The sequence below is a fragment of the Ostrea edulis genome, chromosome 5, assembly GCF_947568905.1.
Source record: "Ostrea edulis chromosome 5, xbOstEdul1.1, whole genome shotgun sequence".
NCBI lineage: Eukaryota > Metazoa > Mollusca > Bivalvia > Ostreida > Ostreidae > Ostrea > Ostrea edulis.
The window spans coordinates 21,170,246-21,232,745 of NC_079168.1; the positions used below are offsets into that span (position 1 = coordinate 21,170,246).

Sequence of the window (62,500 nt, forward strand, 5' to 3'; positions counted from 1 at the left end):
GTCTATTTCAACTTTCAATATAGTTAGGAAGCTAAGTGAATAACGCTGAATATTACCGCAGATATCCATTGACTTCATTTACCTCAATAGATCAACACAATTATATTTATACGTTTACTTAAAAAAAGTGGCGGATCCAGGGGGTTAAATTGCAATATGAATACTTTACTTTTGAAGAAGAAAAAAATAGAAAACCCAAACAAATAGAAACTCCAAATAAACAATGAAACATACTAGTAAAGATCACAGGAATTTATCACGTACAAAATCAGTATCTAGATAGTATTAGTGGGTTAGTGTCTGACGAAGCGTAACGGTCAGGACTCAATGGTGAAGTTCGTTAATTGGAATTACACAATGACTGACCAGTGCTTTACGTTCAAGGGTAAAAATGGGCCACTTGTCAATTCTAGAAATTGAATTGTGCGAGGGAGAGGGGGATGTTCGCTCTCGGTCATCCACCACTAAAGTTAATAAACTTCATATGATGAATTCCTTAACATGTATATATGTAAAGTATTCAAAATGTTAACATTATATCTACTTGTATTTTAACTTCCAATAATGCAGGGCCGTAAATTACATGGAGGCGGAGGAGGCAGCTGCCTCCTCCAACTTTTGAGCCAAAAAAAATTTAAATTTAAAGTTCATTAGAATTTATGTTGTTTCCAATAACTAAGAACATGATACCTCCCTTAAAAAGCATTCCAAATCTTTCTTTTAGAATGAGTTAGTCAAGTAACATCTTAGAAGGCCCTAGAATCAAGGATTTTGCACGAAACGTGTTCAGTGTGCACAAAATGTGCTCAGCGTTTGGGGGCCTGGGCGGCCCCCAGACTCCCGCCTAATTTCCTGCCTCCTCCAAATTGAAGGTTAATTTACGGCCCTGTAATGTTACAATGATTGATGAGTACCGCTGTTATAGGCATCACCAAAATTATTTAGGTAGTGGCGGATCCAGAGGGGTAAGAAGTAGGCATAAAATCGTGATAACAGTACTTTGCTTTTGGAATAATGATAAATAAACCCTGACAAGACAACCCTGATATATATATATAAATGTCCGTGATCATAGAAATGTATCACATAAAAAATCGATGACTAAGTGGAATAACAATTAATTGTCAATGATACCAGGTTTTCATTGCGAAGCAGACCTTAATTACAATAAACAAGTACATCCATACATACAAGACTTGTTCGGATATGTTGTCATGTCTGACGAACCGTAACGAGTAGGATTTAAAAGGGTAGTTTGTTAATTGGGAATACACAATGACTGACCAGTGTCCCCACTACATTTTTTTTTTTAATTTCCGAACTAAACATCGTGTGACCGTTTATACCATACAGATATGATATATTCAAATTGTACATTGTAGAATACCAGGGACTAAGTAGAGTTACAATGGGAGTAGTTTTTTTAATTGGAAGTACACAATGACTGACCAATATTTTCCGTTTGAAAGTGCCATTTCTATCTGGTCAAAACGAGCCTTTTGTCAATTTTGGACCATAAATCCTGCAGGAAGAGGGATGGCTTCCGCTCCTCCGCCTCTAAAGTTGTTTTTCTAATTTCAAAATATTAAAAAATAATCCTCGTATGATTATGTATCCTAGATATTTAAAGTATTCGAAATGTTAACGTTGTTTATTTCAACTTTCAATATAGCTAGGAAGCTAATATTAAGTGAATAAGTGAATAACGCTAAATATTACCGCAGATATCCATTGACTTCATTTACCTAATTAGTAGATCAACAGCATACGTCTACCTAATAACTAGCGGTTCCAGGGGGGTTAAACTGCAATATCAATACTTTGCTCTTGAAGAAGAAGAAGAAGAAGGGGGAAAAACCAAACAAATAAAAACTCTAAATAAGCAATGAAACATACGAGTAAAGATCATAGGAATTTATGACGTACAAAATCAACTCACGACTAAGTAGTGTCAGTGGCAACATTAACGGTCTGTATTCAATGATGAAGTTTGTTTATTAGAAATACACAATGACTGACCAGTGTTTTACGTTCAAGGGTAATGTCTATCTGGTCAAAATGGGCCGCTTGTCAGTATTAGAAATTGAATTGTGCGAAGTAGGGGTGGGGTGTCGTTCTCGGTTATCCACCACTAAAGTTAATAAACATCATAACATCATATGATGAAGGCATGCCTTTATATATATATATATATATATATATATATATATATATATAGTATTCAAAATGTTTATATTATATCTACATTTATTTTAACTTTCAATAAGTTAGAATGATAGGTGAGTACATGTACCGCTGTTATAGGCATCACCAGAATTAATTTAGCTAGTGGCGGATCCAGGGGGTTATTATAAGAAGTAGGTATAAAATCGTTGTAACGGTACATGTACTTTGCTTTTTGAACACTGATAAATAAATCAGATAATCCTGATATATAAATGTCCGAAATCATAGAAATGTATCACAATACAAAATCGTTGACTAAGTAGTGTCAATGGATTGATTTAAGGTTTCATGTCCAACGAAGCTTAACGATTATGATTTACGAGGGTAGATTGTTAATTAATTGGGAGTACACAATGACTGAACAGTGCTTTACATTCAATAGTCGTGTATATCTGGTCATTAAGTGGCTGGGGAAATAATTAGTACTATGCGTGAGGGATGGGAATGGGACGGGGGATCCGACCATTCGCCACTGAAGTTATAATTTGAAAAATAAACATCGTATAGTTAAATTCTTTTGCGTATACAAGGTATTCAAAATATTAACGTCATCTATTTTATCATCCAATGAAAATGATAAGACTGTTGTAACCACACAACTTGTGTAACTAATTAGTGGCGGATCTCGGGGTTAATACATTTGTAAGTAGACCTAAAAATTTGCGATAACATTGCTTTGCTTTATGAGTAAAATAGTCTACAATATTCATAAAACATTGATACACAAATGTCGAAAACCATAGAAGTTTATCACTATAAAATCGCTCGAGATGTTTAGAACACTTAGAGCCGAACTTCCCTAGAGTCGAGACGTCTGTTAACCGTTTATTCGGACACGCCTGTCAAAGTCTTTTCGACGCTTAAGGTAATGATAGCAATCGGAGAAAGTACTTTGACTTGAGAATGAATACGATTGTAGAAGGGAGGGAAAGATGGACCGAAGCATGCATTTTGTAAAACGATTCTTGTGTTGTTAAATAATCGAGAATCTTATTTGAGATGTCTGATTCGGTTCACTAAACAACTTAGCATCACCTAGCAGAGTTCATCTTTCACCGTAAGCACTTAACACTAATTTTAGAACATGTAAACAAGTTGTAAGCTAGGCCTATTCCGTAATTCAACAACATATCACAGGAACTTTTAATTTAATACGTAGTAATAATACTGCTACCCTTTATAAAACCACAAGGATGGTGGGTGACGATATTTTAAGAACTTTTTTGAAACGAAGTTTTGAGTGAAGTATCAGCCCTTGTAGGTCCCCCCCCCCCCCCCCCCCCCCCCCCCATAGCAGCTGATTAGGGGATGGTACGGTATATGGTATATACCCACACTATTATTAATACACTGACAAAATTAACGGTTCCTGTGAACATATTTTAACACCTGACGACATATGAAGGGTTGTCAATAGTGAATGTGAGCAACTGCATGTGAATGCACGGGCAATGGAAGTTGATGTAAATAGATACATGTAGTATCATGTGCATGTGTATATATTTATACATGCACATACTATATATTTACATTAACTTACAGTGCCCGTGTGTGAATGAGTATTTCATAGTGTTCTTGTCTGCTTGTTGCAATAATACAGTCCCGTCCAATTTTATATGAATATTTTTGTGCAAGGGTTATATGTATACAATTAAAATTGCATGGGGAAAAGTTTAGTAATGCAGAGCTCTAATATCCTTTATTATCTCTCATGTTTTTTAGACATTTATTCACAAACACATAGGCCTACACATAAGAGTTTATAATTACTATATATATTTAAAAATTAATGTCATGCCTTGGCTTTTAAGTACATTTTAAGAATCATGACAAACAACACTTTTTAAGATACAATTTTCTGTTTTATTGTTATATTCATGGAATAAAAATCCCATCCTGTGTTTTATTTGGGATATCTATTCCCATTCATGCTCAAATAGGATATTTACTGCCATTTCATGTTCATTATGGGACATTTCCTCCTATGGGACATTGTATCCCATATTAAGTTTAAATATGGGAGTTAAAATCCTATGGGAGAAATTATATTTTTTCTCCCATAGGATTTTTGGTGGGAGTGAAAATCCCCAAAGTGGGATTAAAAATCCCTCCAAAATCCCATGGGATTTTTTGATTTCAGGTGAAATATCTTAAAAACTACAATAGTTACAAGTGTAAATGTTGGTGCATGTCTTGTGAACATAAAATCCCATCTTTTTTTGTAAAGGGTTTATTTGTATCCTTAATAAAAGGGTTGGCGGAACTCCGGACTTTTGTCGTGTCCAGAGTTAAATGTCGCACTGTTCATAGTTTCTCTGTCTTCCAAGAGGTTAAAACAACTTAGCATAAGATGCATATTAAGATTATGCTATTCCTATTACATAATGGACACAATTTACAAACAATTTTCATTGAAGACACTTGTACTAAAAAGTTAATCAACAATCTTTTGGACGGGTCGTCCTTAACAATTTGCCATAATCTATTAGGCCTCAGCTTTGTGTGTATTTTCCTGAAAAAGTACATATCAGTGACCACAGAAAGAGAAGCAAGCCATTGCCTTTCTTCTGTTGCCCATATTGCTTTAATAACAAGTTTGGAAAAATCACATTTGTTAAAAACTGTGGCACTGTTGTTTTTGAATAAGTCAATAACTTGATATTTTTCTGCCGTTTGTAACATAATTTTGGTTGAAAAGTATTTTTCAGATATCTGAGCATCGACTAGATATTTATAAACTTTATAATGTACAGACGTTTTGTCTGATCTGTGAAGTCTGCCTAGAAACAATAGGCGACACTTGTCTATATAACCCTGTATGGTCCACAGTCCAATATTTGAGATGCTGGAAAGTGATGGGGAAAATTTAGAAAATCCTTGAATGATTCTTGAAAAATGCCTTTGTATATATTCAAGATGTTGTGTATCCGTAAGTGTTAATGAAGGCCAGATCTCACAAGAGTAGAGGACAGAGGGTAACACGACACGTTTCCATATTTTTGATGAAACAGCTGGATGGATGTCAGAGTTATTAACACCAATAGAATATAATGAGTGAATTTTTGATCTTGCTGCTTTACACACTCGTTCCGCTAGTTTATCACTTTTCATATTTCCTTGTAGAAGGCAACCAGCATAAACAGTACTATCAGACCGAGGGATTTCATTACCAAAAAGAGTAATGCTATAAAATACAGAACATTTGTACATTTTGTTAAATACAATTGATACACTCTTACATGGATTATAATGAAGTCTCCAAGTAAATGCATACTTTTCTACCTGGTTTAGTAAACATTGTAAGGACCTTGGTGAATTGCCCAACTATCTACCAACAAAACTTAGAACACCCTCTCCTATATTCAATATCTTATCAAAGAATGACTAGATACGCGTGCAATTTTGTACTCAGTATACGACATGTATGGAAACAAGGCATGAAAACGGTGACCGTCTCAGTAAATCGGAAATGTGATGGGCTGATTACTTATTGACTCGCCCTCCTAAGTAAGGTAGGAAAGCTGGGGTGGTGGTGGGTGTGCTGAAATTGTATGCTACATGTACTTTACTACTGTTGATGAATGAACAAATACTGACTGATCACTTACCAACCTTCATCAAATCACGTGATCATGAGGATCAATTTCTATTAGCTCTTAGCATCAGAAGGGTTGAATGCATAACCAGCTACAGAAAAACCGAATAGTCATAAGAATTGGGGAAATTGCATAACATGCCACCTGACACCTGCGTGGTCAGTTGCAGTGATTACCAGGCAAGCATTAGTTACCAACACAAATAATTGAGTATATTTACTTACATTTTCCACCAAAACTCCTTATTCAAATTGGTATATCTACTTACTAATATACATTAAAAACAGTATTCAACACATAAATGTGATTATCTACATAACTGTTGTTTTAAACTTCTTCATGCTGCACAATTTCACCGCAGCTCTGTTTTTGCTGATTAAGGATCAATTAAATCAACACTAGTGTAGTGATGAAAAATGTCATTTATTGAAAATGACGAAAAGGAGGGAAAATATATAAACCATAATAGGGGCATCAGACTAATAGCTAATCACACAATGAAAAATGGTCTTCCAATATGATTCCCTAAAATTACAGATGTACAATATATATGCACAAAAATTCAAACTACATAAAGTATACAGCAAAACGATGGCACATAAAAAAAATAAAAATCCCACCAAATGTGAATTGCCAAACCAATTTGAGCGATCACGGAGCCATCCAATGCATCTTTTATCTATCAGAAACAAATATTCCATGTTAATTAGAATAAGCAAAATTGATGTTTTTGATAAATCAATAAGCCTGATGCTTCGTGGTTAGTGATTAGGGTGATTAACCATGTACATATATCAGCTGTTCAAAGGGGAATTTGTATGATGTGTGTTATATGTCAAAGAATTTGACGCTTTACTATTAGCAATGATGAGAAATTGACTATTGAAAATTCCACGCTGTTGCAAGAAGAAAATGTATAGTGTTTGGTATATATAGGTAATTATATTCACGCTTTGCACAGCAGTGAATACAACATAACTCATCTTAGATTTCATTACCTTTGTGATTTACAGATTGTATTTCTGTGCATTGTAAATATGATAGTAGTATAATTCTATTATGATATATAACGCTACAAATTTCATTGGACATGTATGTTGATCCTGTCTTTAGAAAATAATCTCTTTGGTGATGTTGATGATATCACTTAATAGTAAAGTCATTTTTCAATTAATCATGCCTTGTCAATTTAAGGGTTCGAGGTGTATTCAGAATAGCAATTTCCATTAATAAAAAAAAATTGGTAATGTGATTAGAAATGGACTTGCAAATATATACAGATATGCCTAACCCTACCTTGGATAATAATTGCTATGGAAGCAAAGACATTCAATCAGCATACAAAGATAAGAGATTAATCAATGGGGATATGATTTGCAATGTAGAAATAATCTTACATTGGTTATGCCTACCATCAGTTAAGGACTGGTTGACCTCGGATTATCGTTTATACTGTAGCTTTGTTAGGACACACAGTACAAGTGATAACCCTGCGACCGCCGCGCACCTTGTAGAACCTAATTGTAGAACCTTATGGCAGGCAATAAGGAACAGCATGGTCGTCAGTCACGTTCAGTGCAGACGAATTGTGTGGCCTTTACATGGTCGAACTCAACAGTGGCAGGCCTCTTGCCTCTGGGGTCAGCCTAGCTGCAATAATGTAACCCCCTCGGGTTTTTTTTTTTATTTAGGAGAGGGCTACACCGTAATGGCTCAGATGCCGGAGCGATTCACACCCGCAACATCTGCGATCATTCTAAACAATTCCAGAGTTTCTTTACGTAAATAAAAGGGTATTCTATGAAAGGTGTAGACAACGAACAGTGGTCAATCTCATAACTCCTAAAATCAATACAAAATAGATAGTTGGGCAAACACGGACCCCTGGACACACCAGGGGATGGGATCAGGTGCCTAAGAGGAGTAAGCATCCCCTGTCGGCCGGTCACATCCGCCGTGAGCCCTATATCCTGATCAGGCAAACCGAGTCATCCGTAGTCAAAATACGTGTGCCAAGAACGGCCTAACAATCGGTATGAAACACATCAGACAGCATTTGACCCAATGCGAGGTTGTATTGACGAACTAGATCGTTATAACGACCATATAACTTGTAAAATGCTGACTTCAATCGAGACTGTTAAAACCCCTGTACCATCAACTTGTTTGTCAGTAGCTTGCGTCGATTTAAAAACTGACTATACGCAGAACAAGCTCTTGCGTATCGAATCACTTGAGAGATATTAACACCATATGCAGGTGATAATGGAATATTGCTACATAAATATGGGAAGTTGACGATGGGGAAGCTGAAATCATCCCGTTTGTCATACAGTTGAGTTGTCAGTTTGCCGTTAATGTCTACATTCAATAAAATATCTAAGTATGAAGCCCAAGTTGACGACTCTGTGGTGTCCTTTATTTCGAGCTCACAGGGATATATCAAATCGACATCTAATATGAAAGTCATATCATGTCTTTACCGTTTGTTATCAAAGAACATACACTTTTGATGTATCAGTTCTTTATCATGTAAAATTTATACGGTACCAATTTTGATACACCAGATGCGCATTTCGACAAATAATGTCTCTTCATTGATGCTCAACCGAAATCTTTGAAATCCGAAATAACAATGAAGTTTTAGAGCTATTATAGGGAAAAACAGTGTGCCAAAAAAGTGGAGTATAAATAATATATATGAAACTGTAAATATAAAATGTTTGCTTACTGATTTCACAAACGTTTCCCCAATTTCCGATTATTATTTTACACGACGTAATTATACGCGTTAGTTCTGTTTCAACTTTAAAAATAAAGAGGCCCTCGATAGGAACATTTTTTGGAGGCATTGGAATTATAAAGATTAAACAATCTTTTAAAAGAATTTATCGATGTATAAACCTTTAGCAGTTTACTTACAAACTCTACATCAAATCTGTTCATTCAGTCATCCTTAAAATTAGTAATCTTTGTCAAACACCACCCTGATTCATGTACTCTGAAGTCGATATAAAAAGATTCTGGAGTTCCTTATTGACAATATCTACGTAGTATTTTGTGACCATGTCTTCCAATCGTCTAAATATCCAAGAACACGAATTGAAATCCTTTATTTGCATTAATATGAGGCAGAATTTATTCAAAAGCTTCTACATGAGAGAAAAAAAACATCTCTTGCTGTGGTTTTCAACTCGTCATTTAGATATATCAACGACGTTTATCTATTAACAAGATAAATTATGTCGATTCTTTATATCCCAGTAAACTCTAAATAAACAAGATAGTACTACAGTTACAGGATGGTACCCCCCCCCCCCCCCCGGGCATTCCAGAGATCACACATTATTCTAAACTGCTATCTGAGGGCAGAATATTAAGGCTGCGTATAAAAACTGTGAGTAAAACTCACAAAGGATACCCCCACCACCAACTTATTGTCAAAGAACAAAGAAGTCATGACCCTGACACGAATCCACTGTAAAAACCTTTAATTTTGACCTTGAGGTCAATGTCATATGGAGGTCATGAAGGTACCCGACACATCGTCTCATGGTGATACACTCATGTGTCAAATATGGTATGCCTATGTCAAAGAACAAAGAAGTTATGGCCCGGACACGAATCGATTGTAAAAAAAAAAACAAAAAAAAAACAAACTTTAATTTGGACCTTGAGGTCAAGGTCATATAGAGGTCATGAAGGTACATCGTCTCATGGTGGTCCACCCGTGTGCTAAATATGGTATGTCTATGTCAAAGAATTATGACCCGGACACGAATCTGCACAGACAGACAGATAGACAGAGTGATTCCTATATACCCCCTGAACTTCGTTCGCGGGGGGTATAAAAACACCACAGAGTCTTCCATATGTACTTCGTATTTGGATATTTTATCAAACATAGATGTTAACGGCAGAGTAACAACTCAGCTGTATGACAAACGGGATGATTTCAGTTTCTCCATTGTCCACTTCCCATATGTACATGTATGTAGCAACATTCAATTATCACTTGCATATAGTGTTTATGTCTCACAGTTGATTTGATACGTGAGAGCATGTTTTACGTATTATTATTGTTTTAATCGAAGCCGGCTACAAACAAATTTGTTGATGTTACAGGGGTTTCAATAATCTCATTTAAAGTCAGCATTTCGCAAATTCTATGGTCATTATAATAATCTCATTTGCAAAACTACAGCCTGCCATTAGGTCGAATACTCTCTGACGTGTTTCATACCAATTGTTGGACCGTTCACTATATAATACGGAATATTCCGTTTACCTGATCAAAATAGAGGGCTCATAGTAGGTACAAACGGTCAACAGCTGATGCTTACCCCCTCCATGCACCTGATCCCACTTCTGGGGCCCATTTCACAAAAAGGTGTAAATTTAGGGCGTAACTTAGGCCGAGTAACTAATTTACGCCAAAATTTAGGCCGGCCTAAAACTGGGCGTAAATCCGAGACCAGACTTTGAGCATGCGCAATTGCTATATGTTTTTGGTTTCGAGACTATTCTAAAAGATTGAGGTGGATCAAAATGGTTTTAAAAGCACTAAAGGAATTATAAACGGATTTTGCTGAGAAATTAACTAAATATACTAACAAATGTAATGTAATTGATATTTATTCACTAAATTACTTTTATTGGAATACATTTGTTCCAAAAACCCTTAAACATTTGCGTCATTATATTAATTTCACTTTATTAAAAATGACTACATAGGAGACATATTTCAAACCCTATAAATAAAATCTGTAAAATCCAGAAGCTTCAGGGGGCTCAAGGCGGCCCCCAGACCCCCTACATGTACCTCATAGAGTTGCGCCCCCCCCCCCCCCTAACCACAATGCCTGGACCCGCTCCTGCACAAGACAAAAGGTAGGTCTACATGTATTACTTATTTTGTCAGCATGTATATTGCGTGTATAACTTCTAGATTTCAACAGTACATTCCAGGAAAGCATGTATATTTCGTGCATTGCTACTGTCGTCTGATTCAGTATTCAAGACAATAATATAATGGCGTCTTCAAATTTACAGAGTAAAATCACAGGTGCTTGGGTCATAATATATAAATACACATCTAAAGTTATACATATATGTATAAGGTTAGATGTGTATTCATACATTATGACCAAAGCACCTGTGAGCAAAAATGGACGGCTGATGAAATACAAGTGCTAGCATCATCAATTCGCGAAAATAGTGATATTCTATTTACAAAATTTTCTAGTGATATCCCTTTGGAGAAAAAGAAGGGAATCTGGAACGAAATCACCAAATAGTAAGTAGTCTTGTCTTTCAAGAGTTAAAATATACCAAAAGTTCAGATGAATATTAAAAGGAAGGAATGCTAAAACATTTGTTGTTGGACTTTAACAACCCACACTTTCCCCAAAATTTAAAATAAGGACTCAATATGTAGTCGATATCCTCTTTCATATACATGTATTATCATCATAACTTGGAGGATATAAGAATTGTAAATTATAGGTCAGTAGATACAATTCCTTTTTTAAAACTTGTTTGATTGGAAGGAATAAATTTCTAAACGGTCAACATTAATGTTCCTTGATTGTAAAATAGAATCATTCTAAAATATGCATGTGACGTACTACGTTCCATGATTTTTGTATAAATGAAAGTCAAATTAATTTTTTTTTCAAAAATGAAAGCTTCCAATATTATCATCAGATATACACATACAGCAGTTGCCCATAAGTTTGTTCCCAGAAATATTTTTCACTATATATTTCAAACAAAACAACAATTTTTCAAATAGTAGGTGCGACTTTATTATTATTTTACAATAAATTAATGCAATGGATTCCACTTTTAAACAGAATTTTTTGAAGTTTATAACGATAGGAATTAGATATTTCTGATATGGATTTTAAAAAATCATTATTTGATTCATAGTCAATTTGATCGGTCTCTGAAAACCCTTCCTCTTCTTATCTGTCGCTGTCTGCGTTGCTTCAAAATCAACACTGTCGTCATTATTCGTTTACAGACTAAGAGTTACACCTAGTCATGAGCAGGCCTAAATTTAAGTCATAAATTTAGTCGGGTGCAAACGTAGTATGTTTTATGAAACGCGACTTAGTCCGGTTTTATGATTTAGTCCTGTTTTTACGCCCGACTAACCTTACGTCTGGTTGTAGCCCTTTTTGTGAAACGGGCCCCTGGTGTTTCCGGGGGTCCGTGTTTGTCCTGCTCCTAATTTTGTATTCTTTATAGGACTTCAGAGGTTGGTTACTGTGCGTTGTGTTCACCTTTTTCATAGATCGAAACTATGTTCTACAGTCAGTTTATTTTCTGTTGAATGAAGTATTATGGCAGGGTGATGTCGGTGGCCAGCATTCTAAGAAAATTTGTAAGACGCACTAATTTAAATATTTTTTTCAATGTTGGTGACCGTCATATCCCCAATAACGGAAACAAAACATTTGAGTGTATCACCTCTATTGTATACCATGATAATTTCTCTCTCTCTCTCTCTCTCTCTCTCTCTCTCTCTCTCTCTCTCTCTCTCTCTGGTTCTTGCAATAGCTATTTTCATATGTGTTTCATACCGATTGGTAGGCCGTTCTTGGCACACTGATTTTGACTACGGATAACTCCTTTTACCTTATCAAGATATAGGGTTCACGGCGGGTGTGACCGGTCGACAGGGGATGCTTACTCCTCCTAATCACCTGATCCTACCTCTGGTATATCCAGGGGTCCGTGTTTGTCCAACTCTATTTTGTATTGCTTGTAGCTGTATTATTCATTTCAACATTAAGGATTATCTCCCTCATGCATAGCTCTTATCCTTAGACGAATTTGACTCCACTTTTTTGGCACACTGTTTTTTTCCTATAATAGCCCTAAAACTTCATAGTTATTTTGGATTTCAAACATTTAGGTTGAGCATCACTGAAGAGACATTATTTGTCGAAGTGCGCATCTGGTGCATCAAAATTGGTATCGTATACGTTTTACATTATAGGAATTATGAAATTGATCACAGTTCGTTATCTTCGCCTTTCTTTTGAAAGAGTTCAAACAAAGGACGAATAGGATTCCTTTGATTTTCATTGTACAATAATTAAAATCCCAGAAACGCCATTATCAATTATATATCAAGGTCTTATACTGCTATTACAAGTTGCCGATAGTTCTATTTTTAGACCTTTCTATTTCCACGTCTTTTTAACCAACAGTTATTCAATTATAGAAGCAATATTCGCCATTTTCTTTTTATTTACACCACTTCTCATTTCCTTCATTTAATTATTACTGAAAGGCAGACAAACGGTCACCAGCATCGAAAGCCTTGACCACAGTCATGTGTATTGTCTAGTTGATGGACTTCTATTTTCAGTAAATAGCCGCTAACAAGTCAATGATGGACTAAATGTGCAAGGTATCACTTGTACTCTTGACCTGCGAAACCAAACCTCTGCGCAAGTGTGTTCAACCATCTAGGCAAGTTAAGGTTAAGAAACTGCCCTTCGATGGTGATGGAATTATTGTCAAGCTGTCTATATTATATAATTATAATGATTTACATGTACTAAAGTACATGTACCTATGTCTCGTTATAAATTTATAACGATTTAATTTCTCATTACACCGTCTTAGTTATCGTATAAGATACATTAATTAAAAACAAAAGTACATACCATCTATCCCTTTGTGCTTAGTAAACACCGTGGCCTGACGTTTGAATACAACCATTCCTACACAGGATACATTCGTGCTTTTAACGCAGAGTACAACCAACCCCTACGACAGTCTACTATGGAGGCTGTATTGAGAGTTCACGAGGAGGGGTTAGAAAGTGGCCTATTGTTTTCTTTATACAGATAATTCTTAAGAATTATATAGCCTATTAGGTGACGAAATGAATGCTGGTTTGAATGATATATAACATTCGGTCAGATCCCCAACCACATGCTCAAACACTTCAACACAGTTAGAAAATTTCATGTAAAGTGGTCTTATTCAACCCACCTAAAATTCAATTACACGAGCGAAAAGACAACATCATTACAAATGTATACAAAGACAACATCATTACAAATGTACATGTATACAAAGACAACATCATTACAAATGTATACAAAGACAACATCATTACAAATGTATACAAAGACAACATCATTATAAATGTATACAAAGACAACATCATTACAAATGTATACAAAGACAACATCATTACAAATGTACATGTATACAAAGACAACATCATTACAAATGTATACAAAGACAACATCATTATAAATGTATACAAAGACAACATCATTACAAATGTATACAAAGACAACATCATTATAAATGTATACAAAGACAACATCATTATAAATGTATACAAAGACAACATCATTACAAATGTATACAAAGACAACATCATTATAAATGTATACAAAGACAACATCATTATAAATGTATACAAAGACAACATCATTATAAATGTATACAAAGACAACATCATTATAAATGTATACAAACACAACATCATTACAAATGTATACAAAGACAACATCATTACAAATGTATACAAACACAACATCATTACAAATGTATACAAAGACAACATCATTATAAATGTACATGTATACAAAGACAACATCATTATAAATGTATACAAAGACAACATCATTATAAATGTATACAAAGACAACATCATTATAAATGTATACAAAGACAACATCATTACAAATGTATACAAAGACAACATCATTACAAATGTATACAAAGACAACATCATTATAAATGTATACAAAGACAACATCATTGCAAATGTATACAAAGACAACATCATTACAAATGTATACAAAGACAACATCATTACAAATGTATACAAACACAACATCATTACAAATGTATACAAAGACAACATCATTATAAATATATACAAAGACAACATCATTACAAATGTATACAAAGACAGCATCATTATAAATGTATACAAAGACAACATCATTATAAATGTATACAAAGACAACATCATTATAAATGTACATGTATACAAAGACAACATCATTATAAATGTATACAAAGACAACATCATTATAAATGTATACAAAGACAACATCATTATAAATGTATACAAAGACAACATCATTACAAATGTATACAAAGACAACATCATTACAAATGTATACAAACACAACATCATTATAAATGTATACAAAGACAACATCATTATAAATGTATACAAAGACAACATCATTACAAATGTATACAAAGACAACATCATTATAAATGTATACAAAGACAACATCATTACAAATGTATACAAAGACAACATCATTATAAATGTATACAAAGACAACATCATTATAAATGTATACAAACACAACATCATTACAAATGTATACAAAGACAACATCATTACAAATGTATACAAAGACAACATCATTAAAAATGTATACAAAGACAACATCATTATAAATGTACATGTATACAAAGACAACATCATTACAAATGTATACAAACACAACATCATTATAAATGTATACAAAGACAACATCATTATAAATGTATACAAACACAACATCATTACAAATGTATACAAAGACAACATCATTACAAATGTATACAAAGACAACATCATTACAAATGTATACAAAGACAACATCATTACAAATGTATACAAACACAACATCATTACAAATGTATACAAAGACAACATCATTATAAATGTACATGTATACAAAGACAACATCATTACAAATGTATACAAAGACAACATCATTATAAATGTATACAAAGACAACATCATTACAAATGTATACAAAGACAACATCATTATAAATGTATACAAAGACAACATCATTATAAATGTATACAAAGACAACATCATTACAAATGTATACAAAGACAACATCATTACAAATGTATACAAAGACAACATCATTACAAATGTATACAAAGACAACATCATTATAAATGTATACAAAGACAACATCATTACAAATGTACATGTATACAAAGACAACATCATTACAAATGTATACAAAGACAACATCATTATAAATGTATACAAAGACAACATCATTACAAATGTATACAAAGACAACATCATTACAAATGTATACAAAGACAACATCATTACAAATGTATACAAAGACAACATCATTATAAATGTATACAAAGACAACATCATTACAAATGTATACAAAGACAACATCATTACAAATGTATACAAAACAACATCATTACAAATGTATACAAAGACAACATCATTACATATGTACATGTATACAAAGACAACATCATTACAAATGTATACAAAGACAACATCATTACAAATGTATACAAAGACAACATCATTACAAATGTACATGTATACAAAGACAATATCATTATAAATGTATACAAACACAACATCATTACAAATGTATACAAAGACAACATCATTATAAATGTATACAAAGACAACATCATTACAAATGTATACAAAGACAACATCATTATAAATGTATACAAAGACAACATCATTATAAATGTATACAAACACAACATCATTACAAATGTATACAAACACAACATCATTACAAATGTACATGTATACAAAGACAACATCATTATAAATGTATACAAAGACAACATCATTATAAATGTATACAAAGACAACATCATTATAAATGTATACAAAGACAACATCATTATAAATGTATACAAACACAACATCATTACAAATGTATACAAAGACAACATCATTATAAATGTATACAAAGACAACATCATTAAAAATGTATACAAAGACAACATCATTATAAATGTATACAAACACAACATCATTACAAATGTATACAAAGACAACATCATTATAAATGTATACAAAGACAACATCATTATAAATGTATACAAACACAACATCATTACAAATGTATACAAAGACAACATCATTATAAATGTATACAAAGACAACATCATTACAAATGTATACAAAGACAACATCATTATAAATATATACAAAGACAACATCATTATAAATGTATACAAGGACAACATCATTACAAATGTATACAAAGACAACATCATTATAAATGTATACAAAGACAACATCATTATAAATGTACATGTATACAAAGACAACATCATTACAAATGTATACAAAGACAACATCATTACAAATGTATACAAAGACAACATCATTATAAATGTATACAAAGACAACATCATTATAAATGTATACAAACACAACATCATTATAAATATATACAAAGACAACATCATTACAAATGTATACAAACACAACATCATTACAAATGTATACAAAGACAACATCATTACAAATGTATACAAAGACAACATCATTACAAATGTATACAAAGACAACATCATTATAAATATATACAAAGACAACATCATTACAAATGTATACAAAGACAACATCATTACAAATGTATACAAAGACAACATCATTATAAATATACATGTATACAAAGACAACATCATTATAAATGTATACAAACACAACATCATTACAAATGTATACAAAGACAACATCATTACAAATGTATACAAAGACAACATCATTACAAATGTATACAAAGACAACATCATTATAAATGTACATGTATACAAAGACAACATCATTACAAATGTATACAAACACAACATCATTATAAATGTATACAAAGACAACATCATTATAAATGTATACAAACACAACATCATTACAAATGTATACAAAGACAACATCATTACAAATGTATACAAACACAACATCATTACAAATGTATACAAAGACAACATCATTACAAATGTATACAAAGACAACATCATTACAAATGTATACAAAGACAACATCATTATAAATGTACATGTATACAAAGACAACATCATTATAAATGTATACAAAGACAACATCATTATAAATGTATACAAAGACAACATCATTATAAATGTATACAAAGACAACATCATTATAAATGTATACAAACACAACATCATTACAAATGTATACAAAGACAACATCATTATAAATGTATACAAAGACAACATCATTACAAATGTATACAAAGACAACATCATTATAAATGTATACAAACACAACATCATTACAAATGTATACAAAGACAACATCATTACAAATGTATACAAACACAACATCATTACAAATGTATACAAAGACAACATCATTACAAATGTATACAAAGACAACATCATTACAAATGTATACAAAGACAACATCATTATAAATGTATACAAAGACAACATCATTACAAATGTATACAAAGACAACATCATTATAAATGTATACAAAGACAACATCATTACAAATGTATACAAAGACAACATCATTACAAATGTATACAAAGACAACATCATTATAAATGTATACAAAGACAACATCATTATAAATGTATACAAACACAACATCATTACAAATGTATACAAAGGCAACATCATTATAAATGTATACAAAGACAACATCATTACAAATATATACAAAGAAAACATCATTATAAATGTATACAAAGACAACATCATTACAAATGTATACAAAGACAACATCATTACAAATGTATACAAAGACAACATCATTACAAATGTATACAAACACAACATCATTATAAATGTATACAAAGACAACATCATTACAAATGTATACAAAGACAACATCATTACAAATGTATACAAAGACAACATCATTATAAATGTATACAAAGACAACATCATTATAAATGTATACAAAGACAACATCATTACAAATGTATACAAAGACAACATCATTACAAATGTATACAAAGACAACATCATTATAAATGTATACAAAGACAACATCATTATAAATATATACAAAGACAACATCATTATAAATGTATACAAAGACAACATCATTACAAATGTATACAAAGACAACAGCATTATAAATGTACATGTATACAAAGACAACATTACAAATTCATACCATAAACGTCATGAAGAAAAGTTTGCAATTAAGATGATTATTAATGATGATTAGAATAGCAAGCTGGATACAACCATTCTATGAAAGTATAACGTAGGATACAACCATTCCCAATATACATGTACATGTATTGACAATTTCCAACAATGCATGATTTTGATGTCTTTTGTGATGTCATCTGGCGTTTTCGTTATGTTTTTAAGATTTTAATATTGAATTTCATTATTAATTGCAAGATGTACGACGAAAATTACAACTGTTTCAAAAGGGGAGAAAATTTTCAAGAGGGTTTTGGGACTGCATTCCATGTCACCATTTTCAATAGCATGAAATCACAGGGGCCAAGCTCGTTGTGTTAGTACCACACAAATAAATCAATTCTTCTATCAGTGGAAATCCCAGTGAGCATAGTATATGTACGTAAAGCATAATTTCAATGTTCACTAAGGTTAATGTCATTTGGCAAATTCGTAATTATAGAGGTCAGTTAAATTAATAAGACATTTCCGCCAATACGAAAATCTAGACAAAGTCAGAGAAGACAGCGTTGTTGAATTCTATTTTAGCAACAAACAATCTCCAAAACTTCTCAGCTGAAACTGCTACAAAGATGTCAGTAACGCGTCTGAAATCACAATCGTTTAATGTTTTGAAGTGTAGAAAGACGCCAGGAGACATATTATGTGTTGCTTATGTTCAAGCAATTCTCCCCTACAAACTACGTATTTCGCATAATATACGTATTCTACACCCGAACAAGAGTACCGCAAACGATGTATTCTACACCGGAACAAGAGTACCGCAAACGATGTATTCTACACCCGAACAAGAGTACCGCAAACGAACAAGAGTACCGCAAACGATGTATTCTACACCGGAACAAGAGTACCGCAAACGATGTATTCTACACCCGAACAAGAGTACCGTAAACGAACAAGAGTACCGCAAACGAACAAGAGTACCGCAAACGATGTATTCTACACCCGAACAAGAGTACCGCAAACGGTACAATATACGCCAATCGGACAGTGAAATTCAACCTGGAAGATGCACTCTGAATTGATGCAACACACATTCTGAATAGAAAAGCCTTAAAGTGGGTCAATGGTGCACCAATCCATCTGACATGTGAACTAATTATGTACTTCTCTGAGAGGGAGATTGTGACAAAATGTCATTGCAATATCTATCTATGAGGATACAAAGTCCAGGAAACCATTTTATCTACTCTTCGCCCTAAAGTAGGCCTATGTGCACCAAATAAGTTGAAATGTGAACAGAATGTGTACTTCACTGAGAGGGGTTTCAGGGCAATACCTGTATCCATAACAACAAAAAAACTGTTTGACCTACTTCTAGCTGAAATGCTAATTACACTTGAATTCCTCCGCGAGGAAGCTTGTGACTAAATTTCAGGCAATATCTGTATCCGTAATGACAACAAAGTTGGGAAACAATAAACTTTCCTCGTAACAACAATCTCGAAATGTCAGAAGCCTCATTAGACATTGCGGAAGAGATAATATAAACGAATTTAGAATGAGGATGTATGGAAGTTTTGTAAACAAAATACCTGGACCTGAACTCAATTTGCACTCATTTATCAAATAGTATTAATTCATTTAAAGTAACAGATCCAAATATATCTGAACGTGGAGGGGGCGAAAAAAATTATGGAGGCTGTCCTGGAGCCCCCATTGCAGGCTAGGATCAAAGCCCCATGAAACTACTGAGTTCTAACAAAACAAGACATTAGAATATTTTAGTGTTATGGGGCATAAATGGATCATATTTGTGATATCGATCACTGCTTTCTATAGCCAATAAACTCCGAAACTCTTGCTCCAGAGTTACTGCTTGCACCTTCAATATTGTTTCATATGTAAGATGAAGTCTGTAAGCTATAAAAGAATCTTACTTAATTAGTAAATATCGTAAAATTAATTAAAATCCTACTTCCGTTTCCGAGAAACTACCCTGAAATAGCAAAAATGAAAGTAAACTGGCGGATCTAAGCCAGTTTTCTTTTTTTTTTAAATGCCAACTTAAGATAATACGATATGAAATTAATCCGTTGCTTATCGACGCTTGATTTTGATCTTACAGATGAAATAAGTTCTGATAATTGTTGAATAAATAAAATGCCTGTTCGTTTCTGCAATCCGTGATTTTAGTCTTGAATCAGCCTTATGGAAATTTCCAGAACGAAGCGAGGCAATATCATACCAAACGCACATTCTCGGGCCTTTCTGGCAAGACGAGAAGATGCGATTGCTTTACACGACCAGCATAAAATTGTTTAGGTGTTCGGTGTTAGTTATACTAGTTTTAATCGTCGGGCTCGATATTTCACCAGAAGTCGCGGATTATAAAAGCGTAAACTGACCCAAACCAGGTTATACTCGTATAAATTGCCCCATAATTAAAGTCATACCTTAAATAAAACGTTTTCAGTGATTATAAAAAGAAATATCAACACTGACAACGAAATTTTTACTAATACATAAGAAATTTCGATTATCTTAATGTATAAAAAGAAGAAAAAACTCAGATCAGAAACAAGATGTCTTTGTGAAACACAAATGCCCCCGATAATGGACAATGTCACAAGGACAAATATCTTGGTACCAGTAGAAAGATCTTGTCACAAAAAATGCTCATGTGCAATATGAAAGCTCTAATATCAATTTACCATTTAAAAATTATGACGAATGTCAAATATTTTAAAAGTAGGTCAAACTCCAAGGTCAAAGGGTCAAACATTTTTGTTCCCATGGAAAGGTCTTGTCACAAGAAATACTCGTGTGAAATATCAAAGCTCTAGCACTTACTGTTCAGAAGTTATTAGCAAGGTTAAAGTTTCAGACAGAATGATAGAATGACAGACAGGACAAAAACAATATGCCCCCGATCTGAGGTCTCGGGGGCAAAAATCAGACGTGTGTGTGTGTGTGTGTGTGTGTGTGTGTGCGCGCGAGAGAGAGAGAGAGAGAGAGAGAGCGCAATCCATGTCCGAAGCCTGTGGTTTAACATGAATTTATTCTAAAGAACTGTACGTCAATGTATAATTAAATTCATTCTCATATATAATGCGAATACTGAACAGTTTATCTGAAATTTTATCACTCCTTTCCGAATATATCAAGTACCAGTTAGGGTATTATATGCGCGGTTTCGGTTTAATATTACGGCATTTGGATAAATTGTATTGAAGGAACAAAGGGGGGGGGGGGGGGGGATCTGGCTTCAAATTGATTCAGGCGAGGTACATATATTGAAAAATATGATATTAACAATTTGAGTAGAAATTATGTACATAACAATTGATAAAAGTCTGACGGCTGATTAAAATTTAAATACTAGGGAGGGACTCTGATCTATTTATGTAGTAATTATTTATCATAAAAGTGGAAACCACTGTGTGTTATATATGTTGAAATATACTAGCACCTAAAATTGTGAATTCTCATATAAATACAAACAGTTTAGGGCAGAGATATATATTGATAGCTAAAAGACACTAGGTATCATTAGTTTGTTGTCTTTTAAAAAAAAAAAAGCGTCGAATACAACTAGCCCGGTGACAGTCAGACACAGAGTCTCCGTTTATGCAGTCTCATCCGAAGGACTGTCCCATTTAATCGCCTTTTACGACAAGCAAGGGCTACTGAGGACCTATTCTAAACCTCATCTAAGGCAATGATTTGGGAGGGAAGGATTGTCACCAAGTATTAAATCACCAGGTATACCAAGAATTTAAACTCGGAAACTCGATATGAGCTGTGATACCACATATTTTCATGTAATGACTGTTGCTATTAATATTAGAACTACTTTTATTGGTGTAATGTAAAACCCGAGTATGCAGTAACAATGGCGTAGCTTCCATTGAGGCAACCGAGGCAGCTGCCTCGGTAAAAAAAACACCTTTTACGTTGTTAAAATGTCGATAGCTTCTGGGGGGCTGCGCCCCCCCCCCCCCCCCCCCCCCCCCCGACCCCCTGCCTCGGTAATATTCGAACCCAAGCTACGCCTATGAGTAATTTCCCGCGCTTTATCTCTGTGTATGAATATAGAACTTCAGTGAATAAACCATGTCAGCATCAGACTACACGTGTTTACCGTGTTAACAACTTTCACTCACGTACACATGTATGTGTTACAATACCGAAAACTAAGCGTCTGGACTGTCTCCTCACTTAAACCCACCACTATATCGTTTGTTTTATGTCGTCAAGACATAGACCACGGCAACACAATTATCGTCTTATCCCAGCTACGATCGATATTACACTTAGTTATACAATAGCTAATGTGTCGCACTGCATTGTGCAGAGGACCGCAAGATTAGACTAGAATTGAGATAATCCACGCAAGTTCATAATTTCAGGTAAACGAAATGCATTCGACGTCGCTAGATCAAAAATGAGGGTCATTAGGAGTATTGGCGTTTTTTCGACTCGGAAGTTTAATGGATGTATGTGTAAACTCGATTTTTCTCTATACTAACCTTCAGAGCTATCAATTCATTATAGATACAAAGTCCTTATAAAGGGCTAGTTTTATTCGGCGCGTTCACGCGTCACAATTTTTCTAAAGAAAATTTATCGCTTATTTTTAATTGTACGTTTCGGGCTCGTTATTTCACCAGAAGTCGCAAATAAGAGTAGATTAAATATACACAGGCACTTGCGGCATGATGAATCATGCAACACGACACCACCCCCACCCCCTAACCTTCTACACACATTTTTTACTTATGCATATAAATATACATTATCTATCACCTAAAATGTAATAAATCACGTTTTCAGCGATTGTAAGCAGAAATATCATCACTGATAACGAGAGATTTTACTAATACATAACAGAAATTTCTAGAATCTTTAATGTATATTTACAAAACATAAGTATAAAAATAAAAGTGTATTGATCCCAGATCAGAAAAAAATAAGGGGGAGGCATAATCAATGCCCGAAGGCCTGTGGTTTATCAATAATCTATTCCAAAAGAATTGTACGTCAATGTATTTATAAATTAAATCCATTCTCATATATGATGCAAATACTGAACAGTTTATCTGAAATTTTATCACTCCCTACCGAATATATCAAGTACCAGTTAGGGTCTTATATGCGCGGTATTGGTTGAATATGGCATTGGGAGAAATTGTGTTGATAAAGGGTGAGGGGGTCTGGCTTCAAATGAACCCAGGCGAGGTAACTATATTGAAAAATATGATATTAACAATTTGAGTAGGAATTATGTACATTTCAATTGATAAAAGTCTGACGGCTGATTAATATTTAGACACTGGGGAGGGACTACTTATTTATTTAGTAAATAATTATTTGTCATATAAGTGGCAACCACTGTGTGTTGTATTCTAGCACCTAAAATTGTGAATTCTCATATAAATATAAACAGTTTAGGGCAAAATATAAATCGATAGCTAAAAGACACAAGTATTATTAGTTTGTTGTACCTGAAAAAAAGTGGGCTCGATATTTGTGTAAGCTATTTCCGTAAAAAACAAGCGATAAAGCTAAAAAGTAATTAGCAAATCAAGCTCACGAGAGTGTTTATTATCACAGCAAATTCTGCTGGAAAACACTGACCACGATTGACGCGCCGAATACAACTAGCCTTGTAAAGATTAGCTGCAGAACTGTAGCTTTCTGAAAAATATAATTGGATCGAACTGAGAGCTACAGATCCACCCTTATAAAAACCTTCGATTTACAAAGGACAGCATTATGCTCGACAATACACTTCCTGCAAGCCAATAAAGCGAGGGCTGGAGGTATGACATTCACCTAAAGATTCATATTTGTTTATCAAGAATTAACATTACATCGTACAGCTACATGTAATTAGATATCTATTCTATGGCATGTCAAACGTTGCAATATTTGATCTTTTCCATTTGTATTGTATAATTTTCCATTTGTATTCTATATTTTCCATTTGCATTGTATAATTTTTCATTTGCATTGTATAATTTCCATTTGTATTGTATAATTTTCCATTTGTATTCTATATTTTCCATTTGCATTGTATAATTTTTCATTTGTATTGCATCCAGGGAATGTTTATTTTGATTTGTTACGAAGAATTTCATTAGTTAACGTCACTGATGTACCACACAGGGCCGTATCAATGACGGATCTTTATCGTGCCAATGCCTGTGCAGCGATACGGAATATCTGTTTTTAAGGTCATTACGGAAAGACCCGTGATTCTCACTTTTAAATGCCGAGTGTTTGGCAAAGGAGCAACCACTGTCTTTGTTTATGTCTTAGGTTTGATGCGGCAATGACAGTAACGGTTCTCGAACTCACGACCTCTCGTCCACAAACCAAGCGATATATTACTGAGCTACCGCGATCAGGTCCATGCAGAACTAGTTATTTTTGAAAATACGTAGCTAGCTCTAGTAATGGCGAATCCCCCCCCCCCCCCCTTGATCATTTTTTCTGAAATAGAACTGTCCAGAAAAGCATACACATTTTTATTTAGTCAGAATTCAGTAGATTCGGGGGACTTAATTCGGCCTTTGTGTCCCCACCAATTGTTAACATCGAGTTTGGCTTGTTACAGCTATTCAATGGATTAATCTTCAAGTTATCGTTTATTGAATTTGGTAATGCGCGAGATGTTGAAGAGGTAAAGTTCAGGAGCCACGTTTCGCAGGAATGTAACGTATTTGCTAAGTGTAATGGCGTACACCCCCCCCCCCCCCCCGCCCCAATTAATTGATCGCTTTTATGCGTCTAATGTGATCAGCATATTCAAACCAGTCTCCTATTTAACCACTGGCTGATCTAGATAATTCTGAACGAAAGGATGCAGTAAACTGGTGGATGTCTGGGGACTGTATTAACATCCCTAGTGAGTCCAGTGCAAAGCCTTGGCGGAGGGGGGTGGGGGTGGGGGTGGGGGGCTTACAGGGGGAGGGCGAAGTCAGTGGCGGATTTAAGAGGGGGCGCATTCAGCGCCCCCCCCCCCCCCCCCATTTTTAAATTTAAGGTAAATCTTGGTATCTTGTTTAGAAAAATGTATTAAAAGATAAAAGAAGCAATAATTTCTTCCATTCCCGGAGAAATAAATGACAAAATCTTTTGATTTCTTGAATTACTTTATTGAGAGAACTTAATTTTTCCAGAAACCCTAGAAATATGCGTCATTTTACTAATTTTACTTTATTAAAAATGACATATTTCAAGCCCTATAAAATCTGTAAAATCCAGGAGCTTTCGGGGGCTTCGCCCCCTGGACCCACTGGGGGCCGCCTCAAGACGCTCCCCAAATCCCCTGCCTCATAAGGTGGCGCCCCCGTAACCGCAATTCTTGGATCCATCCCTGGAACAAGTGCGTTTTGACAAAATAGAACGTACATGCATGCTTTTTTCGACATCTATATATAAAATATCATATTTGTGAAGGAAGGGGGGGGGGGGTCTCCCGGCGCAAAATTCCACATTGCTAGCTACACGTATGTTCAATTAGTCCTTATATGGAACCGATCGCGATAGTTCAGTGATATATCCTTTGGTTCGTAACCGTGAGGTCGCATGTTCGAGTTCTACTTGTGTCATGGTTGCATCAAACCAGTTACTACTTTCCCATACGCATTGCTATCTAAAAGTGAGAATCACAGATCTTTCGGATAAAAAAAAACAACCCACTACTACGCCACTGTGCGCGTACATGTAGCATAGTAAGTCTATTTGTGGTACGTCACGGCTAAATATAAGTGGGACCTAAACTAATGAAATCCTTCGTAACAAATCAAAATAAACAATCCCTCGGATGAAATACAAATGAAAGATTTTGCAATGCAAATGGAAATTATACAATGCAAACGAAAAATATATATAATACAAATGGAAAATTATACAATACAAATGGAAAATATAGAATACAAATGGAAAAATATACAATACAAATGGAAGTTATACAATGCAAATGAAAAATTATACAATGCAAATGGAAAAGATCAAATATTGCAACGTTTCACATGCCATACTATTCATAATGACATTCCATTTTATTGAGAAATTTTGTTTATATATCAAAACCATCATAAATATTTACTTTGCAAGGAACTTAAAGGCAAATTGCAGACTAATTTTAGAAATTTTCAAAATCAACGATCATTGCAAATTTAGGCATAGCATTTATATGCATTTTACAAGTGTGGATGCGTTGTGAACCAAATGGTTAAACACACGAATATCGCCTATATCTTGGCAAATTTGACGACATGCGAGGACAGAGTCTTGGAGAGAAAGAGTCGTTAAGCACCTATGCAAGGAAATCAAGTGGAAAGGCCATCATGTATTTTTTGACAGGTGCATATCTACAAATTATTCATATAATTTTAGACCTATGTAATGTAACGTAAATAAAATGTATTTTACTGGTACTTTCCCCCACAAAATTGTTAGAATAATTATTCATTACAGATTTTTCACTTCGATTCCTTTGGTTCAATGTCTGGAAACGTATGGGATATATGCATGTGTAACTATCATGTCAAACAGAAGAGGATTTCCAGTCAACTTGAAAAATCCAAATTAAGAACGTGGGGGATGCGCAACAAATGCAGCATGGGAATATGGTGATAACCGTTTGGAATAACAAACCGGTAAACAGAAGTTGAATTGTATCATTATTCAAGTAGAATCTGTCATTATATATGGTGTATCAAAATTGGTACCGTATAAGTTTTACATGTATTTTGTTTATTATCAAAAGTATATGTTTTAGGTTCATGTGTCTAGCCCTCTGGGTGATGAACCTGTGGGAAGGCGAGTGAGAGGTGGTAGTATGGTCTTGCTTCAGCGCCCTTTGTCATAGAGCACTATCAGCAGAACTACTGTGGGAGTGGACCGGTCACAGCAATACAGGTCAAAAAATCTAGTTGGAAGACCTTCCAAGAAATTCTGGAAATACTTCATGAATTTTATTTTGGAGATATGTGTTATCAACGGCTCCCTTCTATGGTTGAATACCCCATGTACCATGAAACCTCATAGGCATTACTCGCTAAATGAATTCTCACTGGATGTTGCACAATGTTTGATCGGGGACTTTTCCAGTCGGAAGAGGCAACGGCTTACTCAGCCCCGTAACCCTCCAGTTACCACAGCCATTATTGTGAGACACCAGCGAGAAACTTAGTGAATGTAAGCGGCGGTGCAAGTGATGCAGTTCCCTATGCGTAATATTTGACGAGATGGCCCTCAAAATAGTTGAAATTGTGTGTCTTTTCCTTTAATGGAATGTGTGTCAACTAGCAACAGGTACATCATGAAAGGTGAAGGTAACGATCAGTGATCAATCTCAACTCCTGTAAGCAATACGAAATAGATAGTTGGGCAAACACGGACCTCTGGACACACCAGACGTGGGATCAGGTGCCTAGGAGGAGTAAGCATCCACTGTCGACCGGTCATACCCGCCGTGAGCCCTATATCCTAATCAGATAAACGGAGTTATCATCATTTAGGAAAATCATCGCTGCAGCAAATTTTGCCACGATAATCCAATAAATTGTTAGTTTAGAGTACAGATGTTGAATTGAGTGGAGTTATTTTTTCCATGATGGCGACTTTCGTTCCTTGCTTTGATATGCTGTGACATACTGATCACCAGAAATTCATGTAGTAGTAATCTCACTGGACGTAGTTTTTGTACTAAAACTGTTGATAATTTGAATTGTAAATCTTCTAACATTGTCTACACTATTGAGTGTAACCTATGTGGCTTAATTTATGTTGGAGAAACTAAGGGTTCACTTAATAAAAGAAGATCGGTGCACAGATTTCAAATAAATACTGTTGTTAACCAACTTTTGTACAAATATTTCAACTCACCGGACCACTCCATACTGTTCATGAAGGTAAGGATTTTGGAAAACATTTACCACCACACAAATAGTCCAACATTAAGTACCCCTTTTCGTAGACAACGAGATCACTGGATCAGGACCTTAGGTACTGTATTCAGTGGCGTAGCTTCCATTGAGGCAACCGAGGCAGCTGCCTCGGTAAAAAAAAAAAACCCCACCACCTTTTACGTTGTTAAAATGTCGATAGCTTCTGAGGGGCGCAGCCGCCCAGACTCCCTGCCTCGGTAATATTCGAACCCAAGCTACGCCTATGGTATTTACATACGGATGCAATGATAACGTATATAATGTGGGAAATTTGACTAGTCCACAAGGAAATAACGTTAATGTGATGGAACTCTTTCCCAATACTCAAAGACGGAAACGCAGTCACGGACATCGTTTATATAAAAGACCAAGTATAAATGATGTCATGTTTGATTCACTTTTACCTTACGTCAACAGACAATTTAGGTCCACACCATATTCGCACAAAACTCTACTCTGTTCCATTGAGAGTTTTACATACGTTATTTTAAGAAGCCACAGCTAGTCTATATTGGATTTTTTCAACACCTGAATATAAACATTCGGTCTATATCTAGGCACTGCAAAGTTTGTTTATAATTGAAAAGTTTGAATGCAATAGTAGAAGTATATTTGTAGGAAATACTGGGTGTAGACCTGAACTTGAAATAAGTTGGAATACACGAGTGAACTTTTTTAGGACGAAGAATGTTGCTGATGTTGACGGCATCTATTCCTTTGTCTGTAATTTTGAGCTTAAGGAACTGGCGGCACGATTTGGAAAGAATATCATCCATAACCCGTGGTGATTGGCAACATCCATAATCATAGAGTTGAATGTCAAACACTTCGGCCCAAAATATAGCACATTTCGGCCCAAATATTTTAAGTTCAAGTCTACACCCAGTATTTCCTAAAAAATATATATTTATACTTCTACTATTGTATCCAAACTTTTCAAACAAACTTTGCAGTGCCTAAATATAGACCATCTTATACTTAATTCACCTACGTGTTCTTGTTCTTCATCTTCTTTCAACTATAGTCCAGCTGGACATGTCATTACTGGTGATGTTGATATAGTTGAAAATGAGGACCTCAAATCACTTATTCTAAAAGGTCCTAAATACAGAGAACCTTGATCTTTCAATTGGCGACAGAACTTCATTTCTATTATGAATTCTGTCGAGGATTATGCTAGATGATGGGCTAACTATAAAGAACTTGATACATTGTCGAATGGATTAAATTGATTGATTGATGTGTTCTGTTACACTCAACAATTTTTCAGTTACATGGTGGCGCCCAGTTTTTATTGGTGGAAGAGAGAACCTAGATGCAATGTACCTGGGAAGAGACCACCGACCTTCCGCACGTAAACTGAGAAACTTTCTCACTTACCGGCGCGAGCGGGATTCGAACCTGCACCAACCAGAGATGAGAGGACGTGTGCTTTTGAGCGCGATACTCTAACCACTCCGTCACGGAGGTGCAGAATGGATTAAAAGTATAAGAGGAATATTAAAATCTCGCATTAGACATATGAAAACAAAAGTACATACCATCTATCCTTCTGTGTTTAGTAAACCAGAAGTGATAAAAGAATTAGATAGGTTACATGAGGAATATGTTTTGGTTCCAGCTGACAATGCTTGTAATAACATTGCCTTTGTTTGTAAGGCTCATTATTACAACTGTATTTTAAACGAACTTGACATTACTTCCACGTTTGGTAATAGTACCTATACTCCAACTGCCCTTCAAAAGACGAAATTCTTCAAGACCATGCGTCAGTTTTAAACGCATTTAATATCCCAGTCAATGGGTCGGATGAATATGAGTTACCATACCTATACTAGATTCCTAAACTTCATTAAAAAAAACTAACAAAGAAAGATACATTGCTGGATCCAGTAAATGTTCTACCAAGTCCCTATCTTTGCTCCTCACGAAAATACTAACAGCTGTGATGGAGAAACCTCCCATGTACTGTGCGACTACATATGCCAGAAGTGGTGTGAATAAAATGTGGATTCTAAAAATATTCTAGTAAACTTGAAATCACAAAACTTTTCTCAAATCAACATCAAAACGTATGACTTCAACTCTTTACAAGACCATTCCTCACGATAAATTAAAGACTAAACTTCTTCACATCATAGACAGTTGCTGCTTCCACAAAAATGGAAAACGCAAATATTCATATCTAGTGATCAGTCATCCAAAAGCATTACTTTGTTAAAAGCCACTCTGATTCCACGCACAAGTACTCTGAATTTGAAATAAAAAATATGCTTCAGTTTCCTCACTGACAATATCTTCGTGGTCTTTGGTGATCAGGTCTTCAAACAGTCGGTTGGAATCCCATGGGCACGAATTGTGCTCCTTTGCTTGCTGCCCATTTGTACATTCCTAAGAAGCAGAATGTATTTAAAAAAACTTCTACGTGAGAAGAAAAAATTCTTCGACATTTAGATGTATCGAAGACGTTTTATCTATTTACAATCATAATTTTCATTCCTATGTCGATTCAATATATCCCACTGAACTCGAAATAAAGACAACACAGAGTCATCCACTTCTGCTTCATACTTAGATATTTTATTGAAAGTAGATATTAACGCCAAACTAACAACTCAACTTTATGACAAACTGACGACTTCTCTATCGTCAACTTCCCATATTTATGTAGCAATATTCCATTATCACCTGCATATGGTGTTTACATCTCTCATCTTATTCGATACGCAAGAGCTTGTTCTGCGTGTGGTCAGTTTTTAAATCGAAACAGGCTACTGACAAACAATTTGATGGTGCAGAGGTTCCAACAGTCTCGTTTAAAATCAGCATTTTGCAAATTCTACGGTCGTTATAACGATCTTGTTTGCCAATACAACCTATCATTGGGTCAAATGCTGTCTGATGTGTTTCAAGCAGGTTTTTAAGCCGTTCTTGGCACACTGATTTTAACTACGAATAAGTCTTGATCAAGATATAGGGCTCACGGCGGGTGTGATCGGTTGACAGGGGATGCTTACTCTTCCTAGGCAGCTGATCCCACCTCTGGTATATCCTGGGGTGCGTGTTTGCCCAACTCTCTGTTTTGTATTGCTTATAAGAGTTATGAGATTGATCACTGTTCGTTATCTTCGCCTTCCATGATACTACTTGCAAGGGATGTAATTCAAACGGAGTATTAATTACCAAAGCGTGTCGGCATCTTTATCAAAACGACTTAAAAGGTTTTTTTAAGAGGATCCTTTTTATTTTCCTCAATCCGGAAGACAAACCCCTGTGGTTGAAACAGGTATTGACAGATCTATCGTCAAGCGCTCGGCATCAGGTGTGAATGTCACGGGTGTTGCTAAAACGCGGAACGGAAAATGAAACGGAAGACGGAACAGAAAAGTTTATCGTGAACAAGGGAAGCAGAAATTATAGAGAGAGCGGGAGGTAATTCACAGAATCCACCGTTTCTTATACTCCATACTAATGCATATGTATATTTGCCATGAAAAATATTAATAAAGAAAAAATATAATTCAAAATTTATATCCAATGAAGAAAAGCTCCCCCCCCCCCCTTCCTGAAAACAACATTGTAAAAAGTTAAAATAATTTTTTCAACAATTTTCCCCAAACATAGACTTCTTAAATCGAACTTGCTTTTATTCGTAATTTAGTTCTACACCTGGTATGATACAAGTATTTATTTATGTTTCACATCAAATAAAGCGAACGCGTCGGGTGTGTATAAAGGATTATTTGAAAGTTCGTTCATTTACTGACATCCTGCGGATTAGTGTTGAACCCGGAGATATACAGCGGGAACGAAAGTTTGAAACAAAACCAATGAAACTAGGGTGAAGTTTACGATCTACAGTATGAGAAATTAACAGATGTGAAATACCTCTAAAAGACTAACAGACAATGTATGCTTAAATGGAATTATAAGGTCATCTCATTATTGATCTAAATATTAAGATACAAGTATTTAGTTTAAAAATAAACTGCTAAAAGACCGCCCTATTTACGATTGGAGTGCTGCGTTCACAACGTTTCTATTACTTAAAAAAATAATATATCAAACACACGATGTTTAACTTGCTGACTTAATAAGATCATGAATTGTCGTTGTTATATACATACCACACTCCCTGTTGTTGGTACACATATACACTGTATTATGTGTAAAATTGACATGTAAATGTGCGTTAATGACGTTTTACCACCGGGGGGGGGGGGGGCATATAAAGTACGTGTGTTCTTCCATTTTCTACCCATAGGAGTCGCTGCTCGCTATCACATCTGTCAATGCGAGCAGGGGGGGGGGGGGGGGGGGGGCGGGGGGGGGGCATATAAAGTACGTGTGTTCTTCCATTTTCTACCCATAGGAGTCGCTGCTCGCTATCACATCTGTCAATGCCGAAAATTGTTTTACCGCTTGTAAACAAATTCCCACAATTCAGATTTTAAACTTAATAAAGTATTTCTTCCGATTTGTGGTGTTAGTTTAGTTATATAAATGATTCTGTTCCGTTTTCAGTTTTAGCAACATCCGAATGTCACGGGTCCTCGTAGATGACTTTAAAAACAGATGTCCCGTGCCACAGTAGGTGTAGCACGCTAAAGAACCCTCACTGCCCAATGGCCGTAAGCGCAGAGCATAGGCATAAATTTGAAGCCCTTCACCGGTATTGGTGACGTCTCCATATGAGTGAAAATTCTCGAGAGGGACGTTAAACAGGATCCAATCAATCAATCAATCAATCCTTGTGGAGTTTTTTCGTCAAAGTTTTTGACCATAGATATAATTTTGGAATTTACATTGTAGTGGAATGAAAGAAGGAGGTTGAAAAACAACTAAACACATAGTCACTTTGTTATTCAGATTTTGTTCAAAGTAGAAAAGTTTTGCAGCTTCTGATATGTCGGCCTTCTGAGAGTCCAACATGATTGACAATTTCACGGGAATTACGTTTCAAAATATGTACACATATACTGATTACGTAGATATACTCCCGCGCCATTTAGCGTTAATGCAGATGTGTCTTTTTTGCACGCCACCTAGCGTCAATTCAGTTAATGACTGTTGGTTTTGCAACGAAGTCTGTTGGTTGTATTTTAAGCTGGTTTGTTTTGTATTTCAGTATGTTTTTGAAAATTAATTGTTCGTTTTGCATTAACGCCTTTTTACCGCCGCCCATACATATGCTTAGCGCTCAGGGTCGTAGTAGTGAGGGTGTGTTGTAGCGTACCAACGCCTGTCGCGACACGTTTTATGGTAATACAATGTATCTGAAAGACACGTGATTCTCACTTCTAAATACCGGAGCAATCACTATCTATGTTAACGTCTTAGGTTTGATGTGGCCATGACACGAGCGGGGGCTCGACTTCAAGACCTCCGGATTCAAAATATAGGCCTATACTCAGTGCTTACGACCTTTGAGTAGGGAGAGATCATTATAATGTCACACCTGCTGTGAAGGGGGCCTTGGTTTTTGCAGTCTCATCCGCAGGACTGTTCCATTTAGTCGCCTATAACGAAAAGCAAGGAGTACTGAGGACCTATTCTAACCAGAATCCCTATGGGATTCCAGGTGCAACTGATTGTCAACCATAGAATGATTATGAATGGCAATAATAAAAAAAATTATACATGTACTTTGATGAAGGGGAAGTGTTCAGTTTAGTTCAAATTGCATGTCTACAGATGATTTCAGTGATTTTTCAAGGTTAGGGATTATTACCACACAACGACTTGTCAATGGTTCTGAAAGTAGAAGAAGCTATACATACCAAAGTACAGTTCAGAGTCATTAAATGATTATTTAATTAGCAATCCACATACAGGTACAAAAAAGCAAAATCTTTACAAGCAAGCAATAATCTGTACGAATGTTGACATTTTTATATGCATTCACATACAGGTATGGTAGAATATCGATAGGAGTTATCATATGGCGATTTGAAAATAATCATAAAAATATAATTATGCATTTTTATTAAAATCATCATTCTAATTTTGTAAGTAAGTATACATATACATGAAATAGCCTTGAAGATACATAAAAGTGAATAATTATGTGTATAAAAATATTGTTAGAACGTATTGACAATACTAACAACATACATAATATATATATATATACACATGTATGACTCGAGCTTAGACAAAAGAAACAAGACATTAAAACAATCAATTTCACATAACTGTTTACTGTCACAATCACAATAAAACCCTCTTCTACAATATGAAGGAGATTAAGCACTTTGCAATATTAAGAGAGTGAGACAAAGAGAGGGAAAATATACACAACGCCTACAAAAATTCATTTATTTTGGTTTAAGTCGATAATGTGGTTTTAATACTTTGTGGACTTCAATCTCAACATCTTGGAGATACTTATATACATACGCTACTGCACAAATTTATATATATATATAATGAAAGCGCTAAAGCTTTACGGAGGATTTCTGTGTTTTCTTTTCATATTATATATATATATATATATATATATATATATATATATATATAATGTATACATTGTGTGTATAAATCTTACTGAGATGCTATAATCTGTGATGGGTCCCAATACCCCATTACATGTTTTATGTTTTGTATGTACATTGCAGAATACAACGACAGAGCAGGGATGGTGTTTAAATTTCAGAAAGGTTAGAAGCCATCCAAGGCTTTAGTTCCAAGGTTAAAAGCAACCAAAGGCTTTAGGTCCAATATCAATCTAATTAAAATTAGATCTTCCATCCGCTCCCCAGTTTTCGACTTCCACGCGACGTATCGAAAACTGGGGAGCGGATGGAAGATCTAATTTTAATTAGATTGGTCCAATATTAGAGGCCACCCAAAGCCTAATGTAGGTCCATTTATAAAGACGTAGAAGTCACCTTATTTTCACTTAATAATTGCACGAGAACAACATCAGATCCATTAGACGTGTTCATGTTGAGAAAAGTGTTTGTCGTTTGCTCTTGATGCTTTACCTGGCGATGGGTTCTGGGAATCATCCATCGAAGGAAAGGAAAGGTTTCGCCTAGAGCTTTTTTGATGGCTCTACTGCGCGAAGCATATATCACCGGGTTCCAGAGAATCGATGCTTTTGCGAACACAGAAGGTATGGTATGCCATATAAGCGGAATGACATTACTGTATCCCAGAATGCATATTAGACCATAAATTGAATATGGTAGCCATGCGAGAATAAACGAACCTGTAAAAGACCAATTGTAATCTATGTGTCATCTTTTAAGAGAGAGAGAGATGAAATTTATCTCTTTATTATTCATTATCTCTTTGTCACAAAACTTGCAGTAGAATATAAAAGATTAAAATAATACCTACCAACCATCATAAATAGAGTCGTGGCAATCCTCTTTTCTCGTCTAATGAGGTTCTGTTTTCGTGAGTTAGAAACAATTCGTTGTGAAACCATTCGTTGACTGTGTACCTAAAACAAAATTGTACCATTAAAAATCAAGGTATGTCTTTTACGCTTAGGGGATGCTTATTCCTCCTAGGCACCTGATCCCACCTCTGGTGTGTCCAGGGGTCCGTGTTTGCCCAACTATCTATTTTCGTATTGCTTATAGGAGTTATGAGACTGATCACTCTTCGTTATCTTCACCTTGCATTTATATGTATCTATACGCATGAAAAACACGGACACAATTGATGTAGCATTGTTTGGCGTATATCGTATTATGTATATAATCTGCATTATGTATTTATCAACATGTTGAATTAATGAGATTGACAGGTATTAAAATTGATTGCAAAACATTGTACAAAGGGACTAAACTTGATATAAAGCATCAACTAAATGTTAGTCGTCTGCAGTAAATGATTATCTGTTAAGTTATTTTGTTGCTACTTGGGGAAATTTCATCATAACCTCTTGTGAGTCTTCGTAATATATAAAGTCGTCTATGTCGAAAGAGCATCAAATTTTCAATCCCAGAGTCATTTCACCGTAAAAGATCAATAAATTGTTTTTGATGGCAAAGTCACAGTACTAAAGGGGACTTCGATTTTAAAATGCAGCATACAATTAAGAGAAATTTATAAAATGGCAATTGGCACAAATAAAAATATACGCTAATTTTTGACATATACAAATTTTAAAAATTGTGTTTCTGAAGCAAACCATTTCCATTTTAACACATTTTTGTGAATCTAAAGGAAAAACAAGAGGCCCAAAGGCCTTATCGGTCACCTGTTTATTTGTTAAAAGTATCACTACTTGTTTTTTTTGTTAATTTTTTAAAATATAATTCGAATAATCAAACTAGAAGCGCGTACTCTGGCCAATTTGTCAGCTTCCACAAGATTCATATTTTTACCACGCCCCAATAATGTACATGTACCTACAAGTTAAAAGCACAAGAGATGTATTCTAACGCTAAAGAAATATGATTTTCAATATTAACGATGTATTCTAAATTTTTCGTTGGTCCTTCGAATGAAACCACAAAAAACTGAGACCCCGGGTCACAGCAGGTGTGGCACGATAAAGACCCCTCCCTGCTCAAAGGCCGTAAGTGCTGAGCGTAGGCCTGTATTTTGCAGTCCTTCACCAGCAATGGTGACGTCTTTATATGAGTGAAATATTCTCAAACGGGGTGTTAAAAAATATACAACCAACCAAAAACCTTTGTATTTTATATTATTTCATTTGTATTATATATTTTCCATTTGCAATTTTAAACTTTTCATTTGCATTGTATCCGAGGGATTGGTTATTATTATTTGTTACTAAGGAGTTCATTGGTCAAGTTTTAGCTTGTATCTTGCTGAAAACGAGGGAGATGTTCCAGATAAGATCCTCCTCAGGATCATAACTTGTCCCCCTTTTCCCGTGAAGAACAAGCTAAACAGAAGGGTGATAAGCGAGGGAAAGTTTAATATTACATGTACCGTAGGTAAACAGTAATTATAAAAAAAAAACAACATAGTCTACAGCTTGAAAATCGGTTCATGAGATCCATAGTATATAAAGATAAACCAAACTAAACAATACCCCGTATACATGTACAATACAAGTGAAAAAATAGACACTTAATACAAATGGAAAATATACAAAACTTTAATTTTTTTTTTAACAATGCAAACGCATCAATACAAATCACAACATTTGACATGTCATAAATAACGCCAAGTTAGCATGCATGTCATAAATAACGCCAACTTAACATGCATGTCCTAAATAACGCCACATGCATGTCATAAATAACGCCAAGTTAACATGCATGACATCGCTATTCAAAGACATAATGTGACCAAAACGTTAACGGGGGCACGAAAGGGTTGGTGGGTTGTCGTTGGGAAAAATTAAGATATTACAATCTTCTCTCAATTCTTACGAGGATTAAAAAAAAAAACCCTGAAAAATACATGTATTTTGTTTAGATTTATATATTTTTTATCACATATTTTAAAGTTATTTGGATGTTGTTTTAATTCCAATTCGATTGATTGATTGCTGTTTTACGCCGTTTTGGCAATATCTCGGCCATTGTACGGCGGTGTAAAGTCATTACTCTTAGTCTTATGCATCGCGCTATTACGGCCGTGGCAGTGAGGGTTCTTTGATGTGCCATTACCTTTACTGTAACAGGGGGCCTTCGTTTTAAGGACATACTCGAGAGATCCGTGACTCTCACTTCTAATGCCGAAGGAACAGTAATTACCTACATTATACATCTTAGGTTTAACGGCATCGGGGTCGACTCCCGGTAACGAATGATGACCCCTAACCACTACGCTCCCGCGACGGATACAATTACAAAGTAGGAAAAAGTACATTATCTATCAATACAATGGACACATTACAATCACTAATTAAAACATAGATAGCCCCCTCTCCCTTTTACTGATATATAGAAATCTAAAATCAAATATAAATTGCATACAAAAGGTACTATTTGTAATATGAATGGGCTTGCAAAAATGTCGATTTTTACGCCTTTCGTTCGCGTTATTACACATTCTAAATCCGCGTTAATAAGCTTTCTAAACCCGCGATATTCTGCCTTTCTGACTGTGGTTAGCTTGAAGACTAGTGTTGGAAAATTAAATTTTTGTCACAAAATGTTTTATTGCTATAATCCAAGTAAGGGCAATAAAGTAAATGATTCGCCATCTTTTTGCTCTGGGTTTGTTATGATGAATTTTTATTGGTCATCTTAAAGCGTAGCATTATTTAAGTTATTTTGTCTTCTTTGGGGGAAATCAGACTTATTTAGCTTTGCGGGTACTTTGATGTAGAATGTATTATCTGATTTCCCTCAAAATTTCTTTCGGCATTTGGTATTGTAATAAATGACAATTTTTTAATCTCAATCATTCTTTTGTTCAGATTTTTTATGACAGCAAAAACGAGCTACAGTGAGCAGAGTTTGGGTAATAGAAGCTGATAAACATAAAATTTTTGAATATTATGAATTTGCAAATGATACCATTTTGTTAAAGGGACAGTACAGCTCATTTTAGTGATTTTTCTTTTTTTTTTTTTCCACCTCAAATCACATTATTCCTTTCTTATCTTATAAAATGATAAATGAATGATATATTTATCAACTTTGAAATAATTGCATGTTCATCAATAGTTACGCTAGGTGCCAACATACATAGCAGATTCAATTTTAGTTCAGGAAGCAAGTAGAACGTTCGTTTCGTAACCGGGAGGTCGTGAGTTCGAGCCCCGCTCATGCCATGGCTGCGTCAACCTATTAACACGTAAATATAGGTGGTGATTGCTTCTTCGCCAAACGCTCGGCATTTAGAAGTGAGAATCACGGGTCTTTCGGATATGACCTTAAAAACGGAGGTCTCGTGTCGCGGCAGGTGTTGGCACGCTAAAGAACCATCACTGCTGAGCGCTGAACCCCCTGAGCGCTGAACATAGGTCTAAAGTGGTACTTCGTCTACAGCTGTTAACGTCTCAATATGAGTGAAAACTTCTTGTTAAACAAACAAGTAATCAATCAATCAATCAATCCAAGAAACAAAAATTCAGGGGACGTAATTTGAAGATTAGAACTGTTTTAAAATTTTAAAATAGATACAGAAGAATGCATAGCACTGTTATTTATGGTGGCTGATTTGTGCCATTTTACAATTTGTCGTCTTTTCGTTATTGTGAGGCAAAAAGACGACAAAACGATAATTAGGGACTTTTCACCCCGAAGTAATGAAAAGACGACAAAATACCAGCGAAAAGACGACAAACAAAACCCGCAAATTAGCGACCTACTGTGTCGTCTTTTCGCTTGGCGTTAACTAAACGAAGTGACGACAAAACGATAATTAGCGACTTTTCGCCTCGAAATAACGAAAAACATACAATGTGTGTTCTTTTATGAAGTGTCGTTTCCCAGGAATGCTACACCAGAGAAATTTAATACGGTTGAAAGGTGGATATGTAGAACAATATTTTGAAATTAAAAGCTTTTTGATTTACTTTAATTAGTCAAAAAATGCAGTTTTAGTAGAAAACAATCGAGGGGGGGGGGGGATTTAAACCTCAGCTGGACTTAAACATGCAATCTACAGTTCAGCAGTCGGCATACTAACCTACTGAGCTACTTACCTAGACAATGGTTTTTGAAATGAATAGATAAATATTGCTGATATTTATATTTTCATGTTTTAAAAGGAATTCAGTCATTAAGATACCTCCTTAAAATGTTACATGTATATAAAAGCTACGCTATATCGCCGCACGTGGCTTACATGTACTTGTATATAGATCAATCGGTTAAATGATAGTTACCGTAAATGACAATCTTTTAGCACTCTTAACGCGGTTTAGTTCTTATATGATGGGAATAATACAGATATGCTTATCGGATTATTTCAATTTATTGCATTAATAATAATATCCTTTATTTATCCAGGATTACACAAATTAGCATATAGCTAGTTTCTATTGTGGTCCTGCATTAAAACATAATATACACAAACATAAAATTAACATCTAAAATTAGTATCTAAACATGAATACGATATAAAAGGAAAAGGTGAAAAAATATAGCATAAGACACACCTAATTAGTGATAAAATTATTACCTTAATATGAATACATGACATAAAAGGAAAGAAGAAAAAATAGCATACGACACACGCACACACAGTGCCAGATCACAACTACATTTGGCACACCTGAACAAAAAGAGGAAAGCCCGATAATTCTATGAAAATATTCCATCAAATACATAGCTTTAGAAATGCCAACCGAACCAGAGCTTCGAACTTTTTGAGACAGTTTGTTCCAAAGGAATGCAGAAGAGTAGCTGTATGAACGTTTAAAATTTTCAGTTTTAGCTCTTGGTAAATATAATAAATTAAACATATAATCATTCGACCTGGTTTGGTGGCAACTCATATCTCTTGTATATTTAAACACGTTTAGGTAATTTGGCATTTGATTATTTAAAACTTTGAACAGAAAGACAACCTTTCTAAAAATAAAATAATCCTTAATTGGCATCCAGTTCAAACATTAAATGAGAGAGGATGATCTGAATGGAAAGATATGCATTTAAGGTATATTCACCACAGTAGAGATCATATGAATTATTAATCTTCAATCGCTCGCTGTATTTTATTCAGAATACATGAAATTACAGTACTAAACAAAATTCAGAAACGTCCGAGCATTACATGCGCCGTCTTAAAACCCTCGGCACCACACATGACAGTTTTGTACATTCAAGGTGAAAATTACTTCTCCCACTTTTCCACATTTTTTGGAATTATTTAAAGGGTATGCTTGAGATGACCGAGTTTGGAAACTTGTGATTTCTTCGGTCGTTCGGAAGCTGACTAAAATTCCTTCAGATGTTTTCTGTACTGCCCACCTATGCATAGTGTTGACATAAAAATTGATACGAGTATTCATTCCATTTCTTTTTTCATGATAACACAGGGACCCTTTAATTTGATTTTAAATCGATGTTTACATGCAAGTTGAAGATAACGAACAGTGATCAATCTCATAACTCCTACAAGCAATACAGAATAGATAGTTGGGCAAACACGGACCCCTGGACACACCAGAGGTGGGATCAGGTGCCTAGGAGGAGTAAGCATCCCCTGTTGACCGGTCACACCCGCCGTGAGCCCCATATCCTGATTAGGTAAACGGAGTTATCCGCAGTCAAAATCAGTGTGCCAAGAACGGCTTAACAATCGGTATGAAACACGTCAGACAGCATTTGACCCAATGCGAGGTTGTATTGACGAACTAGATCGTTATAACGACCATAGAATTTGCGAAATGCTGACTTCAATCGAGACTGTTGGAAACCCTGTACCATCAACTTGTTTGTCAGTAGCTTACCTCGATTTAAAAATTGACTATACCCAGAACAAGCTCTTGCATATCGAATCAGTTGAGATATATAAACACCATATGCAGGTGATAATGGAATATTGCTACATAAATATGGGAAGTTGACGATGGAGAAGCTGAAATCATCCCGTTTGTCATACAGTTATTTCAAGTGACAGTCATGTGACCAGTTCAAACTTTCAGACCATCGGTGGTCTTATCTGTGTAAAGCTGTGTATTTTGTTATAACAGTACCGTACCATAAGTTTAATAGAAATAAAAATATCAAATACCTCTTAGTAATTAGTAATGAGTTAATACATCATGTTGGGATTCCCCTGACGCGCGTGGGTCTATTTATAGACGTCTATTGTGGGATGATTTATATATGTAGCCACTATATTTACTTTCTAAATAATATTCGCACTGTTTTCTTTTACATGCAGATGTTTTCAAGCATGTAATTAAGGGAAAGATAATAACTTTATAAAGTAATTAATCTGCTTTAAAGTAATTATGTACAAAAATAATACATGAACATTGGGTCATACAGCTTTAATGATTGATTTAAACTGTTTAACGTCCCGTTCGAGTTTATTTTACTCATATGGAGACGTCACCATTGCCGGCGAAGAGCTGCAAAATTTAGGCCTATGCTCGGCGCTTATGGTCTTTATCGTGCCACACCTGCTGTGACACGGAACCTCGGTTTTTGCGGTCTGACCCGAAGAACCGCCCCATTTAGTCGCCACTTACATGACAAACAAGGGGTACTGAGGACCTATTCTAACCCGGATCTTTACGGGACGAACTACATGTAGAGTGAAGGACTAATGTAGGAAAAATAAGCTTCGATATATAAACATGAAGGTTTCTAAACGGTTTTCTTAGTTATAATTAACAAGGGATGCTTACTCCTGGGCACTTGATCCCTCCCACAGGGGCATATTATCCGCTGTATTCTCTATCACACATATATGAATATATAGTGTGAGATAGAGAACAGAGCGGATAAGATACCCCTGTGCCCTATCTCTGATTTTCCCAGGTATTCGTGATTGCCTTGCTCCCAGTTTTGTATTCTTTATAGTATTTATGAGATTTATCGCAGTTCGTTTTCTTCAATTTTTCCCTTTACAGGTTTAATAGTTACCAAGTAGTTGCAGTCAAATTTTACACTTGTGTCAATAAGTTTCCCTGTATCATAGAAAAAGATTTATTCTGCAGCCGTGAACAGCTGTGCATAATTCGTGATGATAATTTGTCTATCTATCTATCTATCTATCTATCTATCTATCTATCTATCTATCTATCTATCTATATATATATATATGGCTTGTATGTATGTATGTATGTATATGTATGTATACATATAAAATATTATGTGTATATAGTATCTCGCTTCCATTTTGACCTTGATGTAGGGAGAGAGCTGAAATGAGCTGTGCCTGCTGCCCAATCCCATTCATTTTGAATAAAATATTGTTTGAATAAATGATCACTTCTACAACACAGTTCTATAACCTGTACAACACAGATGTGCGTGACGCTCATCATTTCCATTAGTGTCTGATTAGTAGAACTCTTCAAATTAAAGGCGCGTAAATTCGTGCTACATGTACCATGACAACATACGTAAACATTATTTAGGCATACATAATGTAAAGTATGGCATCGAATAGAAATTATGATTTAGTGCAAACCACAACATTAGTCAAAATGAATTGATTACCAATAGATTCTAACAAGAAAAAGACGAACTTGTTGAACTATGTGAGGGAGCGCAGGTACCGGGTAGAATTAGCCCGATATCAAGCATCAGTCGCAAAAAGAACTGTAAAGGGAAAATTACTATCTCTCCGAACTCCATATTGCATGTAGCTAATTTGAAAATTACATTGAATATTGTTTAACGTCCCTCTCAAGAATATTTCACTCATATGGAGACGTCACCACTGACGGTAACATTGATGGAATTAACGTAGTTCCACACTCGTGTGACATCATAGGATTTTGCAAAGTCAAAAATTTAATGATAGGAACATAAATTTTGTTGGAATCTTTTTCAATAGTTATTGTAAAAAATCTTGTTAGCCATAAAATATTTCAAACTTCTTAGTTATATTTGAATAGTCAATGATATGTTTCAAAATATTGAATCCAAGGACAATAACTCTGTTTTCATTCAATTATTTATAAAGTCCATAATGCGATAGATTTCCTTTATTTTTGACAAACATTTTACCAAGGTGATAAGGATATCATTATCTGTGTCTTTTCATGAAATTACATACAATTTTAATCCCGAGTGATTTAAAGAGCTCAGCTGTATGGTGCCAGACTTCAGTTTTTGATGGGGGTATACATAATCTGGAAGCTATAGATTTGAAATTATTAAGGAAAGGTATGGATTTTTCCCCATGAATAACTATAACAGATGTAACTCTACTAATATAAACAGAAAAAATGATATGTAAACCATGCTATAAGGAAAATGCATCCACATTTGTTTGTTTTTTAACATTTTGGGGAATAACGGTAATTCAATAATTTTCCACATATTATTCTAAAACTTGATGAACATATTGAAAATGACATGTGTTTTAGTTATTGACATGTTTCCCGATAAATAAATGCAATTCAAAAAATATTTTGTTGTTTTTATATTAAAATAACAACAAATAACTGTTTCCAATGAATTTCATAAAAATCTACATTGGGGTATATGACTTTAGTGGTGTATATAATGAAAATTAATATGGAAACCCTTAACTGTTTTGCCTTTTTTCATTACTCTGAATGTTAATTTATTGATGCCAAACAAAAAAATGCTACCTAAACCCCAAAAATCCAGGACTAAGGACCCACCTTAAGATAGAAAATATGGATTTTTGAAATTTTTAGAAAAGGTGTGGAGTTGTAAAATGCACGTTAGTTTTAATAAACTAGTGTTAGCTATTTATTTTTTTTGAAAATGCATTTTGACCACTGGCTACCTTATTGTAAAATACGCCATGTATTCAAAACTAAAAAAAAAAGGGGGGGGATACCATTATGAACGTTTTGTTTATGCCCCGGTAATCTCGTGCTTGCTCGCGAGACTTGTTAACTTTCTTACCAATGACTCACACAAGAGTCATAATAGCGCGATAACGGTGTCGAGCTGGTAATGAAACGTATTCTATAGTCGGGGGCCTCCGTGGCCTCAAAATCATACGGCCTCTCACCTCTGGTCGGCACGGGTTCGAATCCCGCTCGCGCCGGTAAGTGAGAAAGTTTCCCAGTTTACTTTCGTAAGGTCGGTGGTCTCTTCCCAGATACATTGTATCTGGGTTCTCTCTTCCACCAATAAAATTTTTGAGTGTGGCGGCAAACAGCAAAGCAATCAATCAAACAATAGTCTGTAGTCGTAACATTTTTATATAAGTATTCTATAAAACATTCAGAACAACTGGATCCTGCGTGTAAATATGTAATATGCTAGCATGCTGTATTCAGTAAGATGATTTTGAACAGTGTAATGTGATACTGCAAATACATGTCTTTGCATTCTACACATTTACTTTGCTTTACACTTGTAAGCTGTCTTGGTTACTGGGAGTACAAGACCAACAATCTGGTACAATAAATTTACTACCAGACAGTTAACAGGCACTGTCCCTTGGTGCTCCCTGTAATCAGGTCAACATATTGTGGTTTTTTTTATTCTTTCATATAATGCTATTATTATTCTCTTTTATATAAGTATTCTATAAAACATTCAGAACAACCGGATCCTGCGTGTAAATATGTAATATGCTAGCATGTTGTATTCAGTAAGATGATTTTGAACAGTGTAATGTGATACTGCAAATACATGTCTTTGCATTCTACACATTTACTTTGCTTTACACTTGTAAGCTGTCTTGGTTACTGGGAGTACAAGACCAACAGTCTGGTACAATAAATTTACTACCAGACAGTTAACAGGCACTGTCCCTTGGTGCTCCCTGTAATCAGGTCAACATATTGTGGGTTTTTTTTATTCTTTCATATAATGCTATTATCATTCTCTTTTATATAAGTATTCACACGACACTATCATCTGCTATCCCAGAAACTGATGTGTGAAGCAGTTGCGTTATTTTATAATTTAAATCTTGTCTGTAATCAGTATTTCATATATAATTATATAGATATGTGCAGTGCAGAAGTGTGAACTCTGTCAGTATTACCGGTAGTACTTCTAAATGATTGTTATTTATTTTCATTGTTATAATTAATTGCCTGTTAACATGTACATGCCCCCCCCCCCCCCCCCGAGGGCCCTTGATTGGTGAATAAATAAACTATAACGCATTGTGATGTGGTGTGTGATGGTAATTTGTACACTATAATTCCATAGCCGTGAGTAGTTGTGCGTGACGATAATCTGTACAACACAGATTGATTTAAAGTTATGCGTGACGTATAATGATAAGTTGTACAACAAAATACCGGAGTCATGCTCATGATACCGAGCGTGACGCGCGATAATTTCTACAACACCGTTTCATAGTCGGTATAGCAGCTGTGCGTGACACTTGAAGGTAATCTATACAAAGCAATTCCGTGGCGGTGAACTCGTATAACTTTCGTTTCTGACCAGAAATGTATATTTGTAGGTCTATGTTATTTATTGTCCCCATGTTCAGTACCGTATGTTGTAAATGGTTTCGAGAGAATAAATGAACTCGAGCAGCTGTGCGTGACGCGTCTTAGTAATTAGTCCCGGTCAGGAGCTGCGGTGATACTGATTGGATTATTACCTCCTTTTCCGTCCAATAAGTATAGACTGTAGCCGAATTACATTGTACTATTTATTTTTTATCAATTGTCCTGCTAGAGATAACTCTGTCATTATATTTGTATATTGTCTGCAGAAATAGGATGGCAATCGGTCAAAATTGATAGCCGGTTAGTCGTAAATTATGCACATATATAAATATGTGTATGTGTTTATGTATAAATGTATTTATATGATACAATGCACCAATTTTTGTGAATATTTGTGAATAAGATATTGTTTAAATTCTCTCGACAAGTTAACCGGTTAATCAAACAAAAGAGCTGTTTGTTTGGTTTTTATCTTTGTTGTTTTTGTTGTTTGGTAATCTTAAGTCATATTTATGCCAACTGAATTGCAAAAAACAAGTTTAATCATGATAATCAGAAAACGTTATTTCTGTCCCCCACCGCCACACGGAAGAGGACATAGAAATACTGGTGTCCGTCCGTCCGTGTGTCCGTCCCACTTCACTTTGTGGACGCAACTCCTCAGAAACCGCTCGACGGAATTTGTTCAAATTTTGTAGGATTGTTAGCCACCATATGTAGTTGATCATATTGCGCCATCATTTTCATTCGACAACTTTTACAGGAGTTATGGGATTTGTGTGCTTCAACTTTCTTTTGCGACGGTAGGGACATGGCTACGTCTAGCAATCTTGTTAATCAATGTTGGGAAAACATGAACTTAGCGCTTAATTTGCGAGTTATTGTATTCAGATTTGAACAAAGTCGTCGCTGATATCACTTTTGCACTCGTAGTGAATCAATGCTCTCCGACTGCATACCAGAGGGTCTCTTCATAAGGGGAGAGTTTGTCATGAATGACGTACCCCCGGTGTACATGTACATGTATGCCAATTATGTCGAACATATTAAACTGCCATTTAACAGATTTGTAATTTATAATAATTTTATTCACAAAAAGTGAAAGGGATTGGACAGTAGGCATAGCCTATTTTAGCCCTCTCCCAACAAATTTGCCGCCCCGATCTCTTAAAATATCGCGGAGCTGCCGATGTTGGTGGTGGCATTTTTGATGAATGCATTGCAAAGTTTCGAAGCGATTTATAATACCAGAACAATGACGTTGAATAACATTGCTCAGTAGAAAATTTGTTGTTTTTCAACGCATGAATTGGAACAAACACAAGTATAATTTGTCAAACGAGGGTTCTTAAATTTGATTAGTATTCGGGTGATAATGAGTAAATTACGAGAGCTTGTTTTGATCGCGGCCGTGTCTTAATAATTAGCTAATAGTCTTGTAGATTTAAACACGTTATCTAAGTTCCGTTTCGAAAGGGAAAAATAATATCAAACAAGATTGCTACGCGTGGTCATTTTAACAAAATTCGTTGAACACTTTGGGAGGATTTACGTCCACAGTGGTTTTTATAGTGTAACATACAAATTCAATAATGTCCCGTAACTCCTGTAAAATTTGTCAAATCAAATGGCAGCGCAATATGATCAACTGAATGTGGTGACTAACAATCCTACAAAATTTGAACAAAATCCGTCGAGCGGTTTCAGAGGAGTTGCGTCCACAAATTGTTCCTATAGTGTAGCATGTACAAATTTAACAAAGTCCCTTAACTCCTGTAAAATTTGTCGAATCAAGACGACGGCGCCATATGATCAACTACATATGGTGACTAACAATCCTGCAAAATTTGAACAAAATCCATTGAGCGGTTTCGAAGAAAGTGAAGTGGAACGGACGACGGTAATTATATGCCGCCATCCTCGCTGCGGTGGGGGACAAAAAATACAAATGTAAAACAGCATTGATTAACCAGTTATGAACTTCGTAACCAATAACGAATTTTCTAACCTATTTTGAAATATGTTAACTTCAATTCTGTATTCCTTATGCAATACAGGTTGATATACAGTTTTATAACACTCAGCAGGTGTAAATAATAGATATAGATATAGTTGACAATATACAATGTATAGTAAGAGATGGGTTCTCTATTAACTACATAAATAAAGTTCACTAGAGAATATATGATATATTGTGATACCTTTACAGACGTATATATATTTGAGCATATCACATTACTAAAAAGAATTGACGTCTTACTTTGTCAAAAGATCATAACGATAAATGAATGCTTTATATAGGAATTTGCCTAGGTTGCACAAAACCTTGAGGTTATCAATATTATTAAGTAACTGTACGAGTTTGAATAAACGCGGTTTTCCCCAGTAATATGGCTTTATGTACTTTTTTCTTTTTCATTTTGGGTTTCAAGAAAAACGATTTCAGTTATTTCATGTCACCTACCGTATATACTCGCCTATAAGTTGGTTGTATAGTTCTTGTGTTATTTTGGAAGGAATTGACCCATTTATAAGTCGGTCTAACCTTTTTTCAAGAATCGGTTGACAATTTCAAATCAATGCTCTAATGTTTTTACCTATGTTTCAAATGATATTTTGAGAAATGCGTCGATATTTGATACCCCCCCCCCCCCAACAAATTAATTTCATTCCAATACTCATGTATTTATCCGTGTTCCAATAAATTTTTTTTTTTTTGTTTGGGGGGGGGGGGGATATGACATCTATATTTCACTTTTTATTCTCAATAAATTAAACAATTACTATTTTGTTTTTTTGTTTTTTCGTCCATGTTTTTGTAGTTTAAAAAATACTAGGCTATACATGACACCATCCAGAAAAATACTAATCTTCTTAGGACACTCCTATAAGTCGGATAAGTTTTGGAACAAGATTTAACTCCCAAAAATCCGACTTATAGGCGAGTATATACGGTAATGTTTTGTTTTCTTTCAAGATATTTTTGTTTCCTTGATCATTGAGAAAATTTTACGATCGATACAAAAGATGATCAGGGGTTCTATGCAACGCCGTACTGCAGGCTGTTTCACTGTTTTGAATTAGATAGTTCTAGGCTAGATAATGAAAATGACAGATTTGTTCCCTCGATCTTAACTAATTACTTCACGTATAAATTCATTGTTTTCAAATGGAGAAAAATTTAACACCTGTGCCACTTCGATTAATTTTTACAATTGATTTATTGGGAATCCTGTCACCCTGATCCATATTTCCTATGCACATTACGTCACGCGGCGTATGAATACGTACTGTGGAATACGAACAAAATACCGTACGAGTGATATCCACTGAATAAAGGGGTAAATATGTTTATAATATGTTAGATATATACATGTATATAAAATCTAACATTTATTTAATGATATTCATCTTCTTTGGGTTCCAAACCAGTTTCTCCTTATAATACATATTTGGTGTACTCTTCATTATTTAACGTAATCGAATCAAATGTTTTTATGTGTGATGGTATTAATGAAAGCGATCACTAATCTATTTAGAAGAACTACTGTTGTATATCATTAAGATGTTTGTTTGGGTTTTTTTTTTTTACTAACACCGGATTTAAATTCAATAATGATAATAAATATGATAGAGTGATAGGGGTAAGTCAATATCCTATAGGCCATGTTGGGTTCATCGATAGGACACTATGCTACTATGTAGCAAAGTAAAGAAGGCATGTACATAATCTGATTATAGATTTCCAAAATGTATTGCAGGGTTGTTCGTAATCTGTATTTAAACCTTACGGAGAGTATATCGCTTTAAGGTCTTAGGAATTCGTTCCAGATAAATCAGACTATAAAACATGATATTATAACCCCAGCAAGTTGATTATATTCCCGTGTTGACGTGACCGGAGATTTAGCTTATCATCAAAGTTCTTGACGTAGATCGGAGAAATGTCAGAGGAGGCGCTAGGGATCAGTTCGTTTATATTAACATCATTACGTTAGTGTTTTTTCCTATTGAAATACATTGTAAATGCTCTATGTGTCCAATTTATCAACGGCAATTCAAAAATGATTCTAATAGGGAGGAGATAGTAGTGTAATTCTATACTATGCAACATGCATGTATATGATGTTTAAAGATAGAGGCAAGTACACACAGTGTAAAGAACATGGTATTTGTAAAGGTGCTTGAGGTGACGATAGATTCAGATCACATATCTATACTAATTATCATCCTTCAGAATTCACTACTGACTGGAAACAGGCCAAGTATGCAGTGATAACTGACGTCCACCTTCGGAATACAAGCAGAGGGTGACAACCCGTCCTGCCAACAGGTTGTCGCCCGTTCTGAAACGAGGCAGCAGGAGACATCCCATTCTCTGGATTGAGGCAGCAGGAGATCACTTTATCAGCATATATATTAGAATGTTCCGGAAAAACAACTACGGTTTTATTAATCGGCATCACAGCATCCATGCAGGTCTGTGAATGGTTGTCAACCTTGAGTGATAATCCTACTTCAGCTCGAATCTGATGTTTTCTTTCTAATAAATCATAATTGTGTGATATCAATAGACCTTATTGATATTACACAATTACGACTTATCAGAAAGTATGCATTACGACATTCTATCCAAATGCAGGGGAGTAATTTGTCCTCTTTTCAGAGGAAATCCTATGATTGGCTCAATTTTCAATAACATTTTTTTTATTCAAAAATCTGGATCTGATCTACAATGACAGAAAATGATATTTTCCCAGGTAGGTTGAGGGTGTTTTCCTCCCCTTTTGATTAATTTTCCTCTGATTTCCGAGGAATTCAGTCACAGCCCTGCAAATGGCCATCTTTGTTGATTTTCGCTTCAAAACGAATTCTTTCCTTCTTTTCCGTCGAACATACCTTTTTTGACTTATTTAATGCTCGTACTCGCATCAGTTCACGACACGTAACCGCGATCTATTTTATAAAATTTTACTAGAAACTCGGTCCACTGTTGTTTTACGATGAAAGGGACGAAATTAGTTTTTAAGGGAAATCAGTGGTAACAATTTGATCCGGCAATAAGTGATCTAAAATAGCATTTAAAAAAAAAAACTTGATACACTAACCACATGTTTTTGGCAATACACTTGTGTCTGACGTGTCACTCAAGTTATTATAATGAAATGATGCTAACGACCAACTAAAGATCGGATGGGTATCCATGTTTGTATTAACATATCGGCTACATGTATCTGTCATAATGCGCATGGCCACTAGGCATCGTAAAACAACTATAAAATATGAATCACTCAAACTGCTAAACCTCTTCTGTATTTCCAGCTTGCAGAGTATCGGGGTGTGTGTGTGACTGACAACTAAGTCGGCGATTTAATTCACAAATACAACCTGTCATCAGGACACCTGGAATAACAACGCAAGAGTCCCCATAACAAACGGTAGCAAACATATCCGAAGGATGCGTTCAGTTATGAAATTTAACAAGTCGTTGAAATGGAGTTTCAAAGGCAGTTCAGTTCAACCCTAGGTACAGAAGACTCAGTATCTGGTCATTGTCAGTAAAGTCCCCCTTCCGATAACACAACGGACAAAATGTCCACGAAGCAGTGACTAAGGTCATACAGAGGATATACATGTAAGGTCTATAACAATCCTGGTTAATAGTCCCCTACTGGTTTGTAAAACCGAAGGGGACTATTGCTTTCATCTCTTATCTGTCCGTCTGTCTGACTGTCAGTCTGTCCCATTGGTTTTCCAGACTTTTTTTCCATTATGCTTGCGTGGATTCATTTGAAACTTGCAGTGTAGTAGAAATTAATTCTTATATTTCACATATTTTATTCATCGGAATTGTGTTCCAATGAAAAGGCGGTAAAAGTAGGACGTCTGAATAGAGGCAGTCATCGAGCCTCGACCGCGGTCGTCTATTGCGTTTGTAATACTTTCAGAATGCTTGTTAGGCCAAATAAAAAATATGTGTGGTTCCGGTTACCCGACCGTCCCTAGGATTACCCCCGACCCTAAACTGGTTTTTTTTTTTTTTTTTTTACTATTTCCAAAATCAGTTACCGTATTTTGCCGAATATAAGGCACACTTTTTTTTCAAGATTTTCTTTTATGAGAAGGGGTGCATAGTATATACCACTACAGTTTAAATACATATAGTTTTTGGACCCGTTTTCCCTCAGGTGAAGCTTGACTGTAAGTGCATTCATAACCAATATATATAAATACCGCTAAAATCAACAGGAGAGACACCGTCACTATGTTAAACAAAGTTACAGGATTTATATCGATGCTACACGTATTTAAAATGTTGTAACTCAAGAGTTCAACAGACTGCCCAGTGTTCTACTTATACAGAAATAAAGGAGGGTTTGAACTCAGTATTAAGTTTGGCCGTCTAAAAAACTTTGAAGATAATTTGATTGTGTATGATACATGTAGAATATCTACATGTAATTAATCTAATTATATTTCTGTATGAATATGGCGACAAAAATTTACAAACATTGGTCTATATAGTTGTAAGACTTCGTAAATCTATCATAACATTACGTCGTGACTTTCTCGAGCAGACGTGAGGTTTATGTGTTTATTTGGTGAGCTGATACATACCGACTTTCTAGAGCAGACGTGAGGTTTACGCGGTAACTTGGTGAGCTGATATTGATGACATAGCGGAATGAAGAGATATATATTTCGTGCGCTCTCACAAGTTGTTGTGTAGTCTTCGAAATCAGACGTCGTTATAATGATGAATTGACAAAATAAGCGTTGGGAAAAGATGAGGTTTTTTCTTAATATTCTATTTTGATTAATCAATATCTACATTATGTAATGGTTGGGTTTTTTTTTAAAATTATTATTATGTATTAAATGATCGGTGATGAAATATAGAGAAGAGCGAACACAAATCTTATGCATGATGCGTTTTTATAAATAAATATATTGGTTAAAGTTGTAGGGTTGATTTATTGATTGCGGTTTTACGCCGTTTTGGGAATATTTCAGCCACCTTATGGTGCAAAAAAGAAACATCTATTTCGATCATATAATGATACTATTTTATGAATAGTTTTATTTACATAGTAAATGATTAAAAGCATCGATCCAGGTTAAAATACATGTAGATCCTCAGTACCCCTTGCTTGTCGAGATTAATAAATGGAGGTGGTCCTTCGGACGAGATCGCAAAATACCGAGGCCCCGTGTCACAGCAGGTGTGACACGATAAAGATCCCTCCCTGCTCATAGGCCTAAATTTTGCCGGTGAACGGCAATGGTGATGTCACCATGAGTGAAAAAATTCTTGTGAGGGTCGTTAAACAATGTACATGTACAATCAATCGATCTATTTGGAAAGTTGTTTTTTTTTTAACTTTTTTATTTCACTAGTCCACATGGAACATAATAGTACAAAGCAATAACACACAATGAATGAAACACAGCAGGGAGATAAAGAATGTCATAAGAATGTGGACCGTACTAACTTGATAAATTTGGCAAAGCCTATCATGGTAAATTTATCTTTGCAGATCATTAATGCACAATAGCTAAAAGTATTTCGACAATCAGTAAAGCGTTTTGGCAAGAATCTACATCTTTCATAAAGAAAATTAGTAGAGTTGAGATTAGTGGAATCCATGACCTAATTCTTGTTTGTTACAAAGAGTACATAATCGTTCAGACCCATCAACACTTAAAAACTTGTCAGATTCAATTGGCAAATTATGGCTGTTACATCCAAAGTTATACAATAAATATTGTGGAATTATAGTTAAATAATTTTCAAACAAAAAGTTGTCTTGTACACCCTATACTTAGAACATTTGGATGAATTATATATTTGATCTTTCCAAGTTTCAACAAAAGAGTCATACAAAGACTGTCTAACCTTTTTAGATAAATGAAAGTTAACATCAACATGCTGCTCGTTCCAAATTTAGATATTACCAGTCCTGATTAAGATATTTTTTGTACAGTTCAACCATTTTGGACTTGAAACTGTTTAGAAGAGTTATCCACCCTTGATAAGAATAAGATAAATATTATTTTCTAAAAACTTCCGTTCGGATACAAATGGATTATTTAAAAACAACACTCACACAAAAATAATAAAAATATTCATTCATGCTTCAAAAATATTCATGAATTTTATTCAAATTACAATCAGTCATATTTAGCACACTTATTTTGAAATAAATATTGTTTGACACCTCGCACGTTTTGTTATTGTTGATAACCTCAAAGCTAAATATGACGTCATAGTGCACTATTTACATCAACTGTGTTATATTCCCCGCGTATAATGAATATGCGAATCGAATTCTATAGTCGTGTTGCAAGATGTTAACATGTTTTGACATCTTTCCGTACTCGTCCGGGTAACTTCGGAATTTTCTTATTCTAGGGTCATTTTATGGATAAAAGTATACAATGGCTGCGCTCGTTGCAACGGTTGTATCATAAACGTATTACTTTGATTTTTTTTTTATTAGATATGAAATGTGATCGTTATACATTGAATACCTTCATACAATGCTTGTCTAAGAGCTAACATGAGTTCTCAAAAAATATCTGCTGAATTCACGCGAGATCAATAACTGCATTTCTATTTAGTGTTTGATAGTTAACAATTCCTAAATACACTGCAATGAAATGATAAGACGTGCCGTACACAATAAGTGTCTCAGATCTTGTGAAAAATCTGAATGCACCAATATGTACATTGTACGGTAATAGCGTTATTTTGAGAATTACAACACATTTGCGTCATTTTTGGCAGTTTCCTGACTATTTTAATGGTAAAAACGGTAAACAGGACAGACGGAAAATGGCGACGTGTGATGACGTTACGGAGTACTGAAGAGTCATTCCGTTTTGTTCAGATTTAGGAATGACGCGTCTACAGACTTTCTAACATTTATTGGAGCTGACAGAAAAGTATCGGATTATCACTAGATCTTTTATAGTATACAACTAAAATGATTTTTTCTTTTGCCTCATTTTTGGACGTCAGACAGAATTATTTGTATATACAAAACTTTCTGTTGCTACAGCAATAAGCATGACCGAGGAAGGTCTGGAAACACGGTCGTAATATGTCGAAAACGTCTTTATAGTATCAATACCGAAGAAAATGCTTTATATGATATTCATGTAGGTATAGTGGTTGCTCCTTCGTCAAATGCTCGGAATTTACAAACGAGAATCACTGGCTTTTCCAATATGACCAATATAAATTATAGTTCATTTACTCGTTTATCCGATGAAGCACACGATCGTGATTTCAGCGAAAGGGGGAAAAGGCATAAAGAAGAGAGAGACAGGTAAAAAGCGAAAAAACCTGCGTATCGTGACTGCCGATTGACGTTAGGTGTGCCTCCATCCACTCCAAGATAGGATGAAATCCTAGCGGATGATTATATTTTGCCGTATCAGATGCACAATGTAGCATGTGTTGTTTTAAACACCTTCAGCTGAACCAATTAATGAAAATATGTTATAGAGAAGTGTTATTTATTCCATAAGCGTGCATACAGCTCATTGAAGTAATATGATGCAGTACAGTTCAATTAATATTTTTCAACAATTAATTGTTGGAAGGAGAACATACAAAACGTGAAGCATAAATCTATTGACTCCTCAACATTATGATGATAAAAAGGGTATTCGAGGGGAAATTGCATCATATTCTTATCATTAATGATCGTTTGGTATCATTATAATTAAGAACGGAGCATGCTTTCAAACATATTATTCTGTTGATTAGACGTATCAGGGAAATAGATGATGTACTAGAGTTCTGTGCAATAAATCGTTAAATGCATTGTTACATATCCGATTCATGAAAAGTGCACCAGTTTGATCTGTAAAATACCGCAAAAAATTATATTTATCTCTATTTTAAAAATGCTTCATTCGGGAGATTCCTTGTTCAGAAACCTCTAATGATTTGAGAAAGTCTACGTGTTAAAGTTATACATGTAACATAATTCTGGGGAGGAAAGCACGTGACAACATATTTAGAAATGTACATATCATAATACAATGATACTGATATTTTTTTTGTTTTTAGTGAGATGGATAACTCATTCTTAAGTTTCGGACGTACAGTTTGAAAAGCCTGCATCCAAAACTAGCATAACGAGATACCACACCTGGCGAATACTATACTATTTGTATGCATGTAATTCATGATTAAAACGGATAAAGTATTAAACCAAAAAAAAGGTATTTCACTTACCCTCCTTAGGATCGATGAGTACAAATATGCGATGATGCTGACTGGGATAAGAAGACCAGTGAACATTATCGTTATGGCGTACGAGTGGTTGACAACATCTCCAGTCCACTCCACAGAACACGTCAGTTTCACGGGCTCTAAAACGTAATGGTTCCATCCAAATAATGGTAGAAGTCCCCATATTACTCCGTACACGTAACAGCCGGCTATGATCATCAAGGCAACGTTCTTAGTAACTTTGTGATGAAATTGATACCGTACAATAAAGATGTACTTATCAATTGCGATGCCGGTCAAAATAGCAATCATGACAATCCCTAAACCTGTGAACAAAAATCCATGAACTTTACACAGCCCTTCTCCAAACAACCACTCGTGTCTTATACTAGACGCTGCTGCAAACGGCACCCCAAAAATTGCGATGAGAAAACCGCAGACACACAGTGCTACTACGTACATATTACTAATTGTTGCGATTTCTTTTCGTGAAAAGTACAAGTAGATGATGGCACCATTGACCAGAATGCCGAAAATCGTAATGAAAAAGAGATAGATCGCCAAAACGACATATACTGCATCAGGAAGCGAAGCATGCTTCTCCATCTCGCAACTCGATACATTCTCGCTGAAGTTCAACACACAGTCCAATTTAGAAGACATACTCAGCATACATTTTTCACAACTTCTCTGAAGTGGATTGACTGTCATAAAGTAGGTTTTTAAAACGGAGCTACACTCTGAACGGTGTCTTTATATACAGATATACTGTGTCACCGACAGATTGGTTTCCCCGCCTATGTATTCAAAGACTAATCAATAACTGTGAATTTGTTGTTTCTTTGATAAATTATTGCAGAATGATGAAATCGTTGTTTTGCACATATAGGCTCGAAAATGCTCGATATTTTTCTGGTTATCAGATTTCAATGAACGTGTTTTATACCGATTATTATACCTTATCAGAAAATAATGTTTTCATATAAATTTAGATAAAGAAATCTTTGATTTCTGTAAACAGAAAGTTTGCAAATGAACTGAATACAAGAGTACCTGTACATTGTCAAAGTGCCATCAGTCAGCTATGTACATGTATTTACTATTTAGATGATGTTTCATTATAGGAACTTGTTTTAACTGGACTACCATTTATCACTTGTTTCAAGTATCTCTCGTAGAAATATAAGCCTTTCACGGGGTTTTTAATAGCATCTGTCCTTCGTTCAGATCAAGGATTTATTCTCTATTTAAGGATTGGCAGGGCAGTGGTATGAACAAAATCATTTGTCAATGAATATGAATTCCTCATACTTGGTAAAACATTAGTATGAGTTACCTCCCCTGAAATCAGTGACCATCATGGTCTTGTTACACTTTCTCGTATTAAAATTCCGGACTTTCTGAAATTCACACAGACTGTAGAGAAAGGACACCTTTTGAATACCTTTCCAGTATCTGTTTAAAACGATTTTGTGGTTTAGATAATAATATAGTCACAACAGTTCTTAAATCCCCGTTTTCACTATTGTTAGAGATACATTTATGATTTTATGAGAAAGCATTTTAATGAATTTTCCCCCAAACACATCAAATAGAATATTTTTGTATATAATATGTTTTAACAATATCGCAATGTTCTCAAAACGCCATGAAAAGAGTCCTCGAACATTTACAACTATTAGTGGTTTCATTCAAATTCCCTCAGTGTTTTTACAACGAGTTTATGTTTCTAAGAAAACGACATCAGAGTGATTGTTCATGGGAAATTTCAAATGCCTGCCTGTCCCTGCATGTCAAACAACAGTAAAATTTAACTATATGAAGAATTAACGTATTTCTATATGGCACGACAGGCATAAAAAACGCATTCACAGACATGCACGATTGCACAGTTCCGTTACTGCACTTATTTTCTCTCTTCGTGTCAAAGAAATATTTCTAAAGATTATATATTATTTACTGGCTTCTTAAGTCCCCGAACACGACGGATTATGAATTATAGAAAACAATACACGCACTTTTGTGTAGTGTATTTCGTTATTTCTGCGATGTACATATAAAGCGTAAAAACACCGAGAAATTAATCAATTGTACGGGAATTATCATTCTTAAATGCAATTCCTTCGTAACGAGCAGAAATATTGCTTTCAACTGATGAGCTGCTAGATAAAGCAAATTATACACATAATATGGTAAATCACCCCGAGTTCGGTGTTAATATATCGCAGAAATACAGTTCGGTCTAAAATTGAAACTGTACGAGGTAAATTAAATTTTCATTATTCACGACATGATGTGTAAAATTCACCTTTGGCATTCCCCTTTTGACTTCCATTTAAGGTTACTAAAGTATACAATTAGATATAAATTTTGCCTGTAGCAAATCGATTGGTCATTGTTGTCCACTGCACAAGTTCAGTTGATGTGGATCGCCACACCAAAATGTTTACTGGCTTGTTAAAGCACCTCATATGGATTAAGTTTTCACCACCGAGAGATGCATGTACAAACTCTCAATTATTTACATGAAGTTTTCCGGAATAATAAAAAAGTGTATTAATTTCCAAATAAGAGATTTTAGAATGCAAATCTTTCTTTGATTTGACACACATATATGAATATATAAAACATACCGAAAAATACTAAGACGTTCTAAAATTTTCAATAAAAAATATTCATGAAATGTGGAAAAAAAGTTATTTGTGAATATCTTTAAAATCTACGGCTAAAATCTTCAAGAAATTAGTAATGATATATTAAACAAATTGTAGAAGTATGAATTTTTCGATTGGCTTGCGACCAATTCTCGCCAAATACTTGGCTTCGAAACCCGAATTTCATTTTTACAAAACCACGCTATTCATGCAGAATACAGTTATTAGAGATATTTAATAAGATAAAGAGGTAAAAAGTATTCGTTACAACAAAAAAGATTCCGTGTCAGCATCATGAAGATGCCATTAAAGAATCGAGAAACGTTCTGTCCCCTTCTGAAAACATGCCTAAGACAGATAGTAATCTCAGTGATGTAATTGACGTGACTATGACAAGGAATTGATTTTGTGCATATTCTGCTGTTCAAATTTCAGTGGTGTTGGTGAGAACTGGCATCATAGCTTAACCACACATGTGTAGGTACTTACTAACTGTCCCTTCTGATACTGCGAATGTTCAGCCAAACCAAAACTATATTCAGCTGATATCAGCAAGAATTAACTTTTTCAAAATGTATGAGAACTTTCGGAACTAAATAGAAATTAAAGATTTGACTCTCGCATTTGCCATTGAAATAACGATGATTTGTCGCAAGCCAGTAGCGCTTTATTTAATTCAACAGACTTTTTGTTTCATTCCTAGACCACCCCTGGGATCGAATATTTGTTATGTCGTAATTTCTGCATTAAAAAAGTTAACAGCATGATCTTCCAAAGTCTAGCGTACGTCAACTAAACGTACCACATTTTTGTAACTCTTCTTTGGGGTACTGTACATGCCTTTCCCTTCTAACGTTTCCCCGTTTTCGAATGGTTGCACATGTAGGTATTAAATGCACATGAGAAAAGTGAATGTAGCGCGTCAAGAGTGCTTCACACAAAGTCTTCTTAAGGTTAGTAATAATTTTATCAAAGTAATAACTTCAACACAGGGTTTTATCAAAGTAATAACTTCACAGTGTTTTATTAAAGTGTTATCTTCGCATCCATGATATTATATGTACACAACTGTACGTCTATTATATGAAAAAACAACAACGATGCAGTGTCTCCCATGTTGTAACTCGTTCAGATATGCACTTTTTACATATATATCAATAAATGATAATACATATTGACTGAAACCCACGATGCAATAAATAAGACTAATTCGTGTACGAAAACGGTATTCATCTACGTTATATTCATCTAAGCATAAAGTTTATGTGTGGGACGAACAATAGCGTGCGTCGTACACGTGAGCTGGATTAAATTATTCCTTGGAGACGCCCCCTATATTAAGCCGAAAACCCCCCTGAAAATATCAAAGATGTAAATTTTCTTACACCGTAATTTTTTTTTTTTTTTTTTACTTTATGATGGTACATTATTCGTTTATCCCTACCAGTACGTTATACTGTATATCTAGTAGAAATATATACTATGTAAGTAATAAATTCATCTAGATGTTGTATCTGTCAGAGAATATGCCGATAACGGTTTATCATATCGATAATTATTCAACAGAGTATGATACACTGTAATACCCTGTTTTATATATCACCCTATATCAATCCGAAATACCAAAATTACAGTAGACGAGTTTTCTCAAGAAATTGAATTCGGTAAAGAAATTTTTGATGTTAAGGAAATGTCGCAGTGAAACAGAATTCCATATGTATACATAGTGGATACAGGGTCGAATAAAAAAAATTACATAAAGCACAAAATTTAATGACTAACAACTCGAATAATTAGATAAATCCTAGAGACTTCCTCAGGACAAACTAAAGTTTTACTAATAAACATACAAATGAAGGGCCGGGCGAACACGGACCCCTGGACACATCAGAGGTAGGATCAGGTGCCCAAAAGGAGTGAGCATCCCCTGTTGACCAGTCACCCCGCCGTGCAACTTTTCTTATCGGGCTCACGGCCTTTGACAAAGGTACTATTTTTTGTATATTCCATGCCAGTTCGCTCCATTTTATCTCATTTAGGAACTTTAATGTCACATTTCATGAAAAACAAAATCTATTATTTTTATCTAGACATTTTATTTCCGACCCAGAGGATAACTAACCGATATATTTTCATCTTGTTTGCAGAAGAACATTTTAAATTTAATAATCCAAGAAACTAGAAATCCTATTAAATTGCAAGATACAATTGGAAAATCTTTTAATAGGAAAGGTAATTAAAACTCATTGGTTAGTATTACAGGAATAAAGTTCATTGCAAGCCATGTTATGAGGGCGTAGAATGGCTTGGGTATATTTTATGCGTCATAAACCCCGTAGTGGTTAATGATGAAGCTGGAACTACCTTAAGCCATTTTATACCTCCGTTATTTTCTGTCAGTCCCTTAAGAAATGAAACTATGCGCATTGATGAAAAAGTTTTCCGTCCAATATTTCGTTTGATACATGCATCAAACACAGATTTATAAGTTTTATTTCTTATCATTTAATTATGTTTTTAAAATAGAAAAACAAATAGTTTCTTTCATCAAAAAGCTTGAATTAACGTTTTTGAAATGGCGCGTAGGAATATCTATACGTAACAATGAAAAAACAACAACAAAACTGACTGCGTTCAGGTCAGGTAGAGTTACTGTGCAGAATGAAATAGATTATAGGTGCAATGGTTAAAAGCTGAATTAGATAGGAAGAGAACAAATAGTGAGTGGATGTATGCTGCATTGCGTTCGAGGAGAAGTTGAACACTGGTTGTGTCGTAGGAACGGCGAAATGCGACTCGGCTCCATTCCAATATCAAGTAAAAAGCTCAACACCTCTTCATCTAAATTGCCCTCGTTGATTGAGCCCCATATAACACAGTTCATTTTCACTAATATCTCCCAGATCAAAATTCGCTGCTTGCTCCGTCATGCTATTGAA

The 62,500-nt window shown here is 35.0% G+C and overlaps 1 protein-coding gene and 1 pseudogene across 1 annotated transcript; one reads left to right on the forward strand and one right to left on the reverse strand.

Annotated features, from left to right (window-relative positions):
• Positions 1–27,016: 27,016 nt before the first annotated feature.
• Positions 27,017–28,669, forward strand: LOC125650497 (uncharacterized; annotated as a pseudogene).
• Positions 28,670–35,234: 6,565 nt separating this feature from the next.
• Positions 35,235–57,695, reverse strand: LOC125650495 (visual pigment-like receptor peropsin). Its single transcript, XM_048878858.2, has 3 exons — positions 56,911–57,695; positions 36,038–36,143; positions 35,235–35,906 (listed from the first exon to the last, which is right to left on the reverse strand). The coding sequence occupies exons 1-3, from the start codon at positions 57,616–57,618 to the stop codon at positions 35,563–35,565; spliced, it is 1,158 nt and encodes a 385-aa protein (XP_048734815.1). The 5' UTR covers positions 57,619–57,695; the 3' UTR covers positions 35,235–35,562.
• Positions 57,696–62,500: the final 4,805 nt, after the last annotated feature.

Excerpts from the sequence above, each read along its gene's own strand:
- LOC125650495 (XM_048878858.2), bottom strand. The coding sequence starts at position 57,618 with ATGACAGTCAATCCACTTCAGAGAAGTTGTGAAAAATGTATGCTGAGT. Across the intron at positions 36,144-56,910 it reads ACTCATCGATCCTAAGGAGG|GTACACAGTCAACGAATGGT; the intron begins GTAAGTGAAATA and ends ATTTTGTTTTAG. Across the intron at positions 35,907-36,037 it reads GACTCTATTTATGATGGTTG|GTTCGTTTATTCTCGCATGG; the intron begins GTAGGTATTATT and ends GGTCTTTTACAG.